The sequence below is a fragment of the Mytilus californianus genome, unplaced genomic scaffold (assembly GCF_021869535.1).
Source record: "Mytilus californianus isolate M0D057914Y unplaced genomic scaffold, xbMytCali1.0.p SCAF_13, whole genome shotgun sequence".
Lineage (NCBI taxonomy): Eukaryota > Metazoa > Mollusca > Bivalvia > Mytilida > Mytilidae > Mytilus > Mytilus californianus.
In genome coordinates this window covers 14,887,034-14,959,122 of record NW_026262615.1, presented here as the reverse complement: position 1 = coordinate 14,959,122, position 72,089 = coordinate 14,887,034, and the positions used below count along the sequence as shown (strand labels likewise).

Sequence of the window (72,089 nt, the reverse complement as noted above, 5' to 3'; positions counted from 1 at the left end):
TTCATCACTGGATACAGGAAATTGAAGTAATGACGAATGCGATATGTGTTGGAATAACACGAAATTAACGTTTCAATGTTTTGCTAAAAGATTGTTTAATGACGTATGGTATGTGTCAAAGTATATAGGAGCACCGAATCCTACGTATCAGAATCTTGATGAGAAAAGTTGGATACATTTGCATAGCAAATCCAGCTATGCAGATCCTGAATATTTTTTAAAATCTCGTAAGGGTGGATTGCAATGTTTAAAAAGGAATTTATATCATGGTACCGTTTGCACAAAAAAGTTTGAGGAATTCTGTACGTCGAGAATCGACTCGTATTGGTAATGCTGTAAAACGCCTCCGTACTTAAACACTTCAATATATTATGTTGAAACATTATTTGTATTGTACTGTTTACACAAAATGCAAAAAGCGGTATAGTTTAGAATATAGATTTCGTAAACCGATAACATATTAGGTTTAAGAAAAAATTTAAAATAAAATTAATACGTTGAAATTAATGCACACTTGATATACATTATACTCATTTTTATAGAAGTAATTACACGACGTGTGTCACATGTGGCGCAGGATTTCCTTACCCTTCAGAGGAACTTAAGATCGTCCCCAGCTGTTTTAGTGGAGTTGGTATTCCACAATTTTTTGTTTTCTATGTGGTGTTTTGTAGACTGTTGTTTGTCTTATAGTCTTTTTTTATATGGTTTTGTCAGTTTTTCTTCGATTTATAAGCTATTATCTTCTCTTCATTTTTTTATGGTTTATTAGAATAAAGATCCTTCGTTCATTCATTTATTCAGTATGTTCATTTGAGTAGGTGGAGTATGTTGCAATTGTTTCCAGCATCTTCACATGGATTTATTAAAGTTAAAACTACAGTACATCCGATCCCAATTATATATTTGACCATTGTCATCTGCTTAGAATACACATATCATATGAAGCATTTTACTTAAAAAAATAGTCACCTCGATTTTTGACAGTCAATGATAACAAAAAACTATTCTTTACTTAATATATGTTTGTTAGCTACCCAAGGTAGTTGAAGTAACAATATCCATGCCATTGATGTTATGTTTGGCGAGAAACACACTAATATAAGTCATTTTGAATGTCATTCTTTACAATGTTATACAATTTTGTCTAAAATTTATTCAAATGAATATCTTTTTGAAAAATGCTGAAGTTTAGGTGTTGGTTATTTCGACGAAAAAGTGATGTATGCATGAGAAAAATAGTGAACTGTATATATTATTTGTTAAATCTATTGTTTGAAATAGTAATTCTAGAGATAGTAACATGAACATCAATATAACTACATTTATTCAACCATGAATTGTTCAAATAAAGAATGCAACTCAAACTGCCGCTGTCTAATTTCTTACTCATGTGTCAATCGTGGTAGTGAACTGTATTCCTGTATGTTCTGGATTATGTGGTATGAAATATTGAGGCCCTTACAATACGATATCATGAATATATACATAAACGATTGGTTTACTAGCATGAATTATGTATCCTTTCCATATTCTTGGAATTGTCAATAAATGCAATTTTGAAAAGATGATGCGAACCATACGTGATTTGGCGATAATTCCGGTTTTTATAAGGCTCTTGTGCATTTGAAAATCAATCATTGGACTGCATCTGAATATCGAAAAAAATGATAATTGTTGCATTTATACTTTAAAAGATAAAATCAATTGAAAAAAATATGAAATAGACGAAATCGGCGCGAAAAATAAATTTCTTGCTTTGTTACTTCCAATTGAAATTACCTGTCTACTAAATATAATCTCAAAATGATATGTTGTGATTGCAATCATTTTAGTTTTATTCTTTTAAAAAATATAAGGGTCTACATGTACCTGACCAATTATGTTTGAGTGAAATAAGACAAAATATGAAAAAAGTAATTTTGCAGTGTGACGTAGTCATTTTGTTGCAGTTATATTATCCTCTTGATGATTTTGTTACTCTATTGATACTAATCGATTTCTTCTGAAAAAAGATGTTTATATATACATGATATAATTAAAATAGAAATATCCACAACAATTACATATATTTAAGCAAACTATGTGCATACAATTTTAGGGTTTGGCCATTCAGTTTCAACTTTCAGTATGTTTATACATTGAAACACCGAGTTTTCATGTAAAGCAAAATTTCCTGATTCAGGTAGTATGAATTGAACTTGATGTTAGGTATACGTAAAATATATTGTTAATCTTTTTTTCAATTTGTACTCTCTATTTGTTTTACCTATGATTATGCCCATCAGCATCGGCACTAACAAACAGGAGGTAATGTAAATCATATCATTGATGATCGTGCTTAAGCTCAATAATTTCAAATACAAATTATTGAAAATAAAGAGTTAAGCCAGTTAAAACATTCTTCTTTTAGTGCATATATCTTTAAAGAGATTAAAACATGTAATGTTAAAGCACAATGTCTCTTTCAATGAATACAAACTAGCGGAAACTCTAGTATCATATGAATATTTATAGAGATATAACTATTGAAAGTCAAAACGGATTGCTAGCAGGTTGTTGGATATTAACGAAACAAAATCAAACCGACCGCTTACGTCACTTACAATAATTGTTTACATACAAACCGATCACATATGAATAAAAGGTAACCTCTTCAGAGTTAAAACTTAATTTTCTTTATATCATAATGTAAACAAGTCAAAACAAATTAAACTGCTCGTGACAATGCTGTCTTTGTTGGGTTGCTTTCTTACTGATGTATTCAACACATTCCCTTCTATTCATATCCAAAGCATTAGTTATCGTCGAAGAAATGGTTTTAATTCAGAAATAGTATCTATCGTTATGTAAAGTTCAATAAAAATATATAATGATCATAGTTGATGTACAAAATACTGTTTGTATATCTAGTCACGCATGGCATCTTTCATAAAAGGCATACTATTTATAAAGAGAAATAAAAATTCACCTTTAAAAAAGGATAACAATATCGGTAAAACAAGAAAGTTAGACTAAATACTGAAATGTTGACTTTTTGTGACTTCCTTTAAAAACCTTGTTAAAACCTCGTACGTTGATCTCAGTGATTACAATGACAGGAAAGTACAAATGTTAACATCTTCAAATTGTACAAAGTTTAAACATCTATTTGGTGGGTATTAAGTTTCAAAAACCTCATAATAAATTTATTATTACAAAGTTATGCAGAGTGTTGTATATATAATATGTGCTTTAAATGATACATTTAAATTTATTTCAAGAAAATTCTAAACGGTTAAGACATGAAGGTTTCTTTAAACAATGAGACAGATATATCGACTATCCTTTTTCCAAATACAATTTCTATCGTCGTTGGACTTATATTTGCAATAATTGGAAATGTTACAGTCATGTATATTCAGTGGATTAAGCTAAAATCATTTAACAGTTTCCGGTTATTCATACCGTATATTGCCCTGTCAGATTTGTGTTCTAGCATCGTCTGCTCGGCTTTTTCAATATACAATAATTACCATTGGCAAACCTGGGATAACGTAATACTATGTAAGGTCGGATGGTTTTTTGTATGTCTTATGCAATGGATATCAGTATCATTTCTTCTTGTTATAGCATTTCAAAGATATCGGAAAATTTGTCTTCCATATCATACAATCACGTCATCTATGAAAACAGTAATTTTTGTTGGCGTTTTGACCGTTATTCTATTTGAGCCTGTGTCTATATCTTTATTTGCTGGATTATCAGAACTAAACATAAGAAATAACACACAATTAGTAAATCTTTCACATTCAAATGAAGGCACAAGGGGAAATCATCAATGCCGTCTGTTCGTGCACTATGAAAAAGGCCATTTAATTTTCACTTATATTGACAATAGCATCCGTTCAATACTTATAATTACTGTTGTTTTCCTGTATTTGAAATGCGGAATTAAGATACACAAACTGTCAAAGAAGATTAAAAGGTCGGCATCAGAAAAAAGGTCAAGAATTAGAACAAATACCACCGGAAATACCAGTTTTCCTCGTGAGTTAGTAGATGACATTACAAACACACTTTCTGCGAAACCAGAGTTCATTCACAACCTTTCGACATCTTTCTTGTCTTTTCTGAGTTTGGCGCATTCTACTAATGATGTCAGGGACACAGGAGCGGGAAAGGAAAAATCAATGACTAATGTAAAGTGTCAAAAATACCGTAATATTAACCTTATGTTCGCCTTTATGACTTTTGTTGTTGTAATCGCATACACACCAAGGCTTGTTATTATTTTCTTAGACAATTCTGACATCGATTTCCTAAATAACATTTCGGGTAGTAGTTTTCTGTTATTGATGTCATTGTACAGGTTATATATGATAACTTATTTTGTAAACCCAATTGTATATAGTGTTATGGATACGAAATTCAGGAACGAGGTGAAAACGCTTATACGATGTTTTTGCTGTAACATTTGCCGATTATGTGCAAGATGAACAACATGCATATAAAACAGTTATGTTATCTTTGCACGAAAGGGTTTTTATAGTTATATTATTTTCTTTATATGTCAATGTTCCGTAAGTAGCACAGACACACCAGAAACTTGCAGTTATGATGAAGACGTGTGACAATTGACATTTTGGCTCTGCTAATGAACTTACATGGTGGCTGATACATACATAGCAGGAGACGCACCTGGCATGTCAGTCATTTAACTTTTCTCAGTACTTAGAGCACAAAAAAATTGTGCTTCTTGAAACGCCGTATCCAGTATTTTGATTGGTTGATTCCTGAGTCCAAGTATGTTAATGACTGCAAGGCCGGGTCTTTTTTCATGCAATTCTCTCAGTATTTTTTCTATTATGCCTTGATTAGTATCTGCTGTTTTTATTTGTGAGATTAAAACACCGTTGAACTACTGTAGTCTTTAATTTATCCTTTATTTGAATATCAATCTCATATGTTTACCGTTCTTGACGTGTTCTTTGGCTTAATTTATTGAAAGTCATATGACTTTGGAATCAAGTAACAGATGAAGCATGGTTAAAACAAAAAATGCCTACCGTCGACGCACATGGTCCAACTCTGTGTGTTTCGCTCCAGTTTTTACGAAAAAAAAGAGGTGCGAGATAAACAAAAATCCGAAAAAATTATAGATGTCAGTACACTTCTGTCTTTTGCGTGGACTTATGAGATATACACTGAACATAGAAAGGGAGTTTCTACGCACCTGACCTGAGATGAGAACCGAGATAAAATGTAGCCGAGAAATATCCTCGAGTTTAAAAGTCCATTGATAATCTGTTTATAGCTATTTCCCTAGGCAACGTCAATGACGTAGGCTTGTGACATCATTCATCCTCTTTCTACTCGACTGCGAAAATTCCATATCACTCGAATAGCGTCATGTGGAAATTATCACAAAAAAGGATCTAAGAAAATTTAACAAAATAGCGACAAATAAAAGGTACATTAAATTGTTTCTAGAACTTTAACTACCTGTTGAAGCCTAGTGCTGATGTCGTCGGCTCGATCTCCGAGTAGATAAAGCCAAAGACTTGATTATCGGTATTTGCTGCTTCTCCATTTAGCCAGAGATATAAAGGAGTTAGAGCAAAGACTGCTCGAGATCAGACTATTTTGGTCCGGGTATGTTGATATTTCTTCCTACGCACTGTTAACTTGCAAAGTAGCACGTTTAAAAGCCGACTTAGCGCATCGGTCTAGTACAAACTATAACAGGGTTCCTATTTACATTTCATTAACATGTTTTCGTACTGATATACCTTCAAAATTTGTTGCAGATCGTTTAATTCTAAGATTGGTGAATATGTTGAACGTATCTACCACGTTGAATTTGAAATAAAGAGTGAGGTGAATTTGAAATAAAGTGTATCACAGATGCGTTAAGTCTGATCATATCTTTATAGTCATTAACAAAGAGGATTTGTTTAGAAGTCAACTTCACGACAAAAGAGATGATTTCAGTTTCCAACTGTGAATTGTTCATTTTTTATGTAGCAACATCCAGGCAGCGCAAATGAAGCATAGATCTATCATATACGATGTTCCAGAGTTTGCATTTTCTATCATGATTTCCTTAATAGAGGGTTTCTGCTTTCAAGTAAGGTATTGAACAAAGGGTTCTTGACGAAAAAAGTGAAGTAATCACTTCGCGATCGACGTATTCGGTCGTCTTAATAATTTATTTGACCGTTATAGAATACATGTATCTGTGTAAAAATGTCGTTGCTACAATCCCGGCATCTTTTTCAAGATTTTGACATCACCGGATGCGACTTATCACCTACTTGTTTAGCCGTGAAAAAAATACGACGGGGTTTCGAGTGAAGCAGGGTCAATTTACTCTTCCTGTTCACCTGAGTTTCTGTGGGTTCGTTTTTGTCAGTCTTTAGTATGTTAAGTAGTGAGAAATGCTTTGAAGAATTAGTTGTCTTTATGTCGTTTTTCTTTTTGAGCATGCTGTTGTCTTATTTTATTTATGAATTGCGATTGTCCCTTTGGCTTCGTCTGTCTTCTTTTTTTTTGTACAAGTATCTTATTTCATCCGCGCATCATTCAAACTTTCATCGCGACTCGTGTGACAAACCGTTAGGAAGGTGAACCAGTTCAATAACTAACACTGAGGAATATTTGTAAGGATGTATTCGTTATATATTATAAGTATGTAAAACTACATTCAACAATGTTTTTTGTGAAATAAACATTCTGTATTTATGTGCCTGTCCCAAGTCAGGAGCCTGTAATTAAGTGGTTGTCGTTTGTTTATGTGTAACATATTTGTTTTTCGTTCATTTTTTGTACATAAATTAGGCCGTTAGTTTTCTCGTTTGAATTGTTTTACATTGTCATTTCGGGGCCTTTTATAGCTGACTGTGCGGTATGGGATTTGCTCATTGTTGAAGGCCGTACGGTGACCTATAGTTGTTAATTTCTGTATCATTTGGTCTCTTGTGGAGAGTTGTCTCATTGGCAATCATACCACATTTTCTTTTCTATATCATGTCTTTTTTTCTAAAAAGGGTATCAATACTAAATGAGATGATATCAGACATAACTATTTACATTGTAATCTCCTGTCATATTACAAAGTATTGAAAAACACATATCCCAAGACAAATGGACAGGAAGATAAAAATAAATTTAATAAATAGGAAACAAAGGTTGATGATCCTGGTGTTGAATATAAAGGCCCAAAACATAAAATCAAATTGAGTTTCAACCACGTATGTATGCGTATGACCATAGGGATTAATCAGATTTGTAATCAGGTGTCATTTTAAACATATTTCAAAAACTTCAGAAAAAGTTCTACCATGAAATTATTTTTAAGAAATGAGACCGGTATATCGACATTTTTTGTTTCAAAATCGGCCATTGGACTTATATTTCATTTCTTGGAAATGTCACAGCCATGTTAATTCAGTGGAATAAACTTAAATCATTTAACAGCTTCCGATTATTTACGCCCTAACTAGCACTATCAGAAGTGTGTGGTATCATCGTCTGCTTAGCTTGGTCAATATACGGTCATTTCCACTGGTTGTAATTAGACAACTTCACTTTGTGTAAGATCGCTTTGTTCGTTTTATAAATATTGTGTACAATGGACATCAGTTTCTATTTTGCTTGTAATAGCATTTCAGAAATATTGGAAAATATGTTGGTCATATCAAACTGTTACATAATACACTTAAGCTGGTATAGTAGTAATTATTGAAACAATTGTTGTATTTGGATTGGTTTATATTGCTGTATCTGGATTAACAGCATATTGTACATGAAACATTGGCAGAAAATGTATTGTCCTCAAATGAAACAAAAAAAATAATTTGTCAATGACTCTGTGTATGCACTTTGAAAATGGCTATTCAGTTTTCAACTATGTTGATAATTGCATCCGTGTAATCCTTATTCTTGTTGTTTTTGTCTACTTAAAGTGTGGAATTCAAATTCACAAACTGCCGAAGAAAATAGAAAAATAGACATCGGAAAAAAAAAAAGTTATAAAGAACTATCTCAAATGGCAAATTCCCTCGTGAAGTTAAAAAGGAAATTACTAACAAGCTTTCTACAAAATCCGAGCATATTATCAAAATATAAATGATGACAGAGAAACAATACACCAAAGCCCAAACCAATAACTGACAAAAAACGTAAAAAAAAACCGTAATATAAATCTGATGATCGTAGTTATAACGTGCAAACCAAGAATAAGTATACAATTATTCGAATATGCGAATATAAATTACTTAAATAATATGACAGAAAGTCGGTTACTGCCGATGATTATAAAGATATGAAGATGTGGTATGATTGCCAATGAGACAACTCTCCACAAGAGACCAAATCACTCAGAAATTAACAACTATAGGTCACCGTACGGCCTTCAACAATGAGGAAAACCCATACCGCATAGTCAGCTATAAAAGGCACCGAAATGACAAATGTAAAACAATTCAAACGAGAAAACTAACGGCCTGATTTATGTACAAAATAATGAACGAAAAACAAATATGATATACAGCATCAAACGACAACCACTGAATACAGGTTCCTGACCTGGGACAGGCACATACAGAATGTGGCGGGGTTAAACAAGTTTAAAGGCGCGCCAAACCTCCCCTATTCTGGGACAGTGGTGTAACAGTACAACATAAGAACAAACTACAAAAATCAGTTGATACAAAACAAAAATGCATCTAACAAAAACACTGAGTGGACGTGGCAGGGTACTTATACATCCCAACAACAAAAAGACACTAAGTACAGATCTGCGAGTTCTCGCAGTTACTGATAGCTAGTTCAAAGCCAATAGCAAATAAAAAGAAAATCATGCATCTAAGACTAAAATATCAATCAGTACACATCCAACATCCAATGGATTGTGTGTAAACACGTCAGTAACAGTCAGAGAAAAACATGACCTTGTACAATGCCAAGATACAGGTATTGACAGATTGTAGAGCCATGAATGTGAATACAATGTATGTATAAAAATAATATTTAGTTTGATTTGGCTTTATAAAAGCTATAAATAAGAGTCTGGATAAGGGGTCCTGAATTTCTGTTTTCCTTGAATTTTTATCGCATTTGTCTTTATCTCTAAAATTAACGCCTATTCTTTTATCATATATGTAGCTCAACAAGGCCCCCTAAATCCGCCTCTAGTTCCTCTTTTATCATTTTCCAAGAAGGACATGTGGGTGTGATATTTGCATGGTCATATACTTATTTATTCATAGTCACACAGTTAGTACATCTATTTAGGGGGCGGAGGGGGGGGGGGGGCAATTTGTTTGTTGGTTACGCTGATGTGGTCTTTTGAACTGTCAAATATTTGCAGTAATTTCTGTTATCATTTTATGCATTTATTACTACTCATAAATCATAAGAAGTAGAAAATGAATGGTCATGTAAGTGAACTGAACTGGACTGTATAGGGAAAAACTGTTTCTTGTGGCGTGACCTCCAGCCCTCTTAATTATGAGTGATTAAAGGCAACTTCTTTTAGAAATTCTCCAGATTTGCCTTTAGCCTCTTTTTGGACACTGAAACAATGTGTTATACTAAAGTTTCAGGTTTTATTAAAAAAAAGGAATAAAAGGAGATATGGGGTTAATACGTTAATAAGACAGAAACCTAACGACAAATACTAGTCAATTTCTTATCTTTATTTTTATTGTAATTCATTTTGTCTCAATTAAAAAAGAATGAGTGTGTAATTTGTATTTATAATTTTTAATACAGTGGCGGCTGATTCAGAGGCGAATGTAGATGGCAAACAGTACGTCCCCTTTAATTTGGAAACGTATGATATATATATATTTTTTTTAGCATAAAACCTTCTCAATTTTTTTCACAGTTTTCTACAATATCGTACCTTTCAAACACCTTGGACACAGCCGCACCTGTAATACACATGTGAGTATTGATTAGACTCAGTTTAACTCGGGTAATCAGGTGAAAGGTCTTAGTGTAGCCAGGATATCGGCCAAAGTGTCATTTTTTGGTCTTTCACACTGCTTTGACTTTGTTAGTAAAACATCAATCTGAATTTCAACTTTAGAACTTTTTGTTTTCAGCGGGAGGGTCGTTGTCTAAACACCGAGCCTCCCACGGGTGTGAGCATTCTGGAGCATGGTCCACTCTATTTTGTTTAATTGATAAGATATGTTTTTTTTTTAATTTTCATAAGGGGACGGTGCAGGATGATTTGTTTTATGATTGATCATTTATTGTGAATATTGGGTCTAAAATATGTGGTTGTTAAATAAATATAATTGAAATAACTGCATTTGTAAGGTTTATATGACCACCATATGTTGATGTCTTTTAGCAAATTCTATGTTTAAGACCAGTATTTAAAGGATCATGTGATATGTTGTCAATAACTTTGTCGTCCTTGGCCATTCCATCCAAATCACAATTGTGGCGAAGAAATTTTTGACCAACATAAAATGATACGGTATAATCCCCTTACCTTCCCTTCCTACCACTGGCTTAATCATATTCTTTTCTTTTGAATAGATAACTATACTGAATGCAATATACATGTATATGTATAAAAAAGAAGATATTGGGTATATGTCAATTAGACAGGCAAAATAACCAAAAGGCATCTTGAGAGCAAATAGTCTGTTGTAAAAGGCAATTGATAATGTTTCTCGTGAGGCTACTTTCATGGATCCTTAAGGTTTATCAAATTAGATCACTTGTATAGGAAGTCATAGAATATTGTTCTGAACGTGCTGCATTTGATGTTTTTTTCTTAATTTATCACTTTTTATCCTGCAATTGACCTTTCTACTATACTAATACAGGTGTACAGATAACACGGAGCGATATACGTACATGTATACTAGACATATATAGTCTCCTGGTATCCTGCTTCTGTTAGCGAGCGAACGGTTATGTCAAATTACTGTTTACGTCACAGTTCAATTTGGGGTCCTCATTACGGTCCTCGTTTAAGTCATGTCGATTTCTTTCAAAAACAAATTCAACGATTGGGATTGAAAAATAATGTACAAAATTAATTGCAGGATAAAGACAATAATTGTTTAGTGTCTTTAAATATCAGCTTTATTTGTACTCGGCTCTTCACAAGAGTAATAGCTCGGCGAAGCTCGCATTACACCTGTTTCTTAGCCTCGTACAAACACGGCTGATATTTAAAGACACTTAACAGTTATTGTCCATATATTTTTTGGTTAAATATTCGTTAGTTGTGTGATGCTTTGTCTTTAATCTTAAAAAATGAATTCTGAAATTAGAACGTTTGTCAAAAGTTTGAAAGCAAAAAATGTGTAAATTTATCATGAGATTTATTAAGGAGTGGAATTCAGCGCAAAATGATCTGAGCAGACTTTAAACATTTGCAGAAAATTATTAATTGGCAAGTGACTGAATTTATATTTCTTCTAACATACATGTATGTAGGAAAAAGAATTGCATGCATGACATGGGAGTGAACATAAATAATGGTTTTAAATTACAGCGACAATAAAAAAAATATACAATCAACCATAGTGAACTTAATATATTTGATATGGCACATCATATCAGATACATTATTCTGAAAAATTGAATTCAGTTTTTTATTAGCATCTTTTGCAACTGAAACTGTGCTTCCTTCTAATTATAAGATAGCACACACTTCATGTATGCTTTCCAAAAAACAGTTATGAAAAAAGGGCAATCAAGTTTGAAGAGGACAGGCAACACCATCATATCTAGATTATTGTCATTTGATTTCCAACTAAATATACAATGATACACTATATTTCAATTTCTTCCTTAATTTACATACATTGTATGTCAAAAAGTATTTTGTTTATCGTTAGTGTATACATAAAAACAAATATTTATTGTTTATTCATAACCAATCGGAAAAAAACAAAAAAATCATAAATGTATTTGGGTGTTGTGGACAACAAAAACATGCTAAACAGGTGTTGTGTAAAAAAACATACATAAAACTGGTGTTGAGGACCCAAAGAACATACGTATAACAGGTGCTGTGAACAAAAAAAAAAGCATACGTAAAACGGTCGTTGAGGGGAAAAAATACGGTTGTTAAGGACCCCAAAAAAAACCTACGTTAAACGCATGATTTGTCAGAAATTAACAGGCGTTTGGAGTGCGTTTACCCGTAAAACGAGGATAATACATATAACCATTTAACGCATTTTGTACGTCTATGCACGTTTACGTGTATTTAACATGCGTAATTCATATGTTTCTTACATGCGTGGTCCTCAACATGCGTTTTACGTATGTTTTATAACATACGTTAAACGCCTCTTTTACGCATGAAAAACGGATATTCAATTCTTGCTGTGTAGATTGGATATCAATAGTGAGTGCTTGCAAGGGCAATTTTTAAAAATTTGAGGTTATGGAGGCTCGATATTAGGAATGTCTACGAGCAGAGTAAAGAGTATGTTTTCAAGTTTTTGTGCCACAAAACAAGACTCTTTGTGAGGGGTCGCACGAATATGCAAGTTTGTATATTCCTATGCATACTGAACATTTTACGAATGAACCAATCTAATTTTGTAAATGCTTAAGTCTTCGTGGATCATATTTAGAATATACAAAGGAGTCTGTATTTGTTACTCAGCATTTTTGTGTATCACTGAAATATTACTTCTAATTTTCAAAAGGAGCATATAGCTTTCGGAAGGTCAAATATAGAAAACCCTTTCTTAACCACTTCTTTTGTGGGAAATGAATGTTTCTCATTATAGCCTCATTCAGTTTGTTTCGAAGCATGCGCACAAACAAAACTAAACGAAAGAGACATTTTTGTGCACAAAAATGCTACGAGCAACTGTTTGAGAACACAAAATTTAAGTTTAACCTTTCGTGATCTCAATCAGACAAAATATCTTAACTGAACGGTGTCTAATCATATTATGTACCAAAAGTTTGCAAGAGTGATTATTCCGCAGAAGAAATCTGTTATTTTATAAAAAAATTTAAGTCGGTAGCAGTATCGTCAACACTTACAAAACTGGAATGAAAGTCACATAGTATCTGCTCAATGTGCATTACTTATAAAAATATATGGTCACAATGTACACATAGAGGAAAGAATGAATAACTGATACTTCATCTATTTTGTTTTACTTTAAAGACGATCATTAGTCAAAAATACGATCTGAAACTGAAACAAACTGAAATCAAGTTCGCATATAGGTGTCCACTACACTTCTATAAACTAAAAAGCAATTCGAGAACATCAATAACAAATACCATGTTTAAAGTCACAGTGACCATGTTTTCACTTAACCGGCGTTCACGACAAAATGTTCACATTTGACTCCCTATGAATGCAACAATCCTCAAAGTTGCAATTTAGGTTCGTGTTTCATAAGGACCTATTTTTGAATAGTATGACGAAAAAGGAAAAAAAGACGAAAAAGGACTGGATGATCTCAAAACAATGTTTTTCGACAATAATCCATAGCGGCGTAGATTTAAGTCATTTCTCCTAGGAGTATTAAAAGAAATATATAATAAAATAAATGAATAGTGATCATTTAAGAGTTATTATGCTTCTCGACGACATGTTTGAAAGATAGACCTTAAATGTTCAACGAATTCAACGTCCATCAAATTATAAAGTATCGGATTTGTAACATACGTTATGACATAAAATCGTTTAAAGAGTTGGTAGAATGATCTCGTGGTGTCCTGCATATGTAACACCCAAGACGGTGTAAAAATGTCAATCATATTCAAAACAATTTCCGGTAAATAGCCTATAATCATACTCAACATGATTAGGATTAAAACAGTATTAATCATTTTGTATTTGTGAGATCTTCTTGCTGCCGCCATTTTTGTTTTCTTTGGTTTTTGATTGTAATCAAATATATTGACGGTTGATTCATCCATTTCACTATGGAAGCTGCAACTTGGATCATTTCTTCCCTTCTCCGCCTGATTAGATAATTCAGGTATGTTAATAGCACTGGCAAATCTTGTGACTTTTCGTACTTTTGTATGAGAAATGTCCTCCACTGAAAACGACCTTTTTGATATCCGATTGTTACTTAAAGAAGATTCTTCGTTATTTTTTGCATTTACTTTTGAACCGTTTTTCATGTTTTGTGCTGTAAAATCTGTTTTGAGTTTTTTGTGAAAATCATTTTTGAAAAAAACGTTTTTTATTGATTTTCTTTCCTTGTATGGTTTGCCAAGCTCTAAGTTTGATTTGGCAAACGACATTGTATCTTTTGATATTTCATCGCATTTAAGGATAATTCCAAATGATTTTCCTATCGTGTAATAGTATAAATCGTTCTGTTTTCTTTTTCTTTTCGGTTTTTTAGTTGATCGAGGTTGTTTAGTTGATCGAGGTTGTTTAGCTGATCGAGGTTTTTTCTTCATAGTGGTGTGTTTTGAAACCCTTTTCGATCTTTTTAAAATGGCGAGTATACACAATATGTAAATTAATAATATAGCAACTATCACCAAAAGCATCATAAAATTGTCGAAAATAACGAAAATCACTGATAAATTTTCCTTCTTCAAACTGAGCGTACACTCATAATTTGTCAACCCAGACTTTCCGTCTGCATTATTGGCGGTGTGGGATAGAATAATTTCCGGGAAAACTTTGATAACTAGAATGGTAAAACATCCAATCAGAACAAAGATTTTTATGGTTTTAGTGAATCCATGTTTAAAAAAATGACATATTTTCAAATACCTCTGAACTGCAACAAATAAAACAAAAAGTGCAGATATACATTGTGTTACTTTTATAGCAAAGCTACTCATTCTACAAAACAAATGATGTTTCCATGATAGCACTACGTTGATATTTAAATATATAAAAGTTGTTCCCGATATTAAAGTTGAGATCATATCTAGTAAGGCTAAGTACGGTATATATTTACGTATGTCTGTTGTTTCGCTCATCATTCTCCAACGGATCCACATAACAGTTACGTTAAATAAAAGCGAAAACGTTGTGATCAGAACCATCAAAACAATGTTTGGCAACAATGTTTGATTTTTTTCAGCATTTAGCTCGGAAAGTGACACATTGCTAGCGATTGTACTCTTTTCCATGATGTTCAACTGTCTTTGAAGGAAGCGTTTATTTGCTGTGATAAAGTCATCAGAGAACATTTTTAAATAGGTTTTAGTGTCCTTCGCATTAACATCGGTTTTTATAATGAACATTGACCTTATATTTCTGACAAATGAATTTTACTCAACCGGGACAATTACAATGATGATTTCATAGTACTTTATGTGAATATCCGTCAAGTACTATTTACATACAGAAACTTCCTATCATTATTAAAATCGTTTTACTGTTTAGTTAAAAATTAATTACGTTTTATTAATAAAATAAGTCATTCCAGAATTACACCTGTCATATACATGTATAGTTTCATACGTACTTGTATTTTATGCATTACATTTGCAAACAATTGTTTTCCAATGTAACATGTTCACATACCAAACAGCGGTAGTCAAGCAAAGAGGATGGAATTTGTACATATCGATTGTTCATTAAGGTTCATGTGGACCCTGTGACTAAAATGGCTGCGGTTTCACCTCAAAATCTACTCTGAGTACAGACAAACTTGTGTATCTGGAAAAGTTTTAAAGAATAGCATGCCCTAGATAATAAAATACAAATGCATTTTATGTTTTAAATTTTTTTTAAATTAACTGGATTATGTAGTGCACTTTTTTCATCCCTGCAGAAGATGATAAAATTAACAAACAGTTGAGTTTTTTCATTTGATATGGTCCACACAGTGACACATTTTAAACCAATAATTATTGTCAGGTATCTATTGTCCATGTATTGTCCATCTCAATCATTATAGTTAACTTTAATTATAAACAATGGGGAAGTTCTCAAACCTCTCTTTCAACTTTGTTTATTTTGGCACCTTCTGTAGGAATGAAAAAAGAGCACTGCAAAATCAATTTTAAGTTTTTTTTATTTTCTACAACATAAAATGCATTTGAATTTTATTTATCTAGGGCATGCTATGCCTTTAAATTTTTCCAGTTACTAAAGTTTGTCTGTACTCTTATATTTTTAGGTGAAAGCGCAGCAACTTTAGTCATAGGGTCCACATGAACCTTAATCAACAGGATACCAGTATGGAATTACTATAACACATAGTTTGAATACTGTCGCACTTGTATCGATTACGTTCACATGTCAATGAATGGATTTTTTTTTTTGGTGTTTTATCGCCATGCACTTTCAGCACTATTGAATATTTCAAAACGGCCTGTTAATGTTGGTGGAGGAAGCAGGAGTACCCGGAGAGAACCACCGAACTTCGGCAGAAAAAATGGCAACCCTATGCAATTAAGATTTAGTCGAACGCACCTACCACGTGCGGGGTTCGAACTCACTACCTCCATATTAATGTATGATAATCAAACACTGTAATCTAAATTGTTCTTGATTTACTTTGTGCCGTTCTGTTGTTGTCTCTTGGCGTATGTCCAGCAAGCATCTCATTTTATTCTTGAAATCTGATCGCATGGTGATTACTTATTATCTTTTATGAATGAGGGTATGACACGGAGGTTCTGATTTTCCAAATTCAGTTATTTTGGTTTTTTTTTTTCGATTCCAACTTTTGTTCCTTCTTTTTATCGAGATCCCACCTTTTTAAACATCATATATTCAACTTTCCAACTTTTTTTATACCTAGTATTTCTCATCTCAAAAGCATGTCATCCCCTCACGAATGACAAAAAAGTTGTTCAGCAAGGTATTTGATGCACGTAGATCTTGTACCTTGCATTTCAGCCGTTTTATAGTTCGTTAAGGGTGATAAATTATACTTCCAATGCAATTACATCAATATGTTTTAATTTTAATTACATATATCACATATATATGTCCTTCGGTCAGCGGAATTTGATTTAATTTTCAGAAGTGTGTTGATGGTCCTAGATATATGTAACTCTGGACTCTACAATGGAGATTGTCAGTTGTAAATATGTGATGTATTCAGTCGCATAAAATAAGATAAAAACATAATTGATATGACCATAAAAAACGAGATGTTGTGTGATTGCCAAGAGACAACTATCAAATAGAGTCAACATGAAATGAATTTAAGCAACTATAGGTCACCGTACGTCCGTCAACAATGAGAAAACCCCGTAAAACTAAAGGCTTCATTTTTGCTAAAGCAATAAACGGAAATCAATTATGGCAGACATTAAACATCGACAACCAATGAATTAAACGTTGAAGATTTCGGACCGGCACATAAAGCATGTGTGCTCTTTGTTACCGTTTTGATGAAATATATAGTAGATATAGAGAAACTGTAAACAGCTGAAAGATCGGAAAATATACGTTTGTACGGCAACATAAAACAGAAATCTTTATAAGAGTTATTAACGTTAAAGAACAATTTTTCGTTTTTTTTTTTTTAATAACAAAAATAGAAAGTTAAAAGTGCAAAACTGAACGGCAGTACAACTTTTTATTTTAGTTATTGCAATTTTTTGTACTTTTGCTAATATTTTAAAAATCATAAAAGATAGAGTGAAATTTATCCATTCAAAATTCAAATCGGAAAGTCCCTTATCAAATGGCAAAATCAAAAGTTCAAACGAATGGAAAACAACCGCTGTTCAATAGTCACAATTCGATTAAGCAAAAATAAATCCGGGTAACAATCTAAAACCGAGGGAAAAACATCAACTATAAGAGGAAAACAACGTAACAACAGAAAAACTGAACCCAAAAAAATTAAAAGCAAACGCCAACATACATAGAAACGGACTGTAGATAACAAAACAGTCATATTCAGGAATAGGCCACGTTCGGTACTAAGCAGACCAGACTACGTAGATGGTAAACCACAATCTAAGACGTGGTAAAAATGTCGCTAGTTAGTTTAGCCACAGACACATCGTATATATCAGCCAATTCGTGTCACCGTAAAAAGTATCATAGTAGCCAAAGAGAACTTCTAACATAAAAAACGACCAGGAAAACATCAACATTACCTAAATCATTTATCGACTTCACATAGGAGATTTTAACCGTTTTTACATTTTTGGTTATTATCTTGGAATATTGCAAAAGTTATGTGAAATAAATGACATCGGTCTTAATATTCTCTTTAGCTAGAGTACTAGTCCAAGGTATGCAATTCGGGCTCTTTGGTGCCTTTATTTGCATTTCAGACATCATTTTAATGCATAACTGCAAATGCAACACGCTTTTAATCGCATTTCTGGCCACCAGGAACAATATGAATTTGTCTTTATCTTATACATGCGATAGAAAATTGTTCTTTGTTTTGAAATAGCTTTTCTATCTGTATTATAGATAAAGATGCAAAATTTGCAACAATCTATCAAAATTGCAGTTTCAACCTTCTTTTTGCAAATATTATATTTTTCTTACAATGCAACTTACTGTTGTTACAACCTGAAAGAAAGCATGTGACCTATCGAATTAGACTTATCACTGGGTTTGTATTTACATAAGCCACACGACAGGTGCTACATGTGGGGCAGGATCTGCTTACCCTTCCAGAGCACCTGAGATCATCCCCAGTTTTTAGTGGGGTTCGTGTTGCTCAGTCTTTAGTCTTCTATGTTGTGTTTTGTGAACTGTGTGTTCGTCTTTTCGTCATTTTTCATTTTTTGTCATTGCATTGTCAGTTTGTTTTCGAGTTTGAATATCCCTTTGGTTTCTCTTGTCGCTCTTTTAAAGTATGAATGATACTGTGAATTTAATCAAAGGTGTAAAGTCCTTCTAGAAAAGGCCCTGATGAGAAATGAATTTAAGGGAAATTTACCTCTTACTTTTCTTTGTGCTAGGTACATGTAAGTAGAATAAAATCAATACATTCGTCATAATCTAAAATGTGTTCATAAATATCTGTCAACATATTGTTTGCAATATTTTAGTTCTCCATCTAATATATCGTTTGCTTGATTAAATAAGGGATAACGGAAATAAAGAAAAAAATCGGGCAGACACAATTTATGTTTTAACCAAGACAAATGTTAAATGTTTCCATCCTTCCTGGTTGGAATTGACTAACTTTTAGAAAATGATATACGGAAGTGACATATGACCTTTAATTCCGGATATTGAGCGTCACTTGGTGACATCGTTTTATTGATTTGGACTATATTAATTTGTCTTTTTAAAATTTATTGAACGCAAAACAAGACTTTAATACTTATTTAAGTCCATACAATGCAAAAAGTGGGTTTTTTTCTATCAGAAACATCTGGCATCTAAAGTGCTTTGAGTTATGGTACAGTATTATTTCCTTTTATTTGTTATGACCATTATAGTCTCATAATCTAATTTTATTTATAAAATAAGGACGTATTATTTACAATGTAGTTTCAATGATTGCGCCGTATAGCGTATAGATTAGAGAAGTTTCCTCATCATCAATCGTATAAGTGGTAAATTATTGGATAACGATAGTATTTTTTGAAAACGGAAACATTTATTAAGTTCCAATTGTGACCAAAACGAAGTCAATAAATTCAACAGTTTCCTTGGATTCGTTAAAACTTTATGACATGAAGATGGCTGATGTTCTTTTGCCGAATACAATACTGTTGTTAGCTGGATGCTGATCAGCAATGCTTGGAAACACAGTTGTGATGCATATCCATTGGCGAAAACTAATCTCATCAGAAAACTTCAGAATGTTCATTTCCTTTCTGGTGCTTTCGGACGTTGTCGGTAGTGTTGTCTGTACCACAGTTGGACGGCAAACGATTTAATGGCTTCTAAGGTCAAGACATTGGTCACGTGACAAAAGGTCAGAGTTTACGATTTTTTGGTAAACGTACATGCCTCGTGGTTTTTTTACTCGTATCGTCTTATTTGTACTCGTACATTAATAAAAATCAAAGTGTTCAAATCTTGGGTGAATAAGCTTCATTAACCTTTATGATTGTTACTAAAAAGTGTTGATAAAGTATTCTAAATTGACGAGTGAAGTGAAACTTTTGTTCTGAAAATTTGCGTAGGTCCACGGAAAATCCCTAATAATTCCTTAAATAGGTATGGTAACGTGTTGAGGGGTATAAAATATGAAGCAAAACTATTTTTTTACATTAGATTTTAATCGATCCTAAATTTACTGGACACGAAATTGTGTCAGCTTATTCGTGGCGAAGTGGAGATCAAAGGGAGATAACTCCGTACACGCATCGCATCGTAGGAAATTGTAAGTTCACAACAGTAAATTCGAGTAAAATTGATGATTGTAGTTATATTTCCACACTTTCTTGAATAACTATTCCATATTTCATGTTCCTTTACTCTTGTTACATTAAAATAGTCATGGAATAGTTGAATATGGCATTTTTTCAAGTAATTACAGGTTTTTGAAAACTTCCAAAGAAGAAAATTATAGATAACTGACTTTTCTCTGAAACTTGGACTTATAAATTGCTATACATTGTATATTTTCAAACACCCTTTTGATAGATGGAATAATCCAAGTTTTTGTTTTACTTTCTGTGTATCAATATTCTTAAAAAGCAGATGAAAATAAACTCAGTGTTTGTACATGTAGGTTGTTTATAGAACAGTTTTTAAATATAAATTTCACTGTAAAATTAGACTTCAATTAATTTAATTTAATTTATATATATAAAAAAAATATCTAAAATAGACAGTTTTTACTCTGGTGCTCCGAAAATGTTGCATCAGAAATGAGATTTAACAAAGTTATTTAGACTGAAGAACTTATAGATTCTTTGTCACTTTGTATGCTGATTATATGGGAAAAAAGAGTGATATTATACATTCTAACACAGCATCAATTGTGAAACAATAGTTCTCTCCTCTAGAAATTTAAGTTTTCAAGATGCGAGGCTTGCCGATCAATATACATATTTCAGATTTCACTGTTAAGAGTGGAGAATTAACTTATTGACAGAGATTCTGTATGGGAATGTTTCTCTTGATATTTTTAAACAATACATTTATGTTACCAACTATCTTTGTTTTTCTACTATGATCTGCAAAGAGATGTTTTCTTTCTGTGTGACCGTGATCGTCAGGCATGATTATTGGTAGCCTTTTGTCCTGATGTAACAATGGCAAATTCTGAGAAAAGCAAGAACCTTTCAACAGATCCAGGTCGTTGATAAAGAGAGGGGGATTATTCCATATAACAGAAAAAATATATTTGATTTCATGCCAAAAAATTATATACAAGAGGGGTTCATCAGCAGAACTCGTTTTACAATAGAATTTAACTTTGCATTACATTAAAATACAATATGGAAAAAAAGAAAATGTAGACAATACATGCTTCAAAATTGTGAACATTGACATTGAATGAAAAAAAAGACAATTTTTTTGTATTATACCTGCTTTAAGATAAGAAACTATATAAGATGTACAAGTTCTGTTGCTCGCTCTAAATCAAGAGAAAAAATCTGAAAATCTAAAAAGCCAGAAACGGATTTAAAACTTAATAATCAACACAAAGAAAACTGAACAAAAAGCTGTATTGTAATATAATATCAGGCAGTTCACATTATTCCTATTATTACATGTATTACAAGTTTTTGATTTTTGTTTCTTAAATTTGAATTCAAAAGTTCTACAAAAAACAGTTGAGTCCTTTAATTAAATTATTGATTGAATAATGAATGATTAGTTAAGCTGATCAGTAAATAAAGTCTGAAAATGCTTGTTTTAAATAAAAGAGTGTGATTATGTCATAAAATATACTGAAACAACTTCAAATTTAATCCAAATTCACATTTAACTGCTCTAAAATGCATAGGCAATTGAAATACAAAACAAAAACCTTAGACTACTATAGCACAGTCCCGTGTTATAGTAGTCTCAGACAAAAACAAAGCTGACTTAAATACAGTATATTCAGAAATTTTTTGATGATTGGACAAAAATGAGATATTTATCATTCTGATATCAGAAAAAATCTTCATAGTATCAAATCAAAATGAGAGTTATTATTGCGATAATCAATTAAATCGCATTATTTACTTTCATAAAAACCTCATGATAATTTTTGAATTTACAGTACTTAGCTTGTCGACCTCTGCGCTTAAAAATTTAAGTTTCCTAGGCCTAAATGTGGTTGAAATACTGACAATTTTGCTAACTTTTACCAAAAACCTCTTTGTTATGACATAACTGGATTATTACTATTTCAGAAAAAGCTGCAAACAGTTATATATGTATCACATATCAGAATGCTAGTTTGTGTTATTTCAATAAGTTATTATTCAATTAATCAAAAACATATCAATTACTTTTGAATTGATACTTTATTTTTGATATCCCAAAATATATCAGTTCATACATTTGGTTTTTTTTATACATCTATATACTATTCATTAGGGAACTTATTAAAATGAATTTTTTGCACAAGACAGTCATGGCAGTTCACAATTACAGGGGTCATTATAAATATAGTGACACTATTTATACAACCAAATTTATTGTTGATATATATAAACTGATATCATTGCAGAATTTTTTTTCAAAGGATTTATTGTTTGTTAGTCATTTACTTCAAACAATTAACCAGTACTAAGATAAAGAGATTTGGTATGATTACCAATGAGATAACAGTCTGATAACTATCCACCAGAGTCCAAATAATGTGTCTGTTAGCAGTTATAAGTCACTTTACAGACATCAACAATGAATAAAAACTTTCATTGTTTTCAGGCAGCATAGGAAAAAGAGAAATTGTAGCTTTTTGGCTTTATACAAGAAAATATAAGAAATATAATAATATAAATAAGAAAATAAGAGAAACAAAAAAACAGGACTTAGCCAATGGACTATATATAAAGTGCTCCCTTACTAATCCTTAGAGGAGCTGCTGTATACTTAGAAAAGAAAGATGTTGGGGACTTAGCCACAGCGAACATCATTTTGAGACTTAGGAACAACAGAGTAGATGCGGAGACACTACATTTTGGCCAATCTGCCCTTTTGCTCCAACCTTAAAATTAATGCCTAGGGTGGGAATTAAACCCATGTTGTACATATACTCTATTGTTCTCTATGTACATATATGAAAATATCAAATGCCAAAAAAATGCTGTAATGTAAATATGGTAATTTTCATCATTACAGCCACAAGGACCTAGTATAGGAAGTCCCTGGACCTAGCTAGACCTATTTCTTAAGGAAGGTGTATTATATAAGTCTTGAAAGCATTTAAATGCAATTGTAAAATTAATTATATCTACGGTTAAACAATAATAACACAATAGTGGTTTCTTCTAAGTATTCAGTAACAACAACGTGCAATTTAAGTAAACAAACATCAATGAACGACCACGTGTTTGTCTGCAGTGCTTGAATTTAAAACGACTCATCAGCTTTATTTACACGAATTTTTGCTAAAGCAGACAGTCAAACATGCTTGTTTACATTATAAGTTTTATAAAAAAAGTGTATTTGTTGTTATGACTTGTATGCATGGAAATATAATGAAGATAACATTGATTTTTACCGTAAAAAATTGAATACACAACATTCCAGAGGTATACACACAAAACACATACCACTTTTGTAACAATGGATGGTAACGTATATAGCCACTTACATAACAGTAAATGCCATTGGATAAGCTACCCTACACAATAAATAATGTGCATATTCATGAGCGGACACAAGATTGTGTCAGCTATTGTTTTGATGGAAAAATGTAAACACTGGAATCTGCCATTTTGACGTACAAAACAAACTAATTTTCAATCTTGAATTAAAGGACATTGCGCACATTGCCAGCGTAACATGCATAACCAGTCATGTGAAAATATATCTTTTAATTTGTTTTCTACACTTACTATTCTACAAAATATATGTTTTAGTTAATTTAATGTTTTAATTTCCTACAGAACGGAACATCGTTCTCAAAGACGTCGTAGAAAAAGTTATAGGTGGCGCTATTTGTTGGCGTAAACATTTTACATACGGGCAGTTTTTGTGTCGACAGATTGACCTTTATCTGTCAGATTCAGGCGTTTGCCGTTCAATTGCATCAGTATATCAGTGATACAGAATTTTTATTGGTTCTCGTGGTCGGACCCATCTGCATGTAAAGCAGCGTGGATTTTGACGAAATATGTGCAATCAACTTCAGTCACGTTTCTTGTCGCCATCGAGTGTCAAAGATTCGTTCGGACATGTCGGCCATTTTAACAAGGAATATCAAGATTAAGCAACTATTTATATCTAATAATGTATGTGCTGTGTGAATCAATGCCATTTGCGCTTTTTGCAGACATTGTTATACAAATAAATGACACTGACAAAGATATTATGTTTTACGAATGCAGACGATATACTAACTATCCGGAAATAAGGCTTGTGTATAGAATCATTCATAACTCACTGCATGCTCTGCTTGTTATAATTATTGTTGTACTATATTTCAAATCTGGCTTAAAATTTGCGAAAGTCGCAAACAAGATAAACAATTCAAAGTACACACTAGGAAAACAACTTCTACTGTGGACTTCGCAAATGACACAATGATCGATCCTTGTTATATACATTGCCTTCTTCATCGACTAATGACATAACCGCCGATGATGCATCAGTGACAACAATAAATTATGGACTACTAACTGTATGTTTATTTTAGTGTCCATAATGGTCATGGTCACATGTTTACCGCGGGTCGTGATGTCATTTTTCGATGTTGCAGACGAACATTTCTGGTATAAATATTCATTTTTGACAGAGTTTACCGACCAGAACGTACTAGCGAAGGTCTCCTTTTCTATATTGTACATGGTATCGTTTTTCATTAATTCAGTTGTATATAGTGTTATGGACATGGAATTTAGAAAGAGTCTAAAACTTTGCTTTTACCAATGTTTACATTCGGATGAACCATTTAAGATATTTACAGTTTGTTTTGCAACATGACAATGAAGTATGATAGTGCTATTTCGATACATACGGTATATAGAACAATGCTTATTATGACAATAAATGTTTCATTGTTTATGCAAGATTTATTTTTATTGATATTAATTCATGGCTTTGTTTTTTAATTCACAGATGGGGCGTGATCGTTAGTTTGCAAAGAATTCTACTCAGATCGATTCAAGGAACCGTCTTTTACTTGCAGTAAGGTGAGAGTTTTTGCTCCGTGATGAAAGCTTCACTGGGTCTTTTAGAAGGAGAACAACAAAAAAAGCACCGTTTCTTAGCTTTTTGTGTTTATTGTTATGCATGTCCTGATTTTGTGTTATGGATTGATTCTATTAGAATGTATTGAAATGCCTGTATCAAGCCAGGAATATGACAGTTGTTGTCCATTCGTTTGTTGTGTTTGAGCTTTTAATTTTGCCATTTGATAAGGGACTTTCCGTTTTGAATTTTCCTTGGAGTTCGGTATTTTTGTTATTTTACTTTTTGATGAATAGAAAATGTAGTACCAGTGATAGAAATATTTATGTTTACATATAAATTATTCCTAAAAGTGCTGATATATAACGCGATGCATATAGGATTTAGGGCGGCGAGTCTTTTAGAACATAATCACATGTAATGAATCATAAAATGATAGACATTTGGAAGAAATAGGCATGTGTAAATATTGTATTAACAAAAAACCCAAACTCAAAGGTAAATAAAAAAGAGGGACGTCCATAGAACCGGACAAATTGAAATGCTCGAATATATCAACCACCTGAACAATTGGAAAACAACTGTCATATGACTGACTTGATACAGTCATTTTTCGAAAAGAAAATGGTGGGTTTACCTGGTTTCGTATCATATGACTGACTTGATACAGTCATTTTCCGAAAAGAAAATGGTGGGTTTACCTGGTTTCGTAGCTAGCTAAAACTCCCACTTGTATGACTGTTGTTTATAGTTCCGTGATATTGAAATTTTTTTTATAGCAACCATTAATCAAGTCTTTGTTTCACTACCAGTAACGGATTACGACCAGTCATAAATGATTATCCGATACGGTTAGCACCTGATAATAGAATGATATTTTAAGGAAAAAAATAACCGCTTCAAATAACTATAGATTTGAACACTAAAAATGTATTTCCATATTTTACCTATTATTTTGAAATATGTTTCGGTGTTGTTTTCAACAAAACATATTTGATGCGTGGTTTCCGCGTATTGAAAAACTAAGACTTAAAATGTTTTTGTTTTATTTGATGTGCTTTTTGCTTTGCTATCTTTTAACGTTTTGAATATTATAAGAGTTTCTAGAGAACAAGATATACCTTGGGGAGAATATCAGATTGAATAAAAAATGTAACAATTCGTGTTTCTAACTCAGTTCTTTCTCTTATTTAAGTGGTTCTTACCTTTGTTCATACAAAGATACAGCCAAATAGCCTAAAGAGAAAAAAACAGTGAAAGTGTCAAAGAGACAACAACCCGACCAGAAAACAACACAAGGCCACCAATAGGTCTTCAACGCAACGATAAATCCCGCAAATGGAGGCGGGGTTTCAGCTGGTCCCTAAATAATGTATACTAGTTCAGCGAAATAGACGCCACACTAAACTCCGAAGCAAAAAATTGAACCAAAATTTAAAAATCCGTACAAGACTAACAAAGGCTAGTGGTTCCTGACTTGTGACAGGCGCAAAGATGCGGCGGGGTTTAACATGTTTTGTATGATCTCAACCCTCCCCCTATACATCTAGCCAATGTGGAATAAACAAACACACAGCAATACGCACTGTAAAACTCAATGTTAAAGAAGTCCGAGTCCGATGTTAGAAGAGGTAACAGAAGAAACTAAGCAAAATGACAGGAATCAACATAATTAACAAAGAACTACTAACAGATACTGACATACCAGCTCCAAACCTTATAAATAAACTGATCGAAAGATTATGTCTTCATCATATAAAAATCAACCTCAATTTCTCCAGTCAGGGGTTAAGTATCATTCCATCATAAATTATACGAAAAGAACATAACCTATATCAAGCCAAACGTATACATTGTATGAAAATATTACTTGAAACTATTAAGCTCGATCGTTACATTTCTTTACGGTCCTATGTTTTACATAACGGTTTTCTATATCTAAATTAGAAAGGGTAATATCCATTGAATTCCTTTCTGCACGAACGATTTCGGCGGTCATTAAGGCGCGCTTGACCAATGCGACGTTCGTTACAAGATAGTAAGGACACAGAAGTTAGTTTAGTATACTATACGCCATCTTGATATGTCAGATTCAGAAAGCCATTCTCATCCGAACAGTCACCCATCTACTGAAGGTGCAGGTTCTATGTCTGGTGAATGTAGTCGTGATACAACTGAGTCCAATTCTGTTGATATAGTTCACTTGTTCAACACCAAAATTGATAATGCTCTAGAAAAACAACGAATCTCCATCGTTTCTGAGTTACTGTACAAACTAAAAGTCCTACGTTGACCTCAAATGTGAGAGTAACAAGATACATTATTCATTTAATGAAAAAAGACTGAGCAACCTTGATAACCTTGCTAACAAAATAACTTTTGGTTACCCCAAAGAAGCCCTCTCACATATCGACTCAGAAAAGAAAGTTTTAACCTACAGAAATAAACTCTTAAAGATAAGCAGACAAACATAGTTGGGAGACCGTTAAAGAGTATACTGATACTGATATTACTGATAACGCTGAAGATGCCACAAAAATTCCCGCAGCTGCCGCCAGAGCAGCCTCTAAAAAACAACGTCAAAACCAAACCCCATATACGAGGAATCCAACAAATTTTGCACAACGCAAACCTGTAGCTTTCGACGATATGTCTACTAGGCAGCCTTTTCTTGGCTCTCAGGCAGGATCAAGCCAGCGTCAACTATTAAACGCCGACCCGAGAGCACCGTTCAATGGCTTTAAGCCCAATTTTGGACAAGGAAACAACATTGCCTGTTTCTACTGCAACTTGCCAAGACACATTGCCAAGTACTGTCTCTATTCAGCTCATCTTCAGAGAAGACAGCCTCTCACAGCAACGTTCCCAGACCCTGGAGATAAACGATGAACAATTTGAGAATAATTTACATAATCTAAAGGAACATTTTGAAACAGAGAAAAACACAAAACCAATAGTTTCGGTTAAAAACAGACTTTACAATTTTGGGTTGTTTGCCTGTGAGAGAGCTTTCACATGTTTACTTATATCTATTAACAAGTCTCTTAACTTTTCTTGGCTCTCAAGCAGGATCAAGCCAGCGTCAACCATTCAACGCCGACCCTAGAGCACCGTTCAATGGCTTTAAGCCCAACTTTGGACAAGGAAACAATGTTGTCTGTTTCAACCGCAACTTGCCAGGACACATTGCCAAGTACTGTCCCTATTCAGCTCATCTTCAGAGAAGACAGCCTCTCACAGCAACGTTCCCAGACCCTGGAGATAAACGATGAACAAGTTGAGTATAATTTACATATTCTAAATGAAAAATTTGAAAGAGAGAAAAAAACACAAAACCAATAGTTTCGGTTAAAACAGACTTAAAAGTCCATTACCTTTTGGAAAGATAAATTGAAAACTAGCGAATTTATACTTAACGTCTTACAATTTGGTTACAGATTGGAATTTCTCGAGTTACCACAGAAAGTTATACTTAAAAATAAAAGATGGGCAATAGATCATGGAGATTTTACAGAATCAGCGATTTCGGAACTTTTACAGAAAAACCTTATTCTTGAATTATCAGAACCCCCGCACTGTGTCAATCCATTATCCTTATCTATGTCAAACAGAAGAAAACCTAGATTAATTTTAGATTTACGTCACGTTAACAAATGTATAGCAGAACGAAGGGTTAAATTTGAGGGTACAGTAGAAGGTTGCTTTTGCTAAAAAGGGCAATTTTATGTTAAAATTTGACTAGCGGGTATCATCACGTGAATATCCATCCCGAGTATTTCACTTATTTGGGGTTTTCTTGGAAATTTTAGTCTATAACCAAATACTTTGTATTTATCGTTTATCTAAAACTCTAAGACCTATAGTCAAATAGTGGAGATCTAATGGTATAAAAGTAATAGTTTATATAGACGACGGATGGATTAACATCTAGTCAAAAAACGTACGTCTGTCGTGGGTTCTATTATTTCTTTGAAATTCGCCTACGGATCAGTTTTGTCAGTTATTTTCTAGGCAAATGTCTATGTTAATAACTCATAAACTCGATTGGGACGAAAAGATCTTACTTAAATTTCCCCTGTAACTCGGGCTGAGCTTAATCTTTGGTTCGAAAACGTGTATTCATTTTCACTCAGAGTAATTTCACCTTGGTTTCGGAAACCAGAGAGAATCATCTATACAGACGCAAGCGATCATGTAGGTGCCGGGGTCGTCTTAAATTCAGTTAACCAGACATTTCATTTTATGTGGGACAAGTTGACTATAAGTCAAAGTTCAACATTCAGAGAACTCAAAGCTGTAGATCTAGTTCTGAATACTTTAGGAGATACATTGGAGAATAAGTTTGTTAAATTATACTCCGATAACCATAATATAGTTCGCGACTCTTTTCACAAAAAATCTTAAGATTAGAATTTATAGTAAGTTATACTGAAATGTGTATGACTGACAGGTATTTTTACTTTTTAAGATTTTTTTGTGAAAAGAACCGCTGGTGTTTAAAATATATTTTTTTTTCATTTACTCGCCTCAGTCTCTACAGTTGCCCTGTTTCTGGGTGGTCTTATTAAACAAAAATTCTTTTTCATTAGTTCTTGAAGCATATTATCACGAAAGCCCTTTTAGGACTTTCCAAAAAGAAACTGTAAACAGCTGAAAGGTCAGCAAATAAAGATCTGAAAATATATATATTGGGGGTTAATATTCTAAAAACAGAAAGCTGATGTTGTAAAAGAGCAAAACGGATCGGCAAAAAAGATCTACCTTTTTCTTATATGAGTTACTGCACTTGCATGGACTTTTTATTTGAGTTATAATTGCAATGTTTTTGTGTTTTAGCTACTATCTTGAAAATGATAAAAGATAGAGGGAAACTTATCCAAGAAATCATGATTAGTATAACAGATCTACAAATAGCTCAACATAGCTGGAAGGTTAATTGATACCTTGTTAGATTTATTGCCCTTAAATGGCCATATTTACCCATTTTAATCAATTTTTTATTGTTACCATAAAAAGTATCATAGAAGACACACAGCGATACTCGCATTAAAAAATGACCAGGAAAACAAGATCTGTATGACCTATATAAAAATAAGGAGATGTGGTATGATTGCAAATGAGACAACTATTCACCAAAGTTTAAATGAAGTGGATGTAAGCAATTATTGGTAACCGTACGGCCTTCATTAATGAGAAAAACCCATACCATATGGTCCGCTATAAAAAGCCCCAACATGAAAAATATGAAACAATTCAATTGAGAAAACTAACGGCCTAATTTATAACAAAATAGTTTATGAAAAACAAATATAACAGACTAGAACCAACGACAACCACTGAACTACAGGCTCCTGACTTAAAGAATGTGGCGGTGTTAAACATGTTTGTGAGAACTCAAATCAAATCATTTATCGACTTCACACCGGAGTTATTAACGTTTTTATATTTTGGATTATTATCGTGAAATCTTTTATTGATACATGTATGTGAAATAAATGAAATTTGGTCTTAATATTGTCTATACCTAGAGTTCAAGGTATGCAGCTCGTGCTCTTTAATTTGTAGCCTTTGTTTTGTGTATTTTATATACCAAGTAAATATATCTCTGTTACATGCTTTTACAAAAATTGTAGTTGCATTACATGTAATTTTTATAGGAATCCGTATTTTGATTGGCCGATACCAATCGAGAGGCATTCTAAAATTAGATTTTATTTTCCATTATAGGGAAAACGGTACTATTTATTCTGCCATAGGCGACAATACTAACATTTTCTCAATTTACCACTTTTTATAATAAAAACCTGGACAAAACAGTTATGTGTGGTGTTAGTACTTTATTATTATTTTTTAAAAATTGAAGCCAAATAGTATCATGACCAACTTCCAACGGAGCTTGTTTATGTTATCCATGCCCACCGTCATTTTACACCAAATTTATGAAATTTTGGAAATCTTTTCGAATAATTCTCTAGAAAATATTTCAATGGGTTTCAAAATTTATATTGTAAATATACACACTGCAGTTATTCATAGATAAATAAAAAAATATATTGTACCCTTACATCCAATTACAGCGCTCCTAAGTTGACTTCCTTCACCTGCCTTGGGTACACAAAAGGCCAACCTAATGCTGGGAAAATGTAATAGTACTATTTTCCCTATACTGTGGCATAAAGATATAAAGAATTCTTATTACACCATAAATGCAATACTGGGTTATTGTGAAAACCTTGGCTATAATAAATTCTTGTATGTCCCCATCACTTAAAGAAACATGGATCATTTTATGTCCCCCACCCCTACATGCTGGTTTACCTCTTTCTGTACTTCTTTTAGATAAGGCTTAATAAACTACCTGTATCCAATCATATCTTATCTTATTTTAAAAAAAATAATAAACAGTACCATTTAAACAGATAGAAATGACCGTTCCATTCAATTTGTATTCAATTTATCCAAAATTTACAACCTAACCACAAATTCAAGATTTTTCATACTATTCTCCATTCCATGCTTTAACATATGCCATATTGTGGTTCAAAATTTCAGAACTTGCTATAAAATCCTTTATTTTGTCTTGAGATGACAAATACAAAGATATTAGACACTTAAAACATTAAATATGCAAAATACTCAGCTGTAAAGTTGCCTTTGTTGACTGTATTAATCTATGAAAAAGCTGAATTATGTCCCTTGGGAGTATTCATTTCTAACGAAAGTCTTTTCAAGCAGTAGAAAATGAAAAATTATATATGCTTGATATAATAAAAGACAGAAACTATAAAATGAAGCACTATTGAAATATTTGCTGCATGAATTGCCAAGAATGTGAACAATTCTTTACACTGGAGAGTATAAATTCTATATAAATTAACTTAAAGCATCAATTAGGCCTCTTTTTTCTTAGATGGACAATTTCAACACTGAAAATGCTTCTATTAAGACCAAATATTACCTAACTTCATAACCAGTACAAACTTAACTAGACAATTTCCCATTTTAATAGATTATGTCTTGAGAAATACCCAAGTGATACATTTAGGGAATTACACAGCAAAAAAGGCAAATATTTTTGTTAAAAATATTTGTTGCGACTTGGATTCTGGTGTTTCCAATTGAATTAAATCATTGCGAAAGGTGAACACAAATACAAAAGAACTAGAGTTTGGTGCATTTTATACAATATAGTTAATATTGAAATCCTAGAATAAAGTTTTATATCAGTACCCATCAATTTGACTTATTATGATGACTCAGCACTTTTCTCAACACAGTATTGGTCTCAGTGGAAAATTTCTATTCTTGGTAATAAAAATCAAATGTACTAATCAAAAGCTTCAAAACTGTAATATAACTGAAGTCTGATTGATTTTGATTTCCCTTGCTATCTTTAGTAAACTAATACATTCATGACAGCACGTGCTTCCCGTGGCGACATCACGTTATTTCATGGTTATAGCATAAAAATCTTATTGTCAAAATTGAATGTTTCGTTTTGTAATTTTATATTGTTGTAAGAGCGTTGAACATGCGCTCATTTCATTAGTATGCAATACAAATTGTGCTTCGGTAAAGGTTTTTATACATTAATAAAATTACAAAAAGAAGCAATCAATTCATTTTTTCGTCTCCGAATGCCAGAAACAACATAAATCAGTCTTTATCTTAAAGGAACAAACACAGTTTACATGTGATAGAAAATTGGTTCTGATTGGAAATATCTTTGCTATTCATATTTCAGATAAAGAATAAAAATTTGCCAAAGTCTATTTAAATTGAAGTTTCAACCTTCTTTATGCAATAACATGTATCATATTTGTGTTGCAACGTGACGTACTGTTGTTACAACCTCATAGAACGCACATTAAAGTATGAAAGATACTATGAATTTAAACAAAGATGTAAAGTCGTTCTAGAATTGGCCCTGAAGAGAAGTGAGTTCAAGGGAAATTTACCTCTTAAATTTATTTGTGCTACATTGTAGGTACATACAAGTAGAAATAATACATAGTAATATTTGTCAACATATTGTTTGCAATGTTTCAGTTCTCTATCTAATATATCGTTTGCTTTATGATATAACGGATAACGGATAACGGAATTCTAAAAAAAAAATATCGGGCAGACATAATGTATGTATAAACCAAGAAAAATGTTAAATGTTTCCATCCTTCCTTGTTGGAATAGCTTGACTTTTAGAAAATGATATACGGAAGTGACCTATGACCTATAATTCCGGATATTGAGTGTCACTTGGTGACATCGTTATATTAAATTTTCCCATATGTTGTATTATCCTAATTTGTGCTTTTTAAATTTATTGAACGCAAAACAATACTTTAACACTAATTAAATACCCAAACAATTCAAAAAGTGGTTGTGTTTTTTTTAGAAACATCTGGCATCTTTTTTAGGGCTTTAACTTATAGTACAGCATTAATGCCTTTTTTTACAGCGGATGACCGTCATTCCGGTGTATTGCTATCGCCTAAATTTCCATTATGTAAATTAGTTTTGGGTTTTTAACCGATCTATAAACATGATAAATACGCAGACATCATCGAGTGCAAAATAGCATTCCTTATCGGTTGCCATATATTCATTTCTTCAATGAATACTCATCAAATATTTTTTTATAACATAATTTAATAATATTAAAATGTTTTATATGTATGTAAGTAAAAATTATTAATATCTATGCAGACGTACAGAAAAATTGTTAACGCATGCGAAAGAATATCTCAAGAACGATTGCAATCTCCTATAAAGGAGGTGAAGATTATATACAGATACATGCAGAGTTATTGGTCCTTGCTCTCTCGTTTTGCGGGAAACTATGAATGCCTACTCAAATCCAATCTATAAGAAAAATCGAAGAATTATAGAAGAGTGTCCACCATGCACTTGCACTGCACTATTAATAATTAGTAGAATAGAATGATATACAAAAGGATGAAAATTATATATACATGTAACTGTAATATACAAATATTAATATAAACCAGAGTATATTGATTTGTATCACTACAATACACATATATACATGTATATATATATATCAGGGATGTCAACGAGTACTCGAGTATCGCTCGGTAGTACCGAGTATCGATTACCAAAATGATACTCGACTAATCGGTTTCCTGTAAGAATGTTGTTACTTTCTTAAGTTTAAACAAAAAAATATTTTTAATGAAAGCGCCTCCGGAGGAATTATATATTAATCAAAATTAATAAATATTCAAATAAGATTCGAATGTTTGCATTTAACTGTCATTTGAAATTCCTCCTAACAGAGGTACATGTAGGATATATGAACAAACGCATTTTTCCAAGGCTTACACTTTTAGCTAATCCTAGTCACTCTCCCACCTCTGTATTGTCGGATCATATAGTTTCTACAGCAGGACTGTTAGTTACCTAACAAATTTGAGAAATCGCTGCGTCCAAGAAAAAGTTGACAAGATAATACTTTTAAATAAGAACAAATTCGTTGCACCCTGTATCAACCCTCAGAAAATGATTAATGGCATTAGTAAGTTCTAATCATCACTCCTTTGTTGATCATTAAATATGTTTTTTTTTACAGTGACCAAATAATGTTGTTTGAGTAATACTTGTTCTATAGATATTGATTAATTATTTGATTAGATTATTACCAATTTACATAATAAGTACATGTAGTAAATGCAAACGAGCTACTAATTATAGTATAAAATTCCTTGGACTATTATCTAGTCCTAGGTAACAATGTTAAGGGTTTTACGATCCCAAGAAAATGACCAACAATACATAAAATGAGTATAATTTTGTGTTTCCATTTTGTTAATGTTTTACCGAGCGAGTACTCGAGTATCGCTCGGTAAATCTAACGAGTAATCGATTAGTAAATCTTCACCGAGTTGACATCCCTAATATATATATATAATAGTTATTACGGTGATGTTGAATTCCCTTTCATTTATTTATCTTCCACACAAGAACTTGTCTTAGAAAAAAAAATACATCTGTACATTAACCTCACTTTCAGGTATAAAGATGTGATTTTTTTTTTTGAGACAAGTGCTTGTGACATCCACAATAACTTGCGGTCATCCGATGTTCAGTACTTCAGTACTTTGATGATTTGTAATGACCATTATAGTCTCATAATCTAATTTTAATTATCAAATAAGGAAGTATTACAATGTAGTTTCAATGAGTGCGACGTATATAGCGTATATATAAGAAGAGTTTCCTCATCATTAATCTGATTGATACACAGTCATACATTATTTGATAATGACAGTAATTTTTGAAAAAAGTACACGTTAGTTAAGTTGACCAAAATGAACAATTCAACAGATTCAACAGATTCTTTGGATTCGTTAAAAGTTTATGACATGAAGATGGCTGATGTTCTGTTGCCAAATACAATACTTTTGTTAGTTGGATGCTGTTTGGCAATGCTTGGAAACACAGTTGTGATGCATATTCATTGGCGAAAACTAAACTCATCAGAAAACTTCCGAATGTTCATTCCTTTTCTGGCGCTTTCGGACTTTGTCGGTAGCGTTGTCTGCACCAGTATATCAGTGATTCAGAATTTTTATTGGTTCACGTGGTCGGACGAAACTGCATGTAAAGCAGCTTGGATTTTGATGAAATTCGTCCAATCAACTTCAGTCATGTTTCTGGTCGCCATCGCATGTCAAAGGTTCGTTCGGATATGTCGACCGAAGCAAGAAATATCGAGATTTACAAACTATCTATTCTTTATATGTGCAATAATGTACGTGCTGTTTGAATCTGTTCCATTTGCACGTTTTGCAGACATTGTGGAACACAAAAATGACACTGACAAAGGTATTAAGTTTTACGAATGCAGACGATATACTAACAATCCGGAGATAAGGCTTGTGTATAGAATCATTGAAAACTCATTGCATGTTCTGATAGTTATAATTATTGTTGCACTTTATTTCAAATCTGGCTTAAAACTCGCGAAAGTCGCAAAGAAGGTAAACAATTCAAAGTACACACGAAGAAAAACAACTATTGCTGCGGACTTCGCAAATGACACAATGGACGAAAGATCCATGACACATGGTCGATCCTTGTTTTATACGTTGCCTTCTTCATCGACAAATGACATAACCGCCGACGATGCTTCAGTGACAACAATGAATTATGGAACTACTAACAGGGCATATAAGAAAATGAAGGCTAAGAACCAGAAATATAAACGGATCAACTGCATGTTTATTTTAGTGTCCATAATAGTCATGGTCACATATTTACCGCGGGTCGTGATGTCATTTTTCGATGTTGAGGACGATCATTTCTGGTATAAATATTCATTTTTGACAGAATTTACCGACCAGAACGTACTAGCGAAGGTCTCCATTTATAGATTGTACATGGTCTCGTTTTTCATTAATCCAGTTGTATATAGTGTTATGGACTTGGAATTTAGAAAGAGTTTAAAACTTTGTTGTTACCAATGTTTACGTTCAGATGGATCAATTTAAAGATATTAACTGTTTATTTTTCAACATGACAATAAAGTATGATAGTGCTATTTCGATACATACGGTATATAAAACAAAGCTTATTATGACAATAAATGTTTCATTTCTTTGCAAGATTTATTTTTATCAATATTACTCCATGGCTTTGTTATTTCATTCATTATCATGCATGGTAATAATGTTTTATTGGACGGGAAGAAAGTCGGAGTGGTCCGAGAAACCACCGACCTAAGACAGAAAAAATGTCAATCCTAGTTAATTAAAATTGGAGTCGGACGTACCTTGCATTTAGCGAGCTTGATCAAACTCAAAAAGTCAGTGTTTACAAGCTAGTGGTTTTTTGTAACTACTCAATCTAATTAAAAACCGATCTTTCATCGCTCCCGATTTCCGATATGTCGCGTCCCAATATCAGAAGAAAACGAGAGCGATGCCAGATGGATTTTTAGTTAGATTGCGAACTACTTATAATACTTGGCGATCGATGCCCCAAGTATATTGAGGGATTTTGCACGACCACTAGTTTTGTTCTGTATCAGTAAGATTTGGAACATCGGATAATCTTCATTTTTTCTATTAAAAAGTTTTTCTATTTTTTGTGTCAGTTTTTGTTATTTTGACAGTATGGTCGAATTTTTTTTTAATCTTCTATAGTTTTACGGTCTAGACAGGTTCTTTGGTTTCGAGGTAAATGAGAAAAAAAATCCCCCTTTACACTGATGCTTTTTTTAAGCGTCTGATGTCAAAATGTGAATATTTTCAATACAACTCTTGATCTTTTTTTACTTTATAACTTTATAAAGATAAAGAGTTTGTTATTTTCATTTAAACTATTCATTTTTCCCCTATTACCGAATGATAATTGCATATGGTATCCACAGTCCAAGTCTTCAACAAAGAAAATACTATCGGTACAACTAACTTCAAATTGAGTTCTGCGATATAAACTATCCTTAATTTGTAAAGTCTACAAAAATTTAAGAAGCTACAAGAAAAAAAAATAAATCAAATGAAATCAAATAAAGAAACAAAGGTTAGAAAAAAACAACATTCCATTTAAAAACAAAAGAAAATAAACATAAAAAAAAGAAATAGAAAAACAAAAACAACAACAACAACAACAACAACAACAACAACAACAACAACAACAACAACAACAAAAAACAACAACAACAACAACAACAACAACAACAAAAAACAAGCAAAAACAAGACCAAGTAACTTGTATGTCGTAACCGGAAGCACAATATTCCCTTTCTTGTGACAATATTAGTAAAAGTATCATATGTCAATGCATATTACAGATTAAAATACACCTATGACGTAAATCTTTTGTCCAAATTCTCCATTATTTTTTCAGGAATGGAGAGTTATTTTCTATTGTTCATCTTCATTCATCCGGACGTTTTGTCCTTTGGGTTCTTCCATGGGCACTTTCTTAAAAAGTGTTCACCCAAGGAAATAATTCTAAAGGACGTAATGCGATATTGAATGAAGATGAAAACTTACTAAAACGGCTGATACTGGAGTTGGTTTTTTTTAAATTGGGATCATAGTAATACAATGAACACTAAATATCTCATTATTAATAAACAGCTTTTATTTGCGAGTCGTAATTCCATCGTATAACATATAGTATCGTTTTCACTAAAATTCCACAACATTATCCACAATGTGTTTTCCGATGCAAATCTTGGCTGAATTTCTGTCACGGATAGTATTCAAGGGGGTAAAAACGAATATTTTCCATTGAGTGCCATTCCTCTTCTGTGTATCTATAAAATATTAAATGTGTTAACTAAGTTGAATTCGTTTGTAATATTGAACACGTTAACATTATTCAATAAGGAAAATTAGAGAAAAAATATATTTCACTTACAGATTTGATTTTATTTTTCCCGTTTAAGATATCATTTGCTTGAAATTTAAAATGTTGTATTTTGATTTTGTACAGCAAAAATCGTTTGTTCCACTTTGATATGTACATTAAAAAAAGAAATATTACTCGGATAGTTTCTACAATAATATTGTGGTTAAATAGAATAAATAGTTCAAGAAACTGAAATAGTCAAAATGGCGTATTTCGGTATATTATTTTTTCGTTGTTATAATTTGAATATAGTATTAGTAAATAGAATTTGAAGGGTATGGATAACATTTGAATAAGGCTTAAGTTAAATATTGGGTGGGATTTTTATTCAATTTTCAAAAGAAATGCGTAACATAATCGAATTCCTTTACTGTTGTTATATGTCCAGTGACAAATATATCAGTTGTATCGGCAGTGAAAATGACGGCGTTAATCTTGAAATATTTAGATGAAATCAAAAAGTAGATTTCCACTTAAGGTAAAGACCATACTAAATGCAATTTAGAATTTCTTTTAGTCACGCGGGTTTTTTTTTTTTTCTAATACTTTTTGCCTCCTTTCTGGTAATAAGGAAGAATGAAAAATATTTTTAGTTTGCTTGTAATGCTATTTTAGACTAATCTAAACATGCATAACATTTTTTCGTTGTAATGAGCAAAGGGAAAGAAAAAAATGTTTGGTTATGCATGAAACATGGAACACTGTTTTCTTGTTAAATTTTATTTGATCTAATAAAATGGTTTGAAATATAGAATCGTATTTTGTTTCAGATATGACTTATAATCAAGCACACCCTTGTTAGTTAAATAACCTATACTAATGTGTTACATACCTGGAAATTTATTCTAGTTGTTCCATAGTCGGCAAGTCGTCCAAAAACAGATCTGGGTTTTTATAATATAACACGTTAAAGAGAGGCGGAAGATACTTACGAAATTTTCAAACTCATAATTCGAAACCAAACTGACAACGTCATGGCAAAAAACCCGAAAAAACGACGAAACATTGAACAATTTATCGTTACTTATATCTATTAATTACTGGACAGTTTGCACCTATGATCACCAAGCAATCAACTAGTCAATCATAAATCCCATTGTAAGTCCGCCATTGATACTCACCAAAAACAAAATTGTGCATAAGTATAGGGCATTGGTCAAATTATTTATAGCAGACACTGCAGTAAGTCATTAGATACAAACATTATTGACAACGGTTTAAAACTTTTATTATAAACTTTATAATGTACTCTGTCTTTTTAAGACTATTCAAACTATTTTCTAAGTGACCACACTTAAGATAAGTTTAATGTTATCCTGTCAATGTACTTTTTATACTAATATCAACTGTTAGTATAAACAATATTTATTGTATTAATCATAACCTAAATAATACAGTTTAATTATTGAATATGAAAACAAGTGAATAATCACTTTTAAAAATTCCTGTCCAAAACAATGTCAACTATTCAATTGCGATAAATTGTTAAATGTCACATACGACAGACTTGTAGATTTCAAAACACTATCATAAACGGAAGACAGAATGTATTATTTTAAATGTAAAAAAAAAAATGAAAAAAGGTGTGCTCACGTTTCTCCAACATTTGATAATTAGACTAAAACAACATTAAGGATTAGGGGGTCCTCTTAAGTACTGGAATATGATAATTACCTGTAATTCACCGGTTCATCAAAGATCAGATAACTATTTTGAAATTACTCGATCTCTATATATATGTGACTATCAGAACTTGAAAATTACGTGTACGTGAAGATCCGTGCATGTGTTTTACACTAACATGGAATAGACACAGTGGAAAGTTCATTTTAATATACAAATTCAGAGGACAATACACTAACAGGACATTTTCGCTGAAAGCAATATAACAATGTTTGTGCTGTGACGAGGAAAAAGAAATGCGAAATCAACAGATTCTTATATTGTTCTTACGTTGTGCCTTTCTTTACACCAATGTACCAGGTAAGTGTGGGTTGGGCGCCCGCAAATATGATTTACCCTACCATATTCTGTATGTGCCTGTCCCAAGTCGGGAGCCGTAATTAATGGTAGTTGTTTGTTGCTGTATATCATACTTTTTTTCGTTTATAATTTTGTTCATAAATCAGGACGTAGGTTTTTTCGTTTGAATTGTTTTTCATGTTATTATGTCAGGGCCTTTTATAGCTTAGTTTATGGTATGGGTTTTGCTCTTTGGTGAAGGCCGTACGGTGGTCTTTAGTTGCTAACATCTACGTCATCTGTGTCTGGTGTATAGTTGTCTTATCATGATGATGTTGGGTTTTAGAGTCCGGCTACCTCGGTAGATATTGCGGACTTCATGGACCTATTCTTGTAGTGATGGATCTGATGTTGTTCTTTTCCCTTTTTTCTTGCTCCGACCTGGTGGTTGCGTTTGGTATGGAATTTCTGGCCGTTCTTCTAAGGCTATGGCAATATACTGGCGTCTGGAGCTGGCATACCACATATTGTTTTCTTTATAAGATGGTCACAATTTTGAATTGCAATTTGATAGGTTTAAATTTTTATCCAAATTTGAAACGTTTATGTTGAAAATGACTACTAATATATTATTTTATCTTACGATTATAACTTTGTTATACCTACATAATATTAACCAAAAAACTAAAGAATTGTAAGACGAGGCGAGATAACTCAGATAAATTATTGCATTGCACAGAAGACTTATTTGCAATGTAGTAATATGAATACTACAGAGACACATGATTTTCTTTTATCAATTAAGAGCTATCTCGCTTTTTTTTTATTATTTTAAAACAACATCAGAATTGTTTTAAATTGTTGCAAATTTATGCTTTTTTTTTCTGTTTTATCCAAACAAAATACTATAAATTTGTACATCTAGTAGCCAGAAAACAAGCCTGATGTCAAGGAATTTTTTGAGAGACGATGTCAACAAGAAAGACTTAGTGACATTTCAGAACTTATGATTCCATAGAATGCTTTCAAAGGTATATCATTGTTGAAGGCTGTACAGTGACTTATATTTGCTAACATGTATGTAATTTGGACATGTGGATAGTTCTCTCATTGGCAATTGTACAGCATTTCCCCCAATTTGTATATGACACGATGATAAATATGAAAGTAAGTGCGTTCTCTCCTCTCCCATTTATTTGTTGTTTTTAATGGCATTAAAATATAAAGCAAGAAAGTGAACACAAAATTACGATACATGCAGTCTATATATGTATATATTATTAATCGAATATTTTTAAGGATTTGGGATTCGTTAAAACATAATCACATGTACATTTGTATTTACTCAGTTTGCACGCCAATACTGTTGTGTTTTGCTTTTCGTAGGTCAAAAACAGCATATTGCACAGGGCATACAGTATGTTACTAAAAATAGATTCTAGAAATCCCCAATTTTACATTGTTCATGCAGTAGTTGTTGATTAATAATATAACAATTGTAGCCTTTGGTTGAGGTCAATACGATGTTATATCGACCCAGAGAAGCATATCGACCTCGGACTTCGTCCTCAGTCAGTATGCTTCTCTTAGGTCGATATAACCTCGTATCGACCTCATACAAAGGCTATAATTGTATAATATGTAGATGTAGGACTCGCAGATGCGATGTGGACAGCGAAGTGCGATGGTCACTATAAAGTTCGATGATCCGTTCGCAGATTTGCGATGATCTACATTACGCGTGATGGCTAGTCCAAAATCTACAGGTATTTAATAATTATGAGAAGTAGATATGTTGATACAATGTAGTAAGTATATAAGCTTGCATACGTAATTATCTATGTATGTCCTAGTTACAGTTGTATACTAAATGAGAGTTGATTTTGCTGTATATGAACATAATTCTGCGTTAACATGTTACATTACCTGGTTCCTCTCAGTGGTTGCTCGTTTTCTTTGATATTATAATTTGGAGAGCCTCTGTCTGCAGACCCGTATGTATTTATAGAATGCCATGCTCTATCGCACGCAAAAAGAACCTTTTATAGATTTCGAGATAAGTCCGCTATAAATGGTGAACTTTCCCCTCTCCATTAAGCACTCCTCGTTTCCCGTAGTAATTAAAATTTAGAAGCGCTAATTATAAACTAAAATAAAATCGAAAAAATGCTTCCAACAAACAAATTGACTTCTATGTCGACACGAAAAGCATTGAAAATAAATATTATGTAGTACATCGCACTTCGACAAGATAGCGTCAAAATGCCACCATCGTCCTTCAGCGTGATAAAAAAAACGGTCGTCAGCGTCAAACTATCGCACAACTGCGTCACCATTGCGGTTCAGAGTCCTACATATATATAGAACGTCTATAGGTAATAGTCAATGATTCTTCTTACGAGAGTGTCGGATACTGTATATAGTAAATAAATTATAAAAAATACGTCTAAAAAGTGTACGTCAACACCAAAACAATAATAAAAAAAATAAGACAATAAATACAAAAGTCAATAAATATTTCAGATAACAGATATCCTTCGTCATTATGAGCAGCCTGGTGAAATAAAATGCGTTATAACAGTGGCGGATCCAGGGGGATGGTTGGAACCCCCCTTTTTTTGGACGATCAATGCATTTGAATAGGGACATATAGTTGGAACCCCCCCCCCCCCCCCCCCCCTTTATCCAGGGTTGGGAACCCCCCTTTTGAAAATTGCTGGATCCGCCCCTGTATAAGCAATGTTAATTTTCCATTTTATACATAACATATATGAAAACTGAAATCCTTAAAATGATAAAGTACTATATATTTGATTTGGTTGAGTTCGTATATAAAAAATAAGGAGATGTGGATTGATAACCAATAAGACAACTGTCCACCAGAGTTCCAAATAAAGTGAATGTAAGCACTCAGTCTTAGATATATATATATATATATATATACTAGGTAACGTGTTCGTTTCTCTTTTCTAGAACTAACGTCTCAGTGACGGTCTGCATGATGATCGCTGGCTTGCTTTAAGGATAGAGGGTTGCGTAGAGTTTTGTTGACTTTTTTCTTTTCGTATTTTGTCCTTTGTTGGTCTCCGACTCATGATGCTTGGTAATCCCCGTAGCATATTTCTTATGTCTTCCATATGAGTATATATTGGAGTCGTGCATTTAATTCCGCCAAACAGCAAGAAATATACCAACCTATAAATGTGGATATAAAAAAAAACAAAAATAATGAAAAGAATATAGAATTTAGGATTTTCTTCAGCACGAAATAATTTACGAGTATATACATAGTAAACTTTGGCAAAAAGACAAACAATAATCTGCAAATAAATATCAGAAAAAACAAACAAACAAAAATGGAAACATTGATAAAAGTCTTTTTAGGGTTGTCTACCTTTCTTCGACTTCTTGTTTGGTATACCCTCTAACAACTGTATACCTCGCGGGCGTATGACATTTGCGCCAATTTTGAAAATATCATCTTTTTTCATTTGCGCCGAAACAATGTTTTCATTTGCGCCAACTATTAAATTTTTCATTAGCGCCAATTTAGTTTGACCAGGTGAGATCTGATACATTTTAGGTAATTACCGTTACTTAGGTTAACCGAACGTTGCAGGCATAAGTTGTGTTCAATGAGTACATGGCTTTGTTATATGTACATTTTGAATTGCTTTGCATTTGTCATTTCGGGGCCTTTGATAGCTGACTATGCGGTAAGGGCTTTGTTCATTGTTGAAGACCGTACGGTGACCTATAGTTGTTAATTTCTGTGTCATTTGGTCTCTTGTGGAGAGTTGTCTCATTGGCAATCATACCACATCTTCTTTCTATATGTATATATTATATGTATATGTATATATTTTATGTATATGTATATATTTTTTATGTATATGTTACATGTATATGTATATGTATATGTATATGTATATGTACAGCTCATTGAGTTTTTTTTACATTTTATGGGTGTCATAAAGAAAATCTAGGCAACAACTGTTGTACAAATCAGATCTCTCGACGTGGCAAACATGAAAAGGAAAAAAATGACTTTTTAGTAAAAAGTATCGGATGTATAGTAGCGAAGAAATCGCAAGGTCGCAGTTCACCAGAAGTTTTGCATAACAATACTTAGCTAGAAAAGACTTGTAAATGTGCAAATGTGCTTTTGACGTTTAACTGTTACTTATTTATTTAAAAAAGTGCTTTTTAAGGGTGATGTATACAGTTTTAGAAACTTTTGTAATAAACTTATCCTGCTCGAAATGCCACTTCCACCTCCCCGTGGTGAGCAGGGGGCAGATGGCAGAAGGAATGGGTATTTTTGTTATTATATTAATAAATTCTATACAACGTATATGTTTCATGACTTGTGTTTACCTGTAAATTGGCGCAAATGAAAAAAAAATTGGCGCAAATGAAGTGCATATTGGGGCAAATGCAAAACGCCGATGCCTCGCATTGTAAAAATGAATACTGTTTAAGACCGTACGGTTACCTTATATAAGCTGGTCCTTTTGGCCTGTGTTTAATAAGTGTTTCATTTGCAATCATACAACATGCCTTATCAAAGTTTTTAGGCTTATAATTTTGTACGCCAGAAGAGCGTTTCGTCTGCAGTCCATCCAAAAGTTTGCAAATTCTCATTTCCTTTATAGATTCCGTATTCTATCTGGAGATTCTTTTGGTTTATTGCATTTTGCTTATCACATTCACATCTTTGATGAGTTTTTGTATTTATATAATGAAACGAATTATAGAAAATAGGATAAAATAATGTATAGGGTGCAATGCAACGGATCTATTTTCTATAAGGGCGATTTCTTCACAATTGTGTGTTTGTTGCCAATGCGACGTTGCAACGAGTAACAAGATAAATGCTATAGTGGAACGAGAACTACTTTCCTTTCAAATGTACCCGATTTCACCACTGTTTTTTTTGCGGAGGTTCGTCCAGTTCAATCTTTTGTTTTTTCTGTGTAATGTTGTGTTATTGTTGTTCGTCTACTCTTCACGTTTTTTTCTTAAAGGCTACAAAAGGTATGAAACGATTTTGTTTTTAATAGCGTGTATTCAGTATACATGTATATATGTATAATTTATGGTAATTTTTACAGGAAAACCATTTCGAGTTGTCTTTCCTCTATACATTCCTTAAACTTACATGCTATTCGTATTGGCAAAGGTAAACGATCTGACAGATTCCGGCAAGAATGAAACAAACGCCTCCAACAGTGGCCAGACCAAATGCCCAATCCAAATCACTAATCATGGTAGCGAACATTATAGTAGCAATCATGATTACAGTGCCTGTAAGTTATGAAAATTCAATTAACTCAAAATTTCTTTAATAGAGTAAATACAAAAAAAAAAAGTAATCTGCCAATATATACTAGTGAAAACACATCTTTGTGACTTTGTGATCAAAACAGTTGTTCCTTTACCTTTGGTCAGGAGGTACGTTCGACTCCAATCTTAATATTAACAATGATTGTCAGTTTTCCCAGCAAAGGTCGGTAGTTCTTTCCGGACAATCCGGCTTACTCCATCAATAAAAGCTGACCGACACGAAATATCCATCAGAGCTGAAAGTGTCGTTAAAACACCAAAACTTAAGTCAAAACTATTTGAAGGAGTAAATAGTTAATTTTCTTTTTGACTAGTCTGAATAGAAAACCTTACTAGTTTGTACATGTTGTAGTGATGAATCGAGCAAGGATAAAATTCAGAAAACATCTAGCGGTCAGTATAATAATTTGAATTTGTGCACATACACCTCCAACATGGCGACAAAAGGGCAGTAACTCTTGATTAAATTGTGTCAGTCGAAAACTATTAAAGTACCTGTTGTACTTACCAGTTGCCAAGAATAAAAATATATTAAACACGGTGATGAATTTACTTTCAGAACATCTTCCACCAAAGATAAAAATACAAATAGATATCAAACAGGCTACAGATCCAGTAAATCCAAAACATTCCAGGACTTTTACTGCTAAGAATTTGTCAACCTCTGAAAAAAAAAAGAAAATGAAAAGCAAAATGTCAAAACGCAATTTTCCAATATTAGTACATTTTCACAGATAAAATTGACGCCAGCAAGCAAATATCCCCACGTCACAATGTCCTATGACGCGTTCCCCTCGAATGAATCTAGGTCGACCGCCCAGTTTATTCATAAAACGGAATATGGAATCTCGTCTTTTGTTTTCATAATTATCGAAATAGTGTAAATGATTTACATGTACTCTATGTATACAAAATCATAAAAAAAACACCCGCTGTGTCATTACGAAACAACGTGTCAATTATAAGACTATTAAAATAAAGAAAAACAATTCATTTCTTTAAGAAAATGGGAAGAGTTAGTTATTGGCTTTTATTAGCTTTTTGTTCTTTAAAAATATAATGTTGATGACACCCTTTGATTGTCTCTTCAAATTTAAAGAGGCGAGACGTAGCCAAGGATCAATTGAAGTGGATGCTTCCTTAAATTTTGAGATGTATGGTAACAACTTAGTTGTGAGCGAGTTTAAACTAAAGCTTTAACCTGACACAGGTCGGACGAACAGACGAACGGACGGACAAAATCTGGAAAATAAAATGTACGTATGTCTCTTTACTTTTGTCCGCGGGGTATTAAATAACATGTTAAGATAATTTTATCTCGTTTTTGTGGTATTAGTACTATCGGGAAGGGTAACAGAAGCAGGGTACGATTCACACATTTGAAGCTCACCTTAATATTCTGGTGGAGGCAAAGAGGATTTTTTTTTGCGGATTGACTATTCATTTTTTATCTGTTGCAATGCATGCTGATTTTTGATTTTTTACCACTTTTGTACATACATATTTCCTGCATATTGTGTTGTAGAATATTCATTTCCATCTTTTCCTGGGTAAAGTTTCTCGTAAGTTCCAACAAGGCCAGGATATTAATATACAAAATCCTCCTGCCATCCCCCACCCCTTTTTTACAGAAAACCAAACGGTCCTCTCCTACAAATGTCATAATGCACAAATATCATAAATTAAAGCTCCCACTTTAAATCGCTTATTTTCCGTGACAGACATCATGCCCACACATTATCGCCAGTGGCGGATCCAAGGAGCGTAAAGGGCGTACGCTATCCCCTCTTTGATCGCCAAAACAAATCATTACATCCTGTTTTTTCACAATTTATATGATATTTTGGCATAAAATTGTCCTAGAAATTGTTTGCATCGCTTCGCACGGCGGTATGTAATCCAATTTATGAAATCACCCCTTCAAAAATCCTGGATATCCGCCCCAGATTAATCTACTTACGTTCACGGTCCATTAATGACATATCTATGGTAACACATATGCCTGTAGATCTAGAGCAATATTGCCATAGTCCAGCATGACTGTTATATCCAGTAGCCCAGTAGGGTGCTCCAAATCCAATTGTATGGAGAATAAATCCAAATAATATAAAATAAAAAGCTAATTTTATGGTAAAAGCTACATCTGTGAGTCCCATGTTTTACAAAGATACGACTGGAGGATTATGTTCGATCACTGTTTACAGCACGTGTCTCATTACACACGAAATTCTTGGAAATTCTGCGATTCTGTGACGTAAGATCAATAATCAAGTCATATAACAGTCTAAAACTTCATCGTAATAGCAACCGTATCTTAAGTTTTAGCAAGTTAAATTTAGAACACAGTATACTGCATTACATACATAGTGTACAAAATTTCGTCTGCACAACAGTCATTAACCTAAACGAGCTAGGTGTAGATTCTTAACGTCTCAATGGTACAGATAGCAGGTACGTTCTAGATTCTATATGAATAATTTGTAAAATACCAAAAGGATCTGAACGTCAAAGCTGAACGTTAATGCCAACTTCACCGAAGGGAATTATAACCTTATAGTATTATAGTATAATTATACAATTTAAATGAGGCAGATGAGGGGTTAACTCAGGAGTGTTGTTCATGTCTGCTTTTATCTTATTTATATAATCATTGACTTTTATATTTTTCTTTTTATGCGTTTGCAATCAAAGTCAGGTTAAGGTCTAGAAGCAGTTATATAAATGTAAGGTCAACAAAGAATTTTGTCAGTGTAAGATCAAACAAGCAGCCATACCAAGAAAATCGAAAATAATAAAGCAGCTTTAATATTGTAAGATCAACACACCCATCTCATTGAAAGGTCAAGTAACGCCCATTTCTGTAAAAGGTCAACAATCACGCATTTCGGTGAAAGGTAATGCAACGCCCATTTCAGTCCGGGATACAAAATAATAAGCCTGGTATCTATGATGAATTTATTCATTGAAAGGTCAAGAAATATCCTCCATTCAGCAAAGGGCAAAGGCTTTCCCTATCAGTGTCAGGAAAACCAGAATTTATATCTGTGAGTTATTACGTTTAAGGACCTCTTTAATGAAAATAATACCTCATTATATATACATAAACGGACATAAACAAGTCTAAATTGAAAACAACGTTCAAACCTATGATTGCGTTGGATAAAAACCGCAATTTTTATACGTGTGCATGCAAAACAAATTTCTTGTTAGAGGGGTCTAAATACAGCACAAACAACATTTTCCAAAAGACCAAAAAAGTGAAAAAGTATATTTTACGGACATATATATCTACATTATCACTTGGAGATAATTGCCTGACATTTTGTAAATCTGACTATATTGATAACATAAAGTATCCATTTATCCAATGCAACAGCATACCAGTTAATAATTTACGAAGTCATTTGTGTACATACATTTACATATTTCACCAATGAATCTTTTGAAGAGATAATATTCGGTAGCAACTTACAATTATGCATGAAGTTTTCTTTTAATGAACATTGACAAAACGGAATTTCCTTCAAGTCTTTAGGGGTTATGCCTGGAAAATAAGTCTTATCTACAAGAGTATATCATTTGTCTTGAATAAATGAATTTTTGATAGTTGTTATTGTATTGGCTTCGAACTAGCTTTCAATAACTGAGAGTACTCACAGATTGGTGCTTTGTGTCGTTAATAACTTTGTTAGTTTTTTTGTGTTCTTTACATCGATCTGATGAGTCAAGCCCTATTTAATTGATTTTTACGTTGTTCTATATATACTATTGCATGGTCCCATGGTAGACTTGAAGGACTTTTTGGCGCCCGCAAACATGTTTAACCCTGCAGTATTCTATATATGTGTGCCTTTCCCAAGTCGGAAGCATGTAACTCAGTTGTTGTCGTTTGTTGCTGAATATCATATATTTGTTTTTTGTTTATTGTTTTAAACAGTTTGATCTTATATTTTGCTGTTGCGTTGCTTACCCATGTTTGAAAAGGGTTGGTGTGCGATAACATGCTTAACCCCGCTACATCTTGTATGTGGTTGTCCTAAACAGTAGTCTGTAATTCAGTGGCTTTAGTTCGTTGTTTTATATTTTTAATTATTTTTAGTTTATTATTATGTACATACATCAGGCAGTTAGTTTTCTCGTTTAAACAGTTTTACATGTTCTTGTGTCGGCGCCTATCATAGCTTGCTATGTAATATGGACTTTGCTCATCTTTGAAGGCAATACGATGACCTACACAGGCAAATTTCATTCACATGAATTGCACGTGAATTCAAATTCATGTGAATCTCACGTGAATTTCACCTCAAACGAGCTTATACGTGAAACTCACGTGAAATGAGTTCATGTGAGTTTCACGTGAATCTTATGTGAAACATAATTTATAAAAAAAAATATGACAGATATGAACCAACGACAACCACTGAACTACAGTCTTGTAAAATATTCCTTATTTATCTATCCATACTTAAAAACAAGTATGAATAGTAAAATAAGAAAAAACTTTCAGAAAGGATAAATTCATCCAAAACAAGGTAAGGCAAGCTTTGTATAGTGGTTAGTCTGTGGTATAACATAGAAAAGTGAATATTCAGTGCAAACAAGGAAAACAACCACTCTCCCTATACGAGGCAAACGATACAGCAGGGGAGGTGATGACGTCGCTAACTACGTAAAATGTTATTTTTCGCGACATCAAGCAGTGACATTTTAGGAAAAGATGCATTTTCAACGGATTGTAATCTTAAGCTTAAAAACGAGTACATGATCGTCAGTTTGCAAAAAAATCCGCTCAAACCGGTGCTAGGGGTCGTCGTAAACTTGCAGTTAAGTGAGAGGTTTTTTTACTCCGTGTAGAAGGCCTCACTGTGATTTTGAGATGATGAACAGCAATAAAAGCGCTGTTCTTTTCTTCTTGTGCTGTACATTTACTGATTTTGTGTCATGGATGGATACCCATATTCTTTCGTTCAATTACATGTACCCTTCTTTATTATACAGACATTTGACCTGATTATGTATGAAGACTATTTTGGCCAATTTTTATGATCAAATCCCGATGATTTTTCAAAATTAGATAAATATGAAACTGCCGTTTTTTTCTAAGATAATGAAAATTTGATAAAATGATTCATTTTCAAAGCATTGTTACACAAATTTAGAGTATATTTTTGTAAAGAAGATATTTCAAATGATTTCACTAAAATCTGCTTGCAGGATCAAACTATATTGTATGTCCTTATCGTCAACATTACGACTCGACGTGGCAGCGTAATTATACCTCCATCATAGCTAATTGGATGCCTCTTGCGAGTCGTGCCCCACAAATAGGCCTGGGTACCCTCGCGAGTTAATTTGTTTTGAAAACTATTTAAAATAGCGTGTGTCACATTCAAGTTAGCAGTGGTTGTCGAACTAAAGTACATATTGTATCCGACCTTAACCATTAAGGGAAAGTTATTCCCTTTTGAAACTACTAATTTTCATGAAAGTTGATAATTTCAAGTGCCGTTATTGCAAGAACTTAAAATATAGATGGATTTAGTTTCACTTGTAACCCAGAATAGACTCAGGTAAGAAAACTAGTAGTGAAAGACATAACATACTGACGGATGGAATAAAATGCTCTGCAGGGCGCAGCTTGATACGACCGCAGAGGTCGAACCCTGAACAGTTGGGGCAAGTATGGACACAACATTCAAGCTTGATACAGCTCTGAATTTGGATTCTGATTAAATATTTGAAACAGCATAGGTTTCTGACACAGAATGAATGTGGTCTAAGAACTTAAAAATTTTAAATTGGACATTCACCTATTATGGTCCAATATCCAAAATATAAATACATGGTTAGATTCAGCATATCAAAGAACCCCAAGAATTCAATTTTTGATGAAATCAAACAAAGTTTAATTTTGGACCCTTTTGACCTCAATGTGGACAAAGTTGATAATGGGGCCCAAAGATCAAAAATCTAAATACATGGTTAGATTCAGCATATCAAAGAACCCCATATATTCAATTTTTGTTGAAATCAAACAAAGTTTAATTTTGGACCCTTTTGACCTCAATGTGGACCAACTTGAAAACTGGGCCCATAATCAAAAATCTAAATACATGTTAAGATTCAGCATATCAAAGAACCCTAAGAATTCAATTTTTGTTAAAATCAAACTAAGTTTAATTTTGGACCCTTTGGACCTTAATGTAGACCAATTTGAAAACGGAACCAAAAATTAAGAATCTAAATACACGGTTAGATTCGGCATATCAAAGAACCCCAATAATTCAATTTTTGATGAAATCAAACAAAGTTTAATTTTGGACCCTTTGGACCTCAATGTGGACCAATTTAAAAACGGGGCCCAAAATCCAAAAACTTAATACACGGTTAGAATCAGCATATTAAAGAACCCCAAGAATTCAAGAATAAATCCCCATTGAAATTGGTCAAGAAATAAGCAATTTATACGAAGTATCTTCTTTTGCACAATACTGTGCAATTGAATATTTCTTGCTATTGCGCAATACTGTACAATTGACAATTTCTTGCTATTGCGCAATATTGTGCTATTGGATATTTCTTGCTATTGCACAATACTGTGCAATTGAAGATTTCTTGCAATTGCGCAATACTGTGTAATTGAAGATTTCTTGCTATTGTGCAATACTGTGCAATTGAAAATTTCATGCTATTGCACAATACTTATTATATAATAATTAAAACATCCTGTTTGGTGTGTATCTCCTACCATATCATTATTATTTGCTTTTAAATATAAAACAGAAATAACCAACTTAAAATGGAAAATTTTAAAAGAAAAAAAAAAGGAAAAAAAGAAAAAAAAAATCCCATCCCCCAAATTTTTTGAACCCCCTTATGATTCATCACCCCAAACTCAATCCCAGCCTTCCCTTTGTGGTATGGTACCTTGCAGTACAATTTCTGAGAGATCCATACACTTGAACACAAGTTATTGTCTGGAAACTAGAAAAATGCTTATTTTTGGCCCTTTTTGGCCCCTTATTCCTAAACGTTTTGGGCAATTACCCCCAAACTCAATTCCAGCTTTCCCTTTGTGATATGGAACCTTGTAGTACAATTTCAGAAAGATCCATACACTTACACACAAGTTATTATCATGAAACTAGAAAAATGCTGGTTTTTTGCCCCTTTTTTTGCCCCTAATTCCTAATATTTTGAGGCAATTACCCCCAAAATCAATCCCAGCATTCCTTGTGTGATATGGAACCTTGTGGTACAATTTCAGAGAGATCCATACACTTGAACACAAGTTATTGTCTGGAAACTAGAAAAATGCTTATTTTTGGCTCCTTTTTGGCCCCTTATTCCTTAACGTTTTGGGCAATTACCCCCAAACTCAATTCTAGCTTTCCCTTTGTGATATGGAACCTTGTAGTTCAATTTCAGAAAGGTCCATACACTTACACACAAGTTATTGTCATGAAACTAGAAAAATGCTTGTTTTTTGCCCCTTTTTTGGCCCCTTATTCCTAATATTTTGAGGCAATTACCCCCAAAATCAATCCCAGCATTCCCTGTGTGATAATAAACCTTGTGGTACAATGTCAGAGAGATCCATACACTAACACACAAGTTATGTCTGGACGTTACAAAAATGCTTATTTTTGGCCCCTTTTTGGCCCCTAATTCCTTAACTGTTGGTACCATAACCCCCAAAATCAATCCCAACCTTCCTTTTGTGGTATTGAACCTTATGGTAAAATTTCATAGAGATCCATTAACTTAAACTAAAGTTAGAGTGCGAAAACCAATGTGTCTTCGGACGACGCCGGACGACGACGACGACGACAACGACGACGACGACGACGACGACGACGCCAACGTCATACCAATATACGACCGCAAAAAATTTTTGCGGTCGTATAAAAATGACGGACGCCAACCGATGAGAAAAGTTCATAATTTGGGGTTGTTGAAGTACTAGTATCCTTTCCAGAACAAATGGGTTTGGTTGTTAGTTTTGATTAGTTTCCTATGTTGTGCTTTGTGTACTGTTGTTTGTCTTTCTGTCGTTTTTTGTTTTTGTCATTTCGTTTTATCCCTTTGGTATCTTTCGCCTCGTTCTGATTGCTATGTGCTTAACGAATATATGAGAGGCAGACTGGCATTAGAGAACAGGTAAAACATAACTACAATAGGTATGTTCTGTAATATGAGTCGATCGGGATGAAGCGCGGGCATATTGACTTGCACTGGAAAACGAGGTTGTAAAGCAAATTATCCTTGCAACAGCCTCCTATTGACTATGTGCTGGTAGCGTGGCGCTCTCCCTAAACTAGGCATCTGATTGAACGTCCCATTCCAGCACCGCGTGGCAGCATATTTATACATCCAGCAGAGCAAATCGGATGCCTCTTGCGAATTTTGCCCAAGTTGGAGAAAATGACGACTTTATTTCCCCCTTGGTCCCGTCACGGGTTAATTGGATTTAAAGCCATTTCAACTAAGCGTGTATCTTATTTAAGCTATCAGTGATTTTCGAACTACGGTGCATGTTGTATCCTACCTTGACCTTTTGGGGAAACCTATCTCAAACATGTTTTTCTTCGAAAGAACTTAACTATTTTAGATAATGCTTACCATGAAAAAAATGAAAATTGTTAATAATATATCTATACTGATAGGATAAACTTATGTAACAATCAATCCAATTGGTTGGTTCCGCAAAGTAAGTCGATCTTCATGAAAGGCGGGAATTTCGACTTCCACTGAAACATGAGGGTAGTATGTTCTATAGGGGCATACATTTTCCATTGCATCAGGCAACCTACAGTCCTCAAAACTGTTGTTGCAAGGGTGCTTTACCGTGCACAGAGCTTGGCACTAGTCCTGTAAGAGATAACAGAATTAATGTAACTGAGTATTTGCACATTCCGTAGTCAAACGGACATTCCTCTTTAGCAAAGGTTCTACTGTCGAATTGGAGAATTCCATGCAGGCTAGGGTGACCATATTTATATATATATATATATACCCTAGTCAACTCATGTTGTTTTATTCTACTACAAAAACAGAGCAAACTGCAAATTTTCAGATATACTACGCGCAGACGCACGTACCAAATTATAGGCCTGGTATCTTTGATGAGTTTCGACTACCTCATCCGTGATCAGGTATTAGGTGGATGAATGTTTACTACCTCATCCGTGATCAGGTATTAGGTTGATGAATGTTTATGTGATCAGGTATTAGGTTGATGAATGTTTACTACCTCATCCGTGATCAGGTATTAGGTTGATGAATGTTTACTACCTCATCTGTGATCAGGTATTAGGTTGATGAATGTTTACTACCTCATCCGTGATCAGGTATTAGGTTAATGAATGTTTACTACCTCATCTGTGATCAGGTATTAGGTTGATGAATGTTTACTACCTCATCCGTGATCAGGTATTAGGTTGATGAATGTTTACTACCTCATCCGTGATCAGGTATTAGGTTGATGAATGTTTACTACCTCATCTGTGATCAGGTATTAGGTTGATGAATGTTTACTACCTCATCCGTGATCAGGTATTAGGTTGATGAATGTTTACTACCTCATCCGTGATCAGGTATTAGGTGGATGAATGTTTACTACCTCATCTGTGATCAGGTATTAGGTTGATGAATGTTTACTACCTCATCTGTGATCAGGTATTAGGTTGATGAATGTTTACTACCTCATCCGTGATCAGGTATTAGGTTGATGAATGTTTACTACCTCATCCGTGATCAGGTATTAGGTTGATGAATGTTTACTACCTCATCCGTGATCAGGTATTAGGTTGATGAATGTTTACTACCTCATCTGTGATCAGGTATTAGGTTGATGAATGTTTACTACCTCATCCGTGATCAGGTATTAGGTTTTCTTGGTGAAACTACATTGAGTACGAAGTTTGAAAACTAGAAATTCAACCATCAAATGTTTAACTCTTTCCCTTCCGGAGCACCAAAGTATAATTCTAGTTTGTGTTGTTGGTTTGTATTGTTCGATGATTGTTGTTCTGCTGTTTGTCTTTCTTTTTTTTTTCTTTCTTCATTCGACAAAGGCTTGTTCATGTTGTTTTCCCTTGTTAGACTTACTGGTATGATATTTGATTGTCCCTTTGTGTCTTCATGTTTCACAGGAAATAAATACATTCGGTTAATCAGCCTTTATTTTAAAGTAAGAAAAGTAATATGTATATATAATAGATGCCTACTTATGTAACAAAAAGTAATAACACACAATTGCATATATAAAAAAACAATACTTGTACACTATATCTCACACTAAAAAGTATAATATAAATGCAAAAATATATCAACATACACTAAAATAACAAAGGCGTTTGGGGCTTGGTTCCCCTTTTATTATTTTCAACGTGATAGACATTTTCATGAAAAAAATATCATTTCAGCAGGTTTTCCTTTCTTTGCCGTATTTTTCATCCTACTTACACAATCTTACATTGGAAGCAGCAGTTTGTTTGTTTTTCATTACACAAAACTATATTAAAAAGGGAACGTTCTGTCCCAAGCGCGCCTAAGTGTAAAACTGATGTAAAACAAAAACAATAATGCATATATTTTATATGAAGATGAGGTTGAAAACCACAATTCAGAGCGGGGTTATCGTTACTAATAGTTAATTGATTTTAAATCAGTAATATTTTTCATGCCAAGCAAGATCTTTATAATTACATACATTTTTCAATTTGAATTTTTAATTAAAAAAAAACCAACATTGACCTAAAAAATGTTTTATATTTCCCCCAAATAATACTAAATTACTAATTTTGAAAAATCTTTAGCACATTAAGTTTCAACTTATTCATAGAGAAGACAGAATGCCAATAAAAAAACAAGTTAGTCTTACAAATAGGAAGGGGGACTGTTTGACGGAAAGTATTGAACGCCGATGTTCAGAAATTTGGTTCCAAACTTAATGGGAAAACGGGATAAGATGACTCGAAATTACTTTATGTACTTAATAAAATAATACAGAGCAAAGGAACAGTAGTTGCTTTGTTGTACCAGTTTGCATCTTGTTTCCCTGTACAAACACTGAATGTATATACAGTATACAAACAATCAAAGCTATATTAAAGCACATTTTACACAATGAGGTAATGGACTGAGTATTGCACTCAAATGCTGCAAATAATATTCAATAATAGTAAGTATATTCTCAAAATAGTATACATTATGGCAAGACAAAGTGTAGCTATATATGCATTGATAGTTATGTATCATTTATCATGTTTATACACACATACAAAATATATACAATTTTCTGGAGAGAAAAATATTCTAAAAATTATGCGTATCAACATTAATTTCTAAGGCAACAACCATTCTTATTTTGAGGCGAGAAAATGTTTTTATTAAATAAATGGTTTGATTTCGAAATTTCAAATGGGATATGAAAAAAAATTGTTTCCATTGAAAAGTAAAAAAGAAAAAATATATTTGATTTTTTTTTCTAAGTTTTTGTTCCTGTATTGCTATTGAAAAAATGTTGTTTTTCATTTAAGTCGAGGGAAAAAATTCATGCTCCACCAGAAAAGATGAACGATAGATGCATAACCAAAATACATTGCAAATAAGGCAGATTTAGTTATTTCTAAAGGCCACAGAAGTTTTAACATCTTTCAAAATTACTATAAATCTAATTTAAAGTGGCATACGATTTTCAACAAAAAGCTCACAATGTTTGTGGCAAATTTATTATTATGTTTTAAGAAAAACAATTAAAAGCGGTCATATCTTTGAAGAAAATTTTGATTGTACACATAATTTTTCATATCCTACAATAGAAATTTATATCTATTATTTCCATATTCTTATCGTCAGAAAATAAATTTGTCACGTGAAATCCATACATAGTTTTTGTTTTCCCTATTTAATGGTGCTTACTGGCACATTGAAACTATCATGAATATTCCGGCAAGAGCGAAACAAACCCCACCAGTAGTAGCCAGACCAAATGCCCAGGCTAAGTTGTTGGACTCGGAGGCATAGATTATGATGGCGACCAGAATGCAAGCTCCTGTAAAGAGAATAAATATAGTTACATCCAACAAAGTAAGCAGAATTGTAATTTGAAAATAAAAAAAAACATAAACATATATCAGACTATGTAAGAAGAACAAGACGGAATGTATTATGATAAAATTGCAATAACATAAGTTCAGGAGAAACTCAGTGGCGGATCAAGGTGTGGGGGCGAAGAGGGTGGAATCCTATTTTGATCGCAAAAAAAAAAGTATATGATGTTTTTTAACGATGTATATAAATTTTTAGTATAAAATCGTCCACTATTGGGAATTACCCCCTTTCAAAAATCATTGATCCGACCCTGAAACTACCGGTATCGTGGAAATATATATGTAAAAAGAAGAAGAAATTACACAGACTCGTCAGTAATTATAATTGCTTCTTTTGGTTCCTAAGCATTTGTTCAGTATTCTGATATGTATATTTAATAACGATTTTTTTTTATGAAAGTAAGAAGCATGCATTATATGCAGTCTGATTAAAATACAGATCATGTTTCTAAGCTTTGCTAATGCACCGTTCTACTTTCTGTTTTAAAGACCTTTCGGGATCCTCTGGTTTTGTCGGAGTAATACAGACCTCGAAAAAATTGATGGCTGAAATTGCATTGGCTGATGTAATAATTACCAGAACCGAATGTAAAACGGAGTGTTTTCAGATCCTTATAAGCAAAGCTTTGACAGATGATATGTGTCTTAATCAGATTGCAGTAACGCCAATTTTTTATGATATTCTACATCTTTTTGTTTGATATCACATGATCACAGCATGTTTAATATATTCTACGTTTCAGTTTGATGTCACTACATGTGTGTGGTATTCTGTTTTTTTTTGGGGGGGGTTAGGTTTGTGTTGCTTCAGTGTATGGGTTCAAAACTCGACATTTGCATAGCTACATGTGTGCAATGCAAAACCGTAAGAGGAAACAATCTCTTTCTTTCATTTTGCATATTTCGAAATTGTGAAGAAAAAACATTTGAAGTTTTTGTAGATAAATTTCTTCTATAACATGTATAAAGCCAATGGTTCTTTGTAATCAAATATACACAAACAATCTGTATCATGTTTATGAGATCTAATGTGAAGACCGTGTATTCAGTTAAATTCAATGCAAGTATTTTTGTTCATACATATCCGGAAGGACTGATTTAGGTGTGTGCTGTTTGCAGGGGCGGATCCAGATTTTAGGTTACGGGGGGGTGGAAATTTAAAGGGTCGCCGAGCGTAGCGAGGCGAAAATTTTTTTTGAGGCAAAATTATCGAAATATTCTTTGTTAAGCTGAGGACAACCCATGCTTTGCAAATTTTAGGGGGGGCGCACGCCCGCCAAGCCCCCGCATGAACCCGCCCCTGGTTTGAATACACAATATATATTAATAAATAACTTAACCAATGTTTTTTTAATGCATTTGATATCTCGAAATTTGACAAAATTGTGCTATTCTCATAAAAGTTCAATTAACATGAAAGTGAAAAATGAAGCTTTCACCTTTTATTATAAGAAATCGGTATTGTTCAATGATCACACAAGAGACACTACTGAAGAAGCTTTGATAATAAATATACCAATAAAGAGATTGAATAGAGAATGAAGACAGGGAGTGTCTATTAGAAACCAAACAGATATAACGATACCTTGGATTCAGAGGTCCATGCATTTGACAAGAAACTAATAAGAGGTTATATATTACATCACAGGATGTAGATGCATCTAATACGAACATTAAAAGACTAACACAGAAAACTTCAAATGGATGATGGATTTACATCTATAATTATATCTACTTATACTGTTGTTTTTACTTTCCTCAAATTGGTGCAAAGTAGTGATAGGGTGAGCCTAATCATATGCAAGTACGTAAGTGAAGATCTTATATCTTCAAAGAAGAGTAAATTCTTAGATGTTTCACTAGATTTTTAACGGTCGTCCAAAATTCCCGCCCTTTACTCCGATCAACTTATCTACTGTATTAATTATATTTTATATTGCATTCATTTGGAAAATGCCTGTATCAAGTCAAGAATATGACAGTTGTTTTCCATTCGTTCCGTTGTTTGATATAGTCGAGTATTTGTTTTTGCCAGTCCCTTATTTTAATTAACCATGGAGTTCAGTATTTTTGTAAGTACTTTTTTTGTTCTCATCTTTATTATACATGAAGTATTTGCCACTGGACGGTAAGCAAGCTACAATCAATCAATGTAGTGCGAACGTTTTCGGAATAATGAATTATATTTATGTTTCACATCCTCCTATTAATCCACAATGTACATATACATTGCAGACGCTGTAGACAATTCCAAAGTCAAAATGAAACAATTTGGACATTATAGTAATAGTCATAGCTGCATGACGTACATTTATTACGAGCCATACAGTCTACATTCGAGCGTCAAAGAAAAGCACAATCACTGTGGGCAAGGAACTAACGAAAAGTCTGCAGACTGCGATTTCCTACATTTGTGTATATTTTCTAAAGGTGTATGCATGTTTTTTTTTTACGAATTTATGACTTGCATGTGTGTATGTATTTAATCTTTATAGGTATAGTGTATAGTGTATGTATATTTGTTGTGTATGTTACATTACACAAATCGGAATTCAGTAGAATCCAGAATTCACCTAGTACAAATTGAATTTCCATCTACCCGAATGACTGGTTAAAATTCAATTCTGATTTATACAAATTTTAATCCAATACAAGTAGAAATTGAAATATCCAGATTGGTACTAGGATGATTTTGGATTTTAAGTTTATGTACTTGATAAGTACAGGAGAACAAAACAAAAATGATAATTTAAATGCCACTACCGATACTTTATTACACAAAATAAATGGGGAATGTGTCCATGAAACACAGACGATGCCCCCGCTTGCATATAGTGTTATAATGGGACATAACTCAAGAACGGTAAAAGTGACGCTACCCAAATTTGTATTTGATCTAAGATTTGTGGTAATAGGCATTGTGTATAAGTTTCATAACATTTGGCTGAGGCAAACTTAAGTTAGAGAACAGAAACGAAAAATTCAGCATTTTTTTTTCCATTTGTAAAGGGGCATAACTCTAGAACGGTTAAAGTGACGCCACCAAAATTCATACTTGATCTGTGTTTTGTGGTAATGAGCATTGTGTGTAAGTGTCATAACATATGGTTGTTGCAAACTAAAGTAAGAGAACGGAAACCAATTTCGGGACGTACGGACGGAAGCACAGACGAACATGGGTAAAACTTAATGCCCCCTCCGCTACGGCGGAGGCATAAAAATTAAAACATACATATACATTCTGAGCTTGCTTTTTGTAACAACCAGCATCCTTTTATGCGGTAAAATATGTGATATAATTTTGTTTTATTCATCTTTTATACTCATGATACTGTTGTTTTAGAATGCCTTTCCTTTACTGGTATTTATTGTTCATGTATATTCTTCAATGTACATTTTATTAATAATTTACTGATCACGATTTAAAAGGGGGATGGAATAGATCTCAAATTACTAAGATAGATAAGATAAGATAAGATATTTTATTTCCAATTATGGGCCCCAAAGGGCATAAACATTACAACATCAATAATTTTTTCATAATACAATACAAACAACATGAACAATGAGATAAAAAAAAAGTTAAACGAGAACTATTTAAGTTCTTAAAGAATACGTAGATAAAGAATCTATAGTATGTTTTTTTTTTTAATACTAATGCATTTTATTGCAAGTGTGGTTGATATAGATAACAAACAAGCAGCCCAAAAAGAAAAAAAGAAAAATAGATATCCACATATGTATAGTACACAAAAAGTTGGATCAATTAAATATATAATAATTAGCCAAAAAGAAAGTAGAAATTAAGCATGTCCATGACTCATCCTGTGTCAGCAGCAAATAGGAAAGCATTATGGTTTCCTAAAGGCAGCTGACACCAGGGGGCGATACCTTATGGGCCATAGGCATGTAAAATGTGTGTAAATGTCTCTTTCCTACCTGTATCAAAAGCAAACAAGGAAGCATCATAGGTAACTTGAATGCAGTTGATACCAGGGGACGATGCCTCAAGGGTATAAGAGAACATTTGAATAAATAATATATCTTAACAATTATTATTTTTTTTTTTTAATCGGCTAGTATGTTTGTGATATTCAGATGAATATAATTTTCTATGTCCAATCAAATGTATATACACACATAGATTTCCTTTAACTAATCTTCACTAAGGAAGATGTTTCAAATTACTAGTTTAACCCCGCCACATATCATGCATATGTCTGGAACCTCGTCAGAATAGTTGGTGTATGTCATATCTCAATATGAACAAATGATGAATCGCTATGTATAGAAATGATTGTTGTTAGCATATCTTTGATTGCTTCCGTTAAAATTAATCACTACTTAGTATTAATAGCCTCGTAATGATAAAGATCTTGATATAATGTATAGACAACTGTCTTTCGTTGAACATTGTTGTCCATTGAAAGTTTTTGATTTATATGTGTGGTTGGGTTGCTGTCAAATTGACGTATATTTCCTTTTTTTTATAATTAATACGTATGTATGATTGTGCATATACATGTGTATATGCTTATAGACTTACCAGTTCCTAATAATAAGATGACATTAAAAACGGCGATGCATTTACTTCCAGAACATCTCCCTACGCAGATAAATATACCAATGAATACTAAACAGGCAATAGATCCGATTAATCCGAAACATTCAAAGGTCTTCACTGCAGTAAACCAGTCTCCAACTGAAACAGATAAAATCCATTATCTTTCATCATGTTGATATATGAGAACTTAATTTTCCGTCTATATATATGCATAGATGTATGAACCCATGGGTTTATACATTTATATGATATATGAGGGCCTGGATAGTGAATAATGGGCCAATACTGAAGAAAAATAGGCAAAAAAAAAAAGATTAGAGAAATATAAGCAAAAAAAAAAAAAAAAAAAGAATAGAGAAATATAGGCCAGAAAAATAAAGAGAAAACAGAAATATAGGCTAAAAAATAAAGAATAGCAAATAATGAGTGCTAAAATGTAATGAATATTAGAGATTCTAATATGACGTGCTGCTTTCGCAACAGCGAAATAAAATTCTCGATATCTCTATATTTACTCACAGATGTACAAATTGTTTACCTCAAACACTTCCATATTAGCAGGAGCACATCTTCAACATATCATATGTACAATCTTCCTATGTAGTTTCAGGGATCTGGGTTTAAAGCTGTAGGAGGAGTTGATTACACAAATACATGAAATAAGGCACCTACTTTCCCCCTAACCCACCCACGCGACCCAAAATCACCATACTATCAGTTGGTTTTGGACTTCGTTCAACTCGGGCAAAAATATAGAAAAATAAAATAAAATAAAATTTTGCGAATTCTATGAATGATCTTTTTCAAGCTGAAACTTAAGGTTATTCCGTTACTTATACGACCTAACGTCCAAAATCGGATTATTTCTCATAAAAATAAAGTTTTAAGGTAGATGTTGTGCATGTCTATTTCATCGTATTATTCACACATTTATGGATTTCAGCAAAACATTGCGGCTCACTCCTTAGTAACGAAATGTTAACTGTTGATTACACGGTAAATATAGTGGCCAACGCATAATAAATGTTTGAGTTGATAATTATAAGGATTAAACAAATTTTTTCAGAGGTTATTTAAGAAATAATCCATGCAAGCTATAAATATATTGAAAATTTTTAGATTCATCTTACAGGGGGTAAAATAGAACAGCCACACACACGGCACATTTATCTACGCTTCATTTTTTTTTAATTACCGTATTTTCTTATCAGCATGCATGCCATAGATTTGTTGGAAATTTTCATGTGACCTGGGCCGTAATATTAAAATTTTATCCCGACAGTATGCAAAATTTATATAGATGAAAAAAAAAAACGGAATAAAATCTTGACCCTGAAGGAGAAAATCTGTTTAACTTTGTTTGTAACTTTAACTTCAAAAATAAATAACTTATATGACTATATGTGTCCTGAAGCTACATGTAGCACGCATAGAGCAGTTTGTTATCCTCACTGTTTTAATTATTCAATTTGAATTATTCATCTTCTTTTTTCATAATTTGATTATCTTGGGAATATTTTGCCATGGAAAGATAATAATTTGATTATCTTTGGAATATTTTGCCAAGGAAAGATAATAATTGGATTATCTTGGGAATATTTTGCCATAGAAAGATAATAATTTGATTATCTTGGGAGTATTTTGCCATGGAAAGATAATAATTTGATTATCTTCGGAATATTTTGCCATGGAAAGACAATATTTTGATTATCTTAGGAAAATTTTGCCTCGGAAGGATAATAATTTGATCATCTTGAGAATATTTTGCCTCGGAAGGATAATAATTTGATCATCTTGAGAATATTTTGCCTCGGAAGGATAATAACTTGTGACAAAGAAACAGAAGATATCAAGGGGACATTCCAAAGAGAAAGTGACAACGCCATGACAAATACGAAAGTGACAACGCCATGACAAATACGAAAGTGACAACGCCATTACAAAAACGAAAGACGACATAAAGAGGCATAAAGACAAAAAAAATCATCAAAATACTACATAAAAAGTTATGGACTGAGCAAGACGAACCCCGCTTAATACTAGGGATGATCTCAGGTGCTACGAAAGGGTATTCAGATCCTGCTCCACTAGTGACACCCTTCATGGTAAGGACTAATTCGGTGATAAAAACTCCAATTCGGATTATGTCAACTAATCTGTTTCCTTTTACAGTACACGTATAGTAATGAAATCACTATGAACAAAATCAAAACAAAACAAAAACAACTTAAAAATTAGCGCAACAAAATTTATGTATAAACCGAGAAAATTCATCCTTCCTTGTTTCAGAAACTCAGAAAATGACATAAGTGACCTATAACCTATGATTCCGGACATATAAGGTCATCGTTTGATGGATTAACTCATATGCAGTATTTCTGATAAATTTTAACCGATAAATTGGGATAGTCGAGCAAAATAATAACTTTTTTTATTTCCTTATACTTATATTTTCTCTCGAACTTTTCCAAAATTCCCACTTTGAGAAGATCATTCACTCCCTCAAGACGTCTTGGGTTAAACAGGGATTTTTTAACTGGCAACATATTTGTTACGTTTGGAGGACGTGTTTTAAAAAAAAAACAATCGGCAATCTTATGGGAACCAACTTTGCTCCTATTCTTGTCGATGTATTGCTTTATTCCAATGAGGCTGATTTCATACAGGAAGAAAGAAAAGAAATTAGGATTATCTACGCAACTGAGTTATGCTCAGATGTGAAATATAACAATGTGGTGCAAATTCAGGGTGATATAATAGAACAATGTGTAGAAATGTAAATGTCACGTGGAAATACATATTCATCTCCTCTTAAGTTGTCGTTATCTTGTGATCTAATTATTATGAATGATCCATGACGTTAACATCTAATTAACATGTCAGTTATATGTCTGATAGCTGGGAAATATATAAAAGTGTGATGATTTTTTTTATGGAATATATAATTTTCGAATTTATCATTATATGAATTGGGTGGTTTTTTAAACCCCAGCCGGACGTCTGCACTCCCCCGCCCATTATAATGCTTCCTATTAAACAAGTTATAATTTACGGCCCTGAAAAATAGGACAAAAATACAAAGAATAGGAAATAATGCATTGAGGGGATGCCAAAATAAGGAAAAGAGAAAAACGGCATAAAATAAACAGACAGAAACGAAGACGCCCTATCTTGACCCTCAAAAAGTTACAAAGATCAATATACAAAAGGTAAAAAAATACTATGATTAACGACAGCATTTTTGGTAAAATTCGCTTTTATTAGAAAGCAATATAATATCAAGTTGTGCTAGGAATTTTATCTAAGTTAACCATGTTAACTGTTTTAAATAAATTTAATTTGATCTGCTGATTCAATGCACACCCACATCAAACTTCGCCTTTATATCAAAAGTACGTTAAATGTTGTAGAAGAACACGTGAACGCCCCTGTGTATGTGTTACTCATCAATCATTCAAAACTACACAGTACACACAATACATTATCAACGAAGTACATGTGTATTGTGCATCAATATGGATAACAAAATATTCAAGAAGCTGTCATGCATACAGCGACATTACCAACTTATCTACACATATAAATGTTTCAGTTCTCATGGGAACAACAATCTGCAGCGTAATGACCTTGTGCTGAGCTTAACGCGATTACAAAAACAAACGTAAAAACATTGGTTGGGAAGTGCAGTGAATGGTATTTAGATCTATAGCGAAATATAACAATATCAAATGTATAGGCGATCATTTATAAATTATTCAGATAAATCCCGGCGAGCCGTCTGAGGTCACAATGTCAGGCTTCATATTATAGATAAATTCTAGATAGATATATAGATCGATTTGATTTCCAATAGAGGACCCATTATGGGCAAAATCAATTCAAAGATTTGTATATTAAACATTTATAATATACATGATATAGATAATACCCAATAAAAATCAACAAAAAAAAACCCCAGCTCAAACATGACGTGGAATATATTAATATGACTTTATAATATAACCGTATAAAGTTAACCATAATATTCATTGTTCGTTGATCATGCACAAGAAGCAGCATCATCAGTGGCGGATCCAGAATTTTTGAAAAGGAGGAGGGAGGGGGCACCTTATTTCGGTTCTATAAGCAGTTTACTAAGGGGGCCCGGACCTAATCCCCCCCCGTAAAATGTGAATTTTAAAAAACCAGGAACATGTAAGGGGGTCCGGGCCCACTGCCCCTTCTAACTCTGCCTCTGATCATATCCATCATCGAATACAGGACTTATACGATATGATAAAGAAGAGAAATTAAGATTAAATATAAGATAATGTTACTTATAATACCATATTTAAGTATATGGCACTTCTGAATCGGATGTTATTGTTTATAAAGATGTACCAGGGTAATTAAAACCAGTCGTATTGACGGTAAATACAGCAGACATTTGTCAAATCTATTTAAATCTCCATCAAATAATGCAACATAGCTGTAGGTCTATGTTCTGTCAAAAATTAAATAAATGGAATAAAAATGGACACACGATGAGTAGATGAGAACCTCTAAATTTGCTCCAAGTTCAGCTGTCTAAATTAGTTTAACATACCAATTTAATTAAACCGCAATCTTTGATAATTATTATATACAACTACGTACTATGTATGACCTTGACTACTCACAATATGTTTATTAGTAAATTTAAGTTTCAATTGGGGAAATTCTTACAAATATGCCAGACGCGTACATCGTGGGTCTCATTGGGGTCTAAGCGTGACCCGGGATTGCCGATTTTTTGTAAGCGTGACACGTGAAAGTCAAATTATTGTGCCGTGAAAACGGTAAATGAAGTCTAACGGGACACGGGAAATTACAAAAAAATGAGAATTGCTGACGTACATAGTGTAAGCGGGATACGGGAATCTGACAAAACAGTAAGCGGGATCCGGGATCAGAACCCCCCAATGAGACCCCCTACATCAAAAGGTGACTTACTATACAAATCCTTGTTAACAGTAATACATACATTGTACATGTAATAGCAAATAAATAGGGAGTAAAATATATATTTTAATTTTATCAACAAAGTATGTTAATAATAATAATTTTATTTACAAATTAATTTACACCAATATGGGTCCAGCAAAAATACGAAATATAGCACATTATTAACACCACAGTTCAAAGAGAGGCGAAAGATATACCACAGGGACATTCAAACTCATAAGTCGAAAATAAACTAACAACGCCATGGCAAGACAAACAGACAAACAATAGTACACAAAACACAACATAGAAAACCAAAGACTGAGCAACGCGAACCCCACCAAAAACTTGGGGTGATCTCAGGTGCTCCGGAAGGGTAAGCAGATCCTGCTCCACATGTGGGACCCGTCATGTTGCTCATGTTAAATGGATATGGACCTTATTTTCGCAACTTTATTTTTTGTAATTTATATTTATACATGTATTACAGCTATCCAAATAGATTGGTATGTAAAATGATGATGTAATTCAAGGCCAGGGACATGTTCATGTTATTTCTCTTTTCAATCATTTACACAAAATGTAAAAAATGGGTTCATAAAAAATATTCCTATATTGGTATGTAATTATGGTGGTGGCTTAGCAACTTTTTAAATTTTAAAGTGAATTTTACTTAAAATTAGAAAATTGCATATTTGCTCTCTCAGTCCTGGAAAATCCAGAGTATGCCATTTAGCAAAAGTTCACATTTATCCGACGTCTAACTCTTGTGCGGATTCAGAAATTGCTAACAGGGAGGGGCTAGATTTTTGCATGGGTCAATTAAAAAAAACTGAAAAAGAGGAATCTAACCCGTGACCCCTCTACATTCACCAGCCTACAAGTACTCACCTCCGATCTTGATATCCGTGTCAATATCACTACAGGAATCTGTAATTTTGCTACACGCCTGCCATAATCCTACGTTAGCAAATATACCACTTGACCAGTAAGGTGCTCCAAATCCAATTATATGGAGGAGGAATCCAACAATGATAAAAATTAGAGCTAATTTAATAGCCAAAGCTGCATCACTGAGTCCCATGTTGTCACTTAATCTTTACAGACGTAAAATTGGTTATGAATACTAGAAATCGATTTTTGTAATACGGCAATCACACACACACACTAGTCTGACAAAGCGATGCGAAGTCAACGCCCAATAAAACGTATCGACAGCCTACACACAACTACAAAAATCCCATTAATTTCGACCCAGATTTCAGTGTTGTTGTACGATGTTACAGTCGTATGTTAATAATAGAGGCGTTCGGAAGGTAGCTGACGATATATTTTTTTACTGGAATTTCATTGACTTGCAACAAGTTTCAATCACAATCTTTCGAAGTTTACATGGCTATTTACGCAAGAAAATCTAGATGTATATAAATGTTTGGGAAAGTATTTATCTAAAAATCTGGACTGTCTGGATATAAGGAGAAGTTCAAAGATAATAAGTTCAAATTAGCCACACGTATACTTATTTTGAGTGGTATATTTTATAGATGCTATTTGTATTACTAGTGTCTGATTCTGTCCTGGCCTTATATATAGTTATTGTAAAACTGTGTTACTCAATTTAATATGTATTTGTTTGTATGGTGATAAAAGCTCTTTATCGGGCCCTTTACTTTGAAATAAAATATTCTTATTCTTTTTCTATGCCAAAAAACGTTAATTATGTTTTATGGACTTGATTGGAAGGTCTTCATTTTTGTAAATTGTTTTGTGCAATTTTTCGCCATTTTTTATTTTTTAGTGCCCGTTATTTTCAAATCTGTATATTTAAGCACACCTTCTTTCCCTAGTTTTTATTTTTTTTAACCATTTTCTCTATTTTTTTTATTATTTTCTATTTTGTAAACCCCATCCAGACCCTCATTTGTAAGGCTGGAGATGGGCGAATGAACTTTTTAGATTTCAATCACATTGTTTGAAGTGTATGTATACAAAGAGTCGACTTATTCACTTGAAACACTTCTACTTACCACACAAATACAATATCTTATATATACAATTTTTTTTGTGTGTGTATGTTATTAATACGAGGCCTAATACATAATAAATGTGTTTGTATTGTTTTATCTCGAACTGTTGATATTACCAGGAGCGGAGCTAAGAATTTTGAAAGGGGGAAAGGATTTCCCGATAATTGAAGATATAGCGCCGAGCGAAGCGATTCGAAAATATTTTTGGACGATGTTATACTAAAAATTTATATATATCCTGAAAAAACATGATATTTATTTTTTTTTTGCGATCAAAGAGTACGCCCCAAGAGGATCCTCCAATGATTACTGGCATATCAAAAGTTTTTGGCCTGTGGGGCCCGTTTCTTTTTCTTTAAGTGTACGCCCTTAATTGTGTAATTGGCATAACCCGAGACTACTGCTTTACAGTATCAGGATAGACTGCTTGGTACAATTTCCCTTCTCTTATTTATTTCTTCCAACTAATTTATATGTTTACCGAGAACTGCCTATATACTAATTGCCCTTGGAGAACTTCTTCTGCAGATGTCAATATAATGAGAATCTCGTATGGTAAAATTGAAAGAAGAAAAAAAGGAAAATTAGGAAAGGATCCGACATGAAGCAAGTCTATATCAGGGGTAACACAACTTTATTATATATTTAAATCTCGAAAATGGTGAGATTAATACATGAAGTTTGACAGATAAAAAGTGATAGTACTATAATTAAAGTCATTAAAGCGTAATTAACCTTTACCATACATGTCTTTTTCATTCATGCATTATTATATAACCATAGTAACATTTTTGAATTATTCATCAAACTTAAGGTATACAAGGAACTTTTTATACCGGGTCAAATTTTGTGTGATTCCGGCTCAACAATGACAATTTCTTTTCCTGTAAACATCCATCCGTCCCTCCCTGTATCCTCTGACCTCGTATGATCTCTGTAATTATGAGACATAACCGCAGAATATAATAATCATATCAATGTGTTTCCGCTTATCGAAAGTGTCATGCACGGGGTGTCATGTGATTCTCAACTAATAGTTAAGTAAATTAATGTAAATAAATATATATTTCACTTAAATTTTTGTATAATTCATGTTGTTGTATTTCAAAATTCATTATTATAATATATTTCATGTTGTTGTATCTCAGAATTCATTATTATAATATTGTTCAATATTTTATTGTCAATTAAAGACGCCCATTACACGCCGAACAATCAAGTTAAATTAGATACAAATGATTACAATGATTTGGTTACAATTAGATTTATGAATAAAATGAAAAGAAAAAGAAAATGACATACTGTATATGTATATATATGTTTTAACTTTGACAAATATATGCCCCTGCTTAATTTAAGGGGGTACCGAACACTTTGACTAAAATATATTTGGCTCGTTTAATTTTCATAAAATTTCGATAAAATATTTACTTTAACCTGATGACTAAAATATAAAAAATATCAAGAAATTTGAACCACACAATTTACAGGAATAATTTCATTAGATATGTAGCAGTTTGACAACACTACTTTTGATCATCGAGAAGCTTGATTTCTGTTTACTAATAGTATGTGATTGAAACGTTCAGCTGATTTTAAAGAGTTAACTCCCTTAGGTGTTCTGTAACCCCTTAATTGAAAGATGACCCATGACATACAAAATCAATTAAACGCTATCTGTATAGGGAAAAAAATACGAATACATATATGGTAAATATCGAGGCTTAAAGACTTAAAGAAATGAAATGTTACAGTAGATAAGCGTATGGGTCACAAAATGCTTTTCAATCACATTTTATTATCCTTAGATACCCCCTACCAGGGCGGATCAACCGGGGTTCGAGAGCGTACGCCCCTTTAATCGCAAAAAAAAATAATTTAAAAACCATCTTGCATTTTTCACGATATATTTTTAAAAATTGGCATAAATTCGTCCAAAAACCTGTTGGTATATATTTAATTATCAGCAAGTACGCCTCCCCTTTTAAAAATCCTGGATCTGCCCCTGCCTACAATATAGTTGAAGGGTATGTTTATGTTGCAGTACAAGTCAGTATTCAGAATCCAGAACCACCCTGGAATTACAATTTCTACTGGTATACTTTGGAATGCGGATTTACACTAATTAGGATCCAGTAAAAATTTGAATTCCAATATCGCCTAAAGATGTAGAACAAACAAGAGGCCGAGTTACTAGGAGAATCCTAAATTGTACTTGGCCGAGGTACTAGGAGAATCCTGAATTGTACTTGGCCGATTTAATACGAATATCATGGTATTTACTAGACCGAGAAACTAGGAGTATCCTGAAGTGAACTAGGACAAGGTACTATGAGAATCCTGAAGTGTACTAGGCCGCGGTACTAGTACAGAATCTTGAATTGTACTATGCCGGGATACTTTGAGAATCCTGAATTTGAACTAGGCCGAGGTACTAGGAGAATCCTGAATTGTACTTGGCCGAGGTACTAAGAGAATCCTCAATTGTACTTGGCCGAGGTACTAGGAGAATCCTGAATTGTACTTGGCCGAGATACTGGAGAATCCTAAATTGTACTTGGCCGAGGTACTAAGAGAATCCTAAA

General features: G+C 33.1%; 1 protein-coding gene and 3 long non-coding RNA genes across 5 annotated transcripts; 1 reads left to right on the top strand and 3 right to left on the bottom strand.

Annotated features, from left to right (window-relative positions):
- Window positions 1-19,156: 19,156 nt before the first annotated feature.
- Window positions 19,157-30,659, top strand: LOC127723241 (uncharacterized). Its single transcript, XR_007991952.1, has 3 exons — window positions 19,157-19,298; window positions 25,076-25,149; window positions 28,217-30,659. It is a non-coding gene; the product is annotated as an uncharacterized LOC127723241 (long non-coding RNA).
- Window positions 30,660-43,159: 12,500 nt separating this feature from the next.
- On the bottom strand, window positions 43,160-48,305 carry LOC127723240 (uncharacterized). Its single transcript, XR_007991951.1, has 4 exons — window positions 47,796-48,305; window positions 46,344-46,499; window positions 45,651-45,796; window positions 43,160-43,684 (listed from the first exon to the last, which is right to left on the bottom strand). It is a non-coding gene; the product is annotated as an uncharacterized LOC127723240 (long non-coding RNA).
- Window positions 48,306-54,890: 6,585 nt separating this feature from the next.
- Window positions 54,891-55,693, bottom strand: LOC127723239 (uncharacterized). 2 transcript variants are annotated; one of them, XR_007991949.1, is made up of 3 exons: window positions 55,540-55,693; window positions 55,212-55,334; window positions 54,891-54,975 (listed from the first exon to the last, which is right to left on the bottom strand). It is a non-coding gene; the product is annotated as an uncharacterized LOC127723239 (long non-coding RNA). The 2 variants fall into 2 exon arrangements; XR_007991950.1 differs by lacking the exon at window positions 55,540-55,693 and adding an exon at window positions 55,376-55,438.
- A 1,418-nt stretch (window positions 55,694-57,111) lies between these two features.
- On the bottom strand, window positions 57,112-68,775 carry LOC127723237 (uncharacterized). Its single transcript, XM_052229804.1, has 3 exons — window positions 68,369-68,775; window positions 62,498-62,653; window positions 57,112-57,893 (listed from the first exon to the last, which is right to left on the bottom strand). Exons 1-3 carry the CDS (start codon window positions 68,559-68,561, stop codon window positions 57,757-57,759), a joined length of 486 nt encoding a protein of 161 aa, XP_052085764.1. The 5' UTR covers window positions 68,562-68,775; the 3' UTR covers window positions 57,112-57,756.
- Between the last annotated feature and the right edge of the window lie 3,314 nt (window positions 68,776-72,089).

Excerpts from the sequence above, each read along its gene's own strand:
- LOC127723237 (XM_052229804.1), bottom strand. The coding sequence starts at position 68,561 with ATGGGACTCAGTGATGCAGCTTTGGCTATTAAATTAGCTCTAATTTTT. Across the intron at positions 62,654-68,368 it reads CACGGATATCAAGATCGGAG|TTGGAGACTGGTTTACTGCA; the intron begins GTGAGTACTTGT and ends TATCTGTTTCAG. Across the intron at positions 57,894-62,497 it reads CATCTTATTATTAGGAACTG|GAGCTTGCATTCTGGTCGCC; the intron begins GTAAGTCTATAA and ends TTCTCTTTACAG.